Source organism: Anastrepha ludens, chromosome 3 (genome assembly GCF_028408465.1).
Source record: "Anastrepha ludens isolate Willacy chromosome 3, idAnaLude1.1, whole genome shotgun sequence".
NCBI lineage: Eukaryota > Metazoa > Arthropoda > Insecta > Diptera > Tephritidae > Anastrepha > Anastrepha ludens.
In genome coordinates, this window is record NC_071499.1 from 20,556,770 (window position 1) to 20,617,717 (window position 60,948).

General features: G+C 38.3%; 3 protein-coding genes across 3 annotated transcripts in view; 2 read left to right on the forward strand and 1 right to left on the reverse strand.

The window, feature by feature from the left end:
* Window positions 1-3,210, forward strand: part of LOC128857116 (regucalcin-like) — a 3,279-nt gene extending 69 nt beyond the window's left edge. Inside the window, exons 1-4 of the mRNA XM_054092692.1 lie at window positions 1-64; window positions 2,030-2,615; window positions 2,693-2,831; window positions 2,891-3,210. The exon at window positions 1-64 is cut by the window's left edge and continues 69 nt beyond it. Coding sequence (XP_053948667.1) covers window positions 1-64; window positions 2,030-2,615; window positions 2,693-2,831; window positions 2,891-3,083 — 982 coding nt within the window. The 3' untranslated portion in view covers window positions 3,084-3,210. The remainder of the gene's footprint in view (window positions 65-2,029; window positions 2,616-2,692; window positions 2,832-2,890) is intronic.
* Window positions 3,211-11,476: 8,266 nt separating this feature from the next.
* Window positions 11,477-52,683, forward strand: LOC128857117 (zinc finger protein hangover). Its single transcript, XM_054092693.1, has 8 exons — window positions 11,477-11,989; window positions 35,738-36,040; window positions 39,707-39,850; window positions 39,918-41,016; window positions 41,081-41,482; window positions 47,309-48,300; window positions 48,385-48,954; window positions 50,528-52,683. Exons 1-8 carry the CDS (start codon window positions 11,843-11,845, stop codon window positions 51,902-51,904), a joined length of 5,034 nt encoding a protein of 1,677 aa, XP_053948668.1. The 5' UTR covers window positions 11,477-11,842; the 3' UTR covers window positions 51,905-52,683.
* A 368-nt stretch (window positions 52,684-53,051) lies between these two features.
* LOC128856589 (jerky protein homolog-like) lies at window positions 53,052-53,867 on the reverse strand. Its single transcript, XM_054091897.1, has one exon. The coding sequence runs from the start codon at window positions 53,865-53,867 to the stop codon at window positions 53,052-53,054; it is 816 nt and encodes a 271-aa protein (XP_053947872.1).
* Between the last annotated feature and the right edge of the window lie 7,081 nt (window positions 53,868-60,948).

The window sequence follows — 60,948 nt, forward strand, 5'->3', positions numbered from 1 at the left end:
AATAATAATTTCACTTATTTTGTGCTCAAACGCTAAAGAGGCGGAAATTGACGAGGAAGCAACGGTAAATAAGCTGCGGGAAATAAAAGGAAACCATTTAGTGGTGTTTGGGGAGTAAACGATAAATATTCATTAGGTTGTGAAACGGAACTAAGTGATTTTTTTATGATTCGATTTTGTCATACTTTGAAATGCGTTTTTTATTGCGCAAACTATATTTTTTGAGGCACAAAGACCCCACCTGGGCATGAAGTTTCAAGGCAAATTCTTTTATATTGTGAAAAGGTGCAGCATTGGGCATAAACTTAGGGCCAATTTAGTTTAAAGTGTTGACATTTCTATAAAATTCAGAAAAAGTCTAAAAATATTAACTCATGGTTTTTTTTGAAACTAATGCTTTTAAATATTATATTCATGTATTGTATAAAAAATGTTAGAAAACAATTTTCAACACACACATACAGTGACTCGCGGCTTATTTAATACAGTATCTGTTTTAAGTTAAATTATCATAATTTACAAATTAAAACACAATAATTAAAAAATGTGATTGTCTGCTTGTGGTAAAATATACAGTGAGCGTCACGGAAAAACGCACACCTACATATTTTTTACAATATTTGTTTTTTTTTTACTTTTATGTTTATTTAATGTGCAAATATTGTTAAAACACTCTAAATTGTTTAAAAAATTTAATGAACAATTTAATAAAAAATAATTTAAAAATGTTTAAAAGAATGGACTATAATAAATTCGAAAAAGTTTGCAAAATTTTAATCGGAATTTCCCGAATAATAAAAATATAATTCATAACCTAACAAACAATATTTTTTTGCAAAATTTACAATGCAGCGAAAAGATTTCAACAATTGTTATAAGTGGCCAGTGCTTACAATTTAAAAGTTATGCCTTGTGAATTTTTTTCATAAAAATGATCTGTAAAAAAGCTCAAAACCTCCAAATAGGTGCTGTTAGTTACTTCAAACTGCCACTCGATTATTTAATACTAAAATTGAATAAGCTAAAAATCGCATGACCCGTTAGATTCTAAACAAACTTAATTAGATTTTTGAAATATTTTAAATTTGTATGAAATTTTTTTTCAATTTTTGTGACTTTAGTTAAAGAGTTTGGAGCTTTAATTTTAAATTTTTTTAGCATATTTTAGACTATATTTTTTAATGCCAAATTAACAGGAAACAAATGCAAACTTTCAAAATAACTGTGTGAACTCCGAATTTTCCATACCGGCCTTCAAACTATCGCCGCCATGTTTCCGTAGCTTTATTTAGTTCCGATTTATAGTTTCGCCGAACGTAGAAGAAAAATCAAATTTTTCAGGGAATGCATCGATCGTCAAATGCGTTCAAATGCTTTTAAAATCGTATTAGATGCCCTTCTGATCTCATCTTTCACCCAATTCTGACTGACAAACCTTTTAGTAGGTAGCTTGGTGGAAGATATCGCGCCATGGCGGAAATGCACTACGAGGTTTGCCAAAGGTCGCCGAGGCGTAGTTGCTATTAAGTAGAAGAAATATTTTTGTCATTTACTATTTCATTTCTATGGTCCCACTCATTTATATGGTCACACACTTGGACGCCTTTACTGACCTTTCATTAATTGTAAACACAACTTAAACTTTTTTCTTCGAAAAGGCAAAAAAAAAATGTGTTGTTGATTTTACAAATATTTTATTGTACTTAAACCAGCTGCTTGAAAAGGTTAAAAGGCTGATAACCCTCGTAAATTTATTGTAAGCCTTGCAAAATATTTATCAAATTGCAGCTGTGAGACAATAACACTGAAATATTTTTTTGCTTTAATGGAAAAATACAAGGCAGTCACTTCTTTAGGTTTATTTTATAAAAGTATAACCCAAAATAATTCAAATATGCACAATAAATTCAAATAGATTGGGCTTGGATGCAAACACCCATTAAAGTAAAAAATTCCCTACAATTCCTACGAATTTCATTCAGCTTCAAATCACATAGCCTCTACTCATCATTTACTTTTCTTCACCCAGATGTCGTTCAAAATCGCGCCATTGCCCAACTCTTACGCCCACCTCGGTGAAGGTCCTCACTGGGACGTCGAGTCTCAGAGTCTCTACTACGTCGATATCGAAGCTGGCAAAATATTGCGCTACGACTACCAGGAGAATAAAGTGTACGGCAGCAAAGTCGAGGGTGTAGATTTAGCCGCTTTCATTGTGCCCGTCGCGAGTCAGAATGACAAGTTTGTCGTCGGAGCCGGACGCAGTGTGGTAGTTGTCTCATGGGATGGTGTTTCCGAGACAAGCAAAGTAGATCGCGTGCTCTTTTCAGTGCAACCCGGTGACAAATATGTAAGGAACCGCTTCAACGATGGCAAAGCCGATCCACGTGGCCGCCTCTTTGCCGGCACTATGATTTATGTGGGCGATGAGTTCAAGGAGCGTTTCGGTGAATTGTACAAATATGAAAAGGGTGGCAAAGTATCGGTGGTGAAGACGGATGTGGGCATTTCCAATGGCTTGGCTTGGAACGAACAGACGAAGAAAATGTACTATATCGACACGGCCGACTACGAGGTGAAGGAGTACGATTATGACTTTGATGCCGGTGTACCAAGTAAGAAAGGCTGATGTAGTGCGAAAAGCAGTAAATGGAAATTACTTATCTGGTTGTGTTTATTTCTTTATTTGTAGGTAACCCAAAAGTTGTTTTCAATTTGCGTAAATCAAACCCGAAGGACAACCTGTTGCCCGATGGCTTGACCATTGACAGCGATGGAAATCTCTATGTGTGCACATTCAACGGACACACCATTTACAAGATCAACCCAAGGCAAGTTTATGCAAATGTTATGTGTGGAGAAATGATTATTTAAATGTTTGTTTCTGCAGCACCGGCAAAGTTCTTCTGGAAATCAAGTTCCCCACCAAGCAAATCACTTCAGCCGCCTGGGGTGGTCCCAATCTCGATATTTTGTATGTGACGACATCGGCTAAATTCGACCAACCTGCACCGGCTGGCACCACTTACAAGATCACTGGCTTAGGTGCGAAGGGTTTGCCTATGGCCAAGGTTACACTTTAATTGTATGCAAATACATATAAACATACCAAAAGGATTGTATGTATGTGTGTGCTAGTGAGCTGTTTATACTAGATTATACTGTTATTCGCTGGTTAAATAATAAATTTTAATGGATTAATACTTCTAAAAGATATAACTGTGGTTTACTAAATGTATAAGTTTTTGTTTTGCAACATCAAATTTTAGCCTTTTGGGAATGCTTCTGAAGCTCCACATACATACACATATACACAGTCTGTGTAATAGAAGCGTGACCGCAGTAACTTGGACACTGATTGGCCAATTCAACAAAGTGCCTTGCATTTACGTAGAGTACTTACTTTTCTATTCAATAAAAGGCATAGCTACCCCCATTACCTCTAACGGCTTCACACTTCACTTTGATTCATACTTTTGATTGATTTCTGGGCGTGTTGTGGAAGTAAGCGGCTTCAAATCAATTGAGTTCTCCTTGATAACTGTTTGAGCATCCATATTTGTTTTCCTTTGAATTTGTGCTTAACTTTTGCCCAAACGTTCAATAGGGTTGGCATCAGGCCACTGTGAAGGTCAATCCAAAATTTCAATCCGATTTTGCTGTTTTCCCTCTACGCACCTTCGACTTCGATGCTTGGGATCGTTGTCCCCTTACAAAGTCCAAGATTAGCTAATTCTTCCAAATATCTTCGCAGCTGATGGCAATGATGCTTTTTGGTACATTTTATTCATTAAAACTACATTCACATTGGCAGTAAACACAAATAAACGACCAAATCCCTTTCCGGAGAAACAGCCCCAAAAATGAACCTCAACTGGTTGCTTCTTTTTTTGGTTTTTTTTTTTTGTCGGAACAGACTACCCAGTACAGCACTCAGACACAATTAAGACCATTGCACTGCACTCGGATTCCCTTTTAATTTTCTTTAAATCTACTCGACCTCCAAAGACATCTGAGTAGATCCTGCGGTGCCAAAGACTTAAGGTGGTCGCTTCTTGAAACATCAGTGACAGAAACCTCAAGCGTAATTCGAATGAAGGCGGGGCAGACGCACAGAAAGTGGTCCACCGTCTCATCCTCCTCTACACATGTTGGGCAGAGTGCACTGTCTGAGATGTCCACCTTGCCCATGTGCTTTGCCCATAGAAAGTGGCCCGTCATCAGTCCAACCAGCCGCCTAAAGTCCGGCGGATGCTTAACAGTTCGTGGAAATTGTCAATTAGCGGCAGTACACCAGGACCGACGTATGCAACTTTTTGTTCAGGAAGAAGATTCATCTGTGAATAATACAATACGTTTGTTCAATTTCGGTCCGAATTTGCCTTATCCCATGCAAGTCTTTTTTCAATTTGGGATACTGAGAGCAACGCGTTTTTCAATGTGCTCCGAAATTTGAGGTCTTCTGCGCGTAAGCGCCCTCGTTTCGTATCTTTTTATACTACATTAACAAAACTTTTCCTTAAAACTGAATCAGCGTCGCGCAAGAATAAGTTCAGTTTCGTCGTCACAAACAAATCAATGATCTTCTGTTCTTGCTTTGGTGAGGTATTTCTTTTGTGTGCTCATTTATTTATGAACGTCTTCGACTTCTCCAAATATTTTGCCGCAGATTTCTCTATGTCCCGAAGTTCCGTCATCGTGCCAGAAACCATATTTATAGTGTCTACACATTGCTTTTATTGCTTCCTGTTGTATCTTAAGATCCAGGGGGAGCAAATCAAGCATAGCATTTAGGGCATCGCTAGAAGTTGTGCTCATGGCACCCGTGATGCATAAACATACACTTCTTCTTTGGAAGCCTCCTCAATGTCCACGAACACTCCCATTGTGTATTCGTCAGCTTCCAGCCTGGCTTCAATCTTGCTAACAAGATCATGTAAGGCTGATTCACATGATTTTCCACTTTGGTAAGCGTGTTGGTTTCTACTAAGTGGAATTCTCGGCAATACCCCCACTCGAATATGTTTCTCCACAACTCGTTCTAGACTTTTCAACTCGTATGATGTCAAACTGATTGGTCTATAAATTTTTGCTAGGGAACAGGGAATATTTTCCTGCTTTCGAAATAAATACTAATTTTACGCATCGCCATTGGGATGGTATATAACCAAATGCAGGACAGGCTGTGAATATCCTTTTCAGGGCCTCAATCAGTCTGTCTCCTCCTTTCTTAAGCATTGCTGGATATATTCCGTCAGGTCCAGAGGACTTAAAGTTCTCAAAGGAAGACAAGGAAAACCTTGTCGATTCTTTTGTCATTATCCACCGTTGCTACCGTTATTGTTCATGCCACTCTCTACTTCCGAGAGAGTTCTACTACCCGGAAAATGGGTTTCGAGTAAAGCATTAAACGTTTCCGATTTGGAAATGGTAGTTTTCAGGTTTTCAGGTTTTTGAATGGAACCTTACAAAGTCTCGCTGTTTCCCTCATTTCTTCGACGTTACTGCAGAAATTTTTATAGGATTCAAGTTTGGCTTTCCGTACTTATTTGGTTAGTAACTTAGCAGATATCATACTTACTCCGAAGAACATTGGCCGCTGTCAGTAATATGGCAAAAATAGTTTACCAAACTGCGTCGTGCTGAACAACAGCGCAGATTTTTATGAAAATGCAATAGGCCGCTCCCCCTCCCGTGAAGTATTACCTAACGGTCGTCCCGCGCGAGGGGAACTTTTTCAGCTTTCAATGCTTTTTGCCACCTCCATAAAAATAAAAAAAAATATGCATGTGACATTTTTGCACCTTTAGGGAGTGTACACTGCTTCAAATCGCTTTTCATACGCGCAACTCATTTAACAAAAACAAAGTACACTTTCTAAATTTCTCATAAAACTAACAAATTCTACATCGCGAATTGCGAAAAGGATACGCCTATTTAGCAACACTTACTTTTTTTTATGACGGAGCTCTAAGCTTTAATTTTGCCGATCGTGTCTCTAATATTAGACACACTGTACTTATATACATATACTCGTACATACATACATATATACATTTTATTTAATCTCATTTATTCATTCAGTAAATCTAGAAATACAAGGTTTCTTACAGACTATATAGAGCTAACAGTGTTTGTAAGAATTACTGAGACTTGCCGTAAATTCTGTGACCAATTTTACAGCGCAAAAGAATTCGCAGAAAAAGGTTGCGTTATTTTTGCTATGTTTCTTATGCATTGTCTACTCACAAATTATACTCAGTTTCGTTGCAAATTTCTGTTATTAACAATGGAGTGGAGAGCTAAGGGAAATCGCATTGCAGTGATTGCATTACAAAAGTATGGCAAAGATTTACGAATCACTGAAAAAACTTCGAGACAGTTTGTTTACTGTACGAGCAATTGTTTTCCCAGGCATCTGAAGTGACAGACAGAAAGAGAAGTGGTCGTGATCCTAGAAAGATGGGTTACGCGTCAGCTCAGCGAGCGCTGGACAAGTACAAAAACTTGTAAATACGCGAAATCCTCCTGCCACATGTGGATCGAGGGCGCTAAAGCGAGCTTATGAGATTGACAAAATCTTAACTCTCGAACCCCGTGCGTTTTCTCACAGGACACTATCAGCGAGGGGTGCTTGCTGTGAGACTTGGAATTACCTCGAGTCCTTTTTACGGCGGACGTATAGAGGATGAAGTGGAATCATCTCAGCACCTTCTTTTTAGCTACCCTGCTCTCGCGAGGCTAAGATTTAGGCATCTTGGCTTCTACCCCCACATATCTCCGCCCTCTCCTTTCATCCCATCGGTTTTCTCCTTCACTTACTTCCCTTATAATGGTATTACAAAGGACGAATTCCTTTTTTTTCTTTGCCCAAGTGTGCCCACTACTTGGGCAACCATTTTAACCTAAGCTAATCTCGTGTAATTCAAACCAGTGCAACCACAAAAGCCGTTCGAGAAAGAATTCGCAGAAATTCCCTTAGAAAGCAGAAAATCATGTCCAGTGAAATGAATGTATCGACCAGATCCATGTGAAGACAAATTAGAGATGATCTCCACATGAAAGCCTTCCGTCGCTTAACTGGTCAGCTTTTGACAACGCGCTAGAAGAAAATTAGACGCGGTCAACGGCCATGAGAATATGAAGAGAACAGTTTTTAATAAGCAAAACGACAAAATCTATGCTAAAAGTTCTAAAGACGCAAAAAATGTTGTTCCAAGGCTCAGCGTGGCCACCATCAATCCTCCGTAATGGTTTGGTTAGGAGTGTCTTGAAAAGGCGTTACATCTCTTCATTTCTGCGAAAAATGGAGCAAAAGTTTACCAGGAGGATGCCTTCGAAGGCGTGGAGAAGCAGTTAAGCAGTTACTCTATTCAATAGCCTAGGATCCTCCAGCAAGATAAGGCAAAATCCACCAAGCAGTGGCTAAAAAACAATATTCCTGGGTTCATAGCCGCCGCATTCGACGGCTAATCTGTCTGAAAGTCCAGATTTGAAGCCATTGGACTACAGGCTGTGGTCAGAACTGGAGAGCATGGCCTTTCGCAGACGTCACAGAAATTCGGAGAGTCTCAAGTGACACCGGAAGAGGCAATAAAAGGATAAGAAGACACATCATCGACACATTCACGATTGAAGAGGTACTACTTTATCCATTTAAGGGGTTAGGGGTATTCAGAATTTTCAAAAAATTGGATTTTTCTTGCAGTATAATATCTAAAAAAAAATTGTGTGAGTATTTTAAGGGAAGCCGAAAAATATTTTACGAGATAGCAAAACTTGAAATATGTTTTTCTCAAAAATATGTTTTTTTGAACTGTGGATCACTGTAAATTAAAAACCGCTTGGTAGGTTTCAATAAATTTTATACTGCTTTTGAAAAACATAAAACAGTCGTGCCTGATCGGAAGATTTTTTTTTTAAATTTCGATTTTTTTGAACAATTAATTATCGCGTTTTTCTCGAGAATCTGAAAAATATTTCCTAAAGCCGCCATATTGTTAATTTTGAAAAAAAAGCTTCGATCATGCACAAGATTATCTATTAATAAAACTAATTTCTTTTGTCCAACTGATTTTAGATGAATCTCCAGGACTTGTGATGATCACCGCAAGGGACATCTGGAGAGACGGATTCTACACAAACAGCGATAACCTGTACAACTATTAATTTTTTTGTTTTCGAAATTTTTCTGAAGTCAATTCGAGACTTGATGTACTAATGCAATGATCTTATTTATGTAAAATAGAGCAATTGACTAGCAAAAAAACATTATTGAAAATCGTAATTTTTTCGGGCCTCTGACTACCCCTAACCCCTTAGGAAAATAGAGTGAAACCCAAAACTTATTAGTTTAAGGTTGAGTGGCAGACTTCATCGATATCCTTGGAAAAATTTGTATAAACCGCATGAACTAGTAGAAGGCTATTATTGAAAGCGTACAAAACTCTGAACGCATGAAAATCTGACAAAAAACAGCAAGATTGGTGACAGTTGACCTTATTCTCCTACTTCTTCTTACACAGTATTGCAACGGGGTACCGTCAAAGTTTCCTTCGCACATGTATGTATGGGAAATGTTTTTGCTGACACAACAACAACGTAATAATTTTTTCACAATATAGCTTCCAGTATTAAAATTACTTGTTTCTATTAGTTATTCAACGTTTTATTTTTGTTTTGGTTAAATATTTCATTTTGCTTTGATAGCTTATTTCAATAAATTTCCTACAAAAATTAGCGAATGCAACGAATTGTTCGTAATTCGCTAAGTTATTCACACGAAATGAAGGCGAATTGATTCTTGAGACGAATTACTCACAGATGAAGTAATTCGCTATAATAAATTTTAGAGCTACTTTATCTGATTCGAAGCGTAATTGAAAAGTGAATTATGAATGGAAGAGCGAATTAAGTGTCGTGGAAACACAGTATTGGACAATTAGGCTGTTTGTTTAACATTTATATTATTTTATTCTTTGATAATTTATACATTTGGATGATATTCTCAATTAAAAATAAGCAAACTATATAAGAAAAACAGCACCAAGCATATCATATCTCCTCTAGTCGGTTTACTATTTACAGTCGATAAAGCAGATTACAAAAAGCCGATAATAAAGGCGAATGGAAAGCATTTGGTCTGTTCATGAAGCAAATAGTTTGTAATAATTGTTAAAAATATCACGTTTTGGTGTTCATGTACCCAAAAAACTCGCAAAGTAGGGGAAATTGAAAGAACAAAATTCCATTTCATTTTGAGGGGAAGTTGCAAGTTTTTACTGGATAAATTTTTACTTTTAGAAATTTGCAAGTGGCAAAAACAGCTGAACGCAAAGTAGATATACACAATAATTAAAATTTGCGAATTGGGTCAAAATTGGAAATTTAAATAAAAAACGGTGATTAAAATGGAGAATGCAAGTAAATATATGTGCCAAAACATGTGTCCCTTTTCACACAGCTCGTTGTTACATTTGTTTTTTCCCCCCCTTTAAAGTGGCGCTTTTTCCTACTTTTGCTCCCTTAAGTCTCTTACTTTAGAGATGAAGAACTTTGTTGGCGCATCTAACCACACATTTTTGGTTTCCGCGCTTTCATAGCGACCACCTATCAGTGACGGTAAATGGTTTTTTGAAAAATCCCTACACTGCCCAAACAAATTCCCTACTTTTCCCTTCGCTTATAACAAATTTTCCCTTCGAAATTCCCTACATTTTTTTCTCCTATGTTTACACTATAATGAGGCAATTGCAACGTCAAAATTGTTTGCTTAAGATTTTTTAAAAATTCCGTACAGAGCTTATGCAGTGCAATCAGTTCTTATTGGAATTAGATCCAGCAGCTTAACCACAAGCCGCTCACTTTCCTCGTCGAAAAATTTCACCATGAGACACATATGCTTATTGAGTCCGATGTCTGTGCTCTCTTCGATATTACGGAAAATTTGTTTGCTTTTAATTTTTTAACTAAATTGTCTTTTTCCTCTTTTGCCAATTCATTTTTTATTATGCTGGTGCACTTCTTTCTTCCGAGCTCAGAGTTTTTTATTATTTCAGAATCGGGCACGATTTCTTTTAAAAGTGGGATTAAATGGTTCACCACTTGCAGCGCAACATTATGCTCAGCGAAGTACATGCTAAGTCTTATTTCTAAATTTCTGGAACCATTTGGTTTACTGGTTTTTTCTAAAAAAAGCTGTTTATTATAGATGTCTTTTTAATTGCCTTCATATTTTTTGGTGCATTTTTGTTCCGGCGTGCTTCTGTAAATCAGACTTGCCACAGCTTAAAACTTTGTCGCACGTAGTGCATTTCCATTTGAATGGATCGTTAGCCACAGCTTCAAACTAGCCACTAAAATTGTCGTCGTCAAGCCACTTATTATTGAACTATTGTTTCCGATACTGAGATTGTTTTTCCTGGTATTCCTCCGAAGAGTCAGTCGAAGAGGAGGAGCTCATTTCTGTAAAATATATGTATTTTAAATATAAAAAAAGCTAAAACTTAAATAATTGCAAACTTACTTCAAAAGTGAAAAGCACCAGAAAACGTGGGACAAATAACAATTTTCGCGCAAAGAAAAAATCCTGCTAGCGTTAACGAAGAAAAAAAGGCAATGTTGCCGTATTAACGCTTTTAAAAGTATGCTGCCATAAGGAAAAGAAGTCTGGCATGAAATCGTACTGCGGATTTTTATTTTAAATGAACTTTTTTAATTTTGCCCCGCTATTTTAAAATTTTTTCCGTCCTTCTTGAAAATTCCCTACATTTACAGAATTTAAAAAAATTTGTCCTTTTCCCTACATCCACATTTTTCGACAAAAATCCCAACATTAGGCTCTCAGAAATTTGGGTCGGCAAATAGGTTCATACTTACGAAATGCTCTTGGTGAACAAGTGATGCTAAACTCGTTATTTTGCATTTAATTCGTTTTTTTTTTTTTGTTTGGGCAATTTAATACGTGGTAGCTATCAACTGTCCGTAAAACTTGCAAATAGTCACTGGTTTTGCGTTCATGTACTTTTCTTGATATTTTTCTTTCTGAGAGCGAATTCACCGAAATTAAATTACTGGTAAGTTAGTAGATCATTTTTACAGACCTATTCTATTAGTATCGGTCGATAACTTTATCAAAAAACTTTGGAAGCATCAAGTTCATCATCATAAGCGCATATAAAATTGAGAGTTTATTGCTTTAAAAAAGTTTTAAGCCCAAAAGAAACACAACTATTCAATGAAATCAATATTTCAGTTCATTCACAATAGCATAAACAAATGTCTGCTCATTAATTTGCATTGCCAGCTACATCAGCTGAACGTTGAATTAACAAAACAACGGCGAAAGGTTGCTAGTTTGCTTGTTTTTCTCGCTAGAGTTCAGGTAACTGGCGATTTTTTTTCCCACGAGATGTCGTCATACACGTTTTTTCCCTTTTCCTTTCCACTATTCGTGCTGAAAATTCCCGGTGAAGAAAAAAATGAAGTAACTTCATTTCAGTTTCGCAGAAAATCCCGTCGTGTTGAGACATACAATTTTAATACAGTTCGAGAAGATATGATAAAAACAAAGAAGTCGGGCGAGAAGTGGAAAAATAAGGAGAAAAGCAAATAATTACAAAAAGAACATTTGTAAAAAAGTGAAATTAAGTGTAAAAAACGGAAAGTGAACTAGAAACTTGATAATTTTTGGAATAGGAATTTCCAAACCAATTAAAAAACTGCACTTCTTCTGTCTGTCTATATAGAGAGTTGGCGGCTGCTCGGCAGTAGTGTTACGCTACAGTGTGAAATTTCTGGGAGGGAAGAGCGGCGTCAGATTTGACGGAGTCGTCGTTACAAAATGTCGGACGGTAGCCCAGTGCGTGCGCGACAAAATTGCTGTCGCCTCTGCTTAGCTCCGGGCAGTGAATGCATATCCATATTGAACAGCTATGCAGCGGATAAGGAACCGTTGGCTACTAAAATACAGAACTGCGTCAGCATCAAGGTGAGTACATAATATCTATCTATACGTACTAAACTGAGCAGAAAATAATGTGACCCAATCAATCATTTATCAAGTTGACGACTGGGTCGCACCCAGGAGCATATTTGTCTATCTATATATGTATGGTGGCATAGATTTTTCGCCAATAAGATATGTATACATAAAATTAGGATAGGAAGTTTCCTGAGTACTAATAAAATGTCCAAAGTTGCATTGGAATTAGTTGAACTAAAATGATGTTGAGGTTAGGATGAGCGTCAGCCAACGATAATGATTGCGACTGATTGTGCAAGTTTTGCGTCCGTGCTCCCACATGTCATGCCACGCCATGCGGAATTGCCAAGTCACCATATTGGTTAATGGCGTTTGTTGGTTAGTTGCTGGTGTGGCGTTGCCAGCCCGTGAGCTCTGAGCAAGCAATCAATGATGGTGCTGTCTGGCCTGCTGTGTGTGCGCGCGCTCTCTTCCGCTGCCGCTCAGCGCCTCCTCGATTGTGACATGACTTGGCTGGTATAATATGGCTGGCGTATTATAACATTGTGGCGTTGTGTGGAATCGATTCCAATTCGGATCCGGATTCACAGCGCTCACATCGTTATCGCACTCGCGTTGACTCACAATGACTCGTGGTTGGTAAGTTGGCTGGTTACTTGGTTGTTGTTGATTGTGTAGATGAGTGGTTGAGTGGCTGAATGGTGGTTCACTGTGTGTGGATGTAGTGCTGACTGTAGAGCTCCGCGTGGTTTGTGATTCTGAGGCGTAGTCGGTCGGTCGGTTGCTACGACAGCAGCTGGCTGTAGCTGCAGTGTGTGCTGCTTTTTCGAGGCAGTCGTCAGCATTAGCTTCGCTAGATTCGTCGACACGCTGACTCGTCGATTGCTGGCATTGTTAATTGTGCAAAGAATAAAGTTCGTCCACCATTTGTTCAACGAAAGACGGATGGATGAGCAGCTGCATAATGAAATCGCTTGCTTTTGTTCATATATTCCTTGTCGCGATACCTTTTTAGAGACACACAAAGACCTATTACATCTGATCTGATGGTTTTCGTTTTGTGTCACTTTTGAAGTGGCGTACTCTTTGCTAAAATGGATAAGTGATAACGTTTGCTCAGGTGGTTGGCGGCATATGGGTGACTTGAGTTTGATATAATTTCTTAGCAAATGTAAAAATGGAGGCGTATCGCTTCCATGTCACCTTGAACGCACAATTTGTTTGGGGAATATTTGGCGGCGTCGAAATGTGTCCAGCGTTTTTCTATAGAAGCATTGACAACAACAAAGCCGGTAACAGCTATGTATGCACAACAGTGACGATTACGAAGCAGGAGGCAACAAAATAGAAACAACGAATATGTGTGCAGAGCATAAATGGAAACCAAATGAGTTTTAGTAAAATTGCATACATAAAGCAGAAATAAATTCAGGAAGCCGCTGAAGCGTCTGTTACTTCCTGTCAAGGCGCTCGGCAAATCGTGGAGTTCGCTATTTCGGAAATTAAGGAATCTATACCCAGATAATTCTTCACGAGAACTAGGCTACGTACCTGCTGCAGTCATTGCGGGCAGCCTGGAACGCCACGATTGACATTAAGTAATTCAACGGTAGTCTGGCGACCAACAGACATTGGTTACTTCGCCGTCTCTTTCTGGCCTGCACCCGGCGCGTATCATCGGACTTAGCAGTGCGTTGTATACATCGTTGCCATTTTCTTCGCTGCTGTACTGTGCTGGGAATTGGCGGCGGCACCCTTGATTTCATTGAATACATGGAAAACATAGTGGCTTCGTTGTTGTCGGTACTTTGTACTCGTAGCCGTTATCGTCATTGCTGTCTATCGATTTGCTCACCATCGTTGACCGATTCCAAAAGAGGAAATGCTGGCTTTTTATACAGGCTAATGCGGCTGGCACACCAGTTTGCTTTTCACATGAATTGATGTTGATAAGCTGAGTAATTTGAGAGCTCATACAAAGTAAAGTAGGTTGTTATTTGGCCGCAGCTGTTGTTCGTGCTGCGCTACTTTGGATTCAATAAAAAAATATTGACTACGTATAAGCACAGCGCTGGGAGTAGTTACAGTGCTGAAAACTACAGCACTAGCAACATCGCACATTTGGAGTAACCAAGCAGTTTCACCTTGAGAGTTGCATAACATGTTTGAGCAGCTGCTACTAGCTGCTACGCTTTCCATAGCATGGCGAAGTTTGGTCTTTTGAGGAAGCGATTTTGAGGTTATGTGCTCAGGTTGTGGTGCTTTTTGGAATACACGTATATTTTTTTTGCTTGTACGTTGGGGAATGGAATGTATTCTGGATATGTAGCCAGAGTTTCGCGCTTACGTTGTTTTTATTAAACATTTTTGTTGGTGCTGATGCGTTGTCTCTGCATGATAAATGAGTCAGGCAGGGCGGGCAATCTTTTTGTTCTCATTTTGTTGGGGAATTTAAAGTAAAATGTCTACGTGTAAATAGGAATAGGAATTAGGAAAATAGGAATAGTAAATAGGAATTTCAATAAAATATCATTTGTGTGGCTGGAAAACTAAAATGCCGGAAAACTAAAAAAGGCGCACATTTAATTTTCACTGTCAAATGTTCATACTTAAACTTGAATGCCGCAAATTAAAAGTGTGGGTTGTCGTTGGTGTAATTCAAATTTCAATTTGACGCAAAGTAAAATTTTTAATTTAATTAAGTTTGGTGGAGATGTTAGGGGTTTGGGGTTCCTAAATAGCGAGTGAAAAAAATGCAAACCTTCCAATTCGAAACGAAAATAATAATTCATTGCAACTGACAGGTATATTGGGTTGCCAAACGGCTGCAAATGTAAACAAAATACGAATGCAAGTGAAGTGTTGCAGTTCAGCGCCCAAAGCGAATTGCGTTCGCCTAATCTATCATCATTCTTCAGCGCCTTAAACACATACATTCGACGTATTAATTTATGGGGAATTTATTTTTCGATACGGTTATACGCATTCTAAAAGCAGTTATACGCCAAAAATAATGCGGGTTTATAAACATTCTTCAAAATTCAATAGAACCTGCATTCGAACCAAGGTTGATAGATACCAGGTTTGCTCTTTAAGTATGGTGAAATACAATTTTTTTGAGGGGAACTTTGGATACTACGTCAGTTGTTTTGTGACGACGAATGACGTCGGCATATCTGTCAAATTCGCTCAGAGTCGAATAACGGTCTGCTAGGTGGTACACCTCTAAAAATCTTTTCACCATGATACGAACTTTGTTCTTTTTATGTGTCTGACAGCAAATACACAACTTTAACAACAAATTAATTAAAAAAATTAAGCTTCGCTCCAGAGAGCGCCATTTTTTTCCCATCCCTTTTTTAAAGACGTGTGTTTTAGGCGAGCGGCAATTAAAAATTGTATTTTTAGCATATTTCGGTGAGAAGCTCTAAATCATTATTAATTTGATTTAAACAATGTTTTCTACGATATAACAAACTAGCAAACCCCGCCCGCTTCGCTGGGCACACTAAAATATAATAGATATGGTTTAGAACAGAAAAGATATGGTTTTCATATTATTTATTTCTTTATTCTTTATTCAAGCGCTTTGGCATAAACAATATTTTTTGCTTTTCTATTTGTTTTTGAGTAAATATATAATGCTGTTGGCTTCCCAACACGTGAACAGCCAACGTATAGTTGACCATGGGTGAATACTGGTTCTTCTAAATTCATCCCGCATATTTCTAAAGTTTGCCCTTGTGATTTATTGATAGTTATTGCAAATTCTAAACGAATGGGCAGTTGCAAACGCTTGAATTCAAATGGCAATTCAGGTGGAATCATTGGAATTCTCGGTATTAGAACGTCTTCATTCTTGAATTTGCCAATTAAAATAGTTTCTTCGATAACATTATTCATCAATCGTTTGACTACAAGTCTAGTTCCGTTACATAGCAGCTTTGTTCAAATTGATGTCCCTTGATCGATTTGATCTGGACCGTGCCATTCGTTGCCGATTTGCTTCATTTTCTTCTTGACGTTCTTCTGATGTCGCGTTATTCCGAGCATTTCTCATGCGCCTGTTATTATTTGTCGAGCGACTAATATGAATACGCGATTGTCTTGGCATTTGTACTGTAATAAACATTATTGTAATTATGGTATTCTGAAACTTTGTGGATTATATTTTTTGTTTTTTTATTTTTTTTTTTATCATTTGATTCACTCATGGTGCAACGTAGTTTATCGCATATGAACCGAAAAAATAAATCCACTAAATTTGATGAAAACTTACATTAATTAATTCCAATTCACCACGTGAAAATTCCTAAATGTATAAGAAAAATATAAGCACGTGAGCGATTGTCAATTAAAAAAATAATAAATTCCTTTTTTCTTTTTGACGATTGTTTCTTAGTTATTCATTTGCGTTGATTTGAAATTAAAAAAAAATGTTCTTTTTTCATGATCATCAAGTGTTAACAATGTGTGTAAGTTTGGTTTAATTCGGCGCAAAGACACGGCGGGTCCACGTTTTGGCATATATTTCGAGACCCTAGTCATCAATAGGTATGAAAATTACCCCGTATTAAAGCACTTATCGACAGCTTTCATTTGATGCCCATATTGTACATACACAACCAAAGGTTACCCGGCTCCACGTTTTGCCATATATTTCGAGACTCTAGTCATCAATAGGTATGAAAATTACCCCGTATTAAAGCACTTATCGACAGCTTTCATTTGATGCCCATATTGTACATACACAACCAAAGGTTACCCGGCTCCACGTTTTGACCTATATCTGAGACCCCAGTCACGGAGCGGCATGAAAAATACTCTGTACTAAAGCATTCACCAACAGCTTCAATTTGATATCCATATTGTACAAACACATTCTAGGCTCCCCGTTTTGGTCTCTATCTCGAGACCCTAGTCACGGAGCGGCATGAAAAATACTCTGTACTAAAGCATTCACTAACAGCTTCCATCTGATATCCATACTGTACAAACACATTCTAGGCTCCCCGTTTTGATCTCTATCTCGAGACCCTAGTCACGGAGCGGCATGAAAAATACTCTGAACTAAAGCATTCACCAACAGCTTCCATCTGATATCCATATTGTACAAACACATTCTAGGCTCCACGTTTTGGTCTCTATCTCGAGACCCTAGGCACGGAGCGGCATGAAAAATACTCTGTACTAAAGCATTCACCAACAGCTTCCATTTGATATCCATATTGTACAAACACATTCTAGGCTCCACGTTTTGGTCTCTATCTCGAGACCCTAGTGACGGAGCGGCATCAAAAATACTCTGTACTAAAGCATTCACCAACAGCTTCAATTTGATATCCATATTGTACAAACACATTCTAGGGTCCACGCGTTGGTCTCTATCTCGAGACCCTAGTCACGGAAAGGCATGAAAAATACTCTGAACTAAAGCATTCACCAACAGCTTCCATCTGATACCCATATTGTACATACACATCCGAAGGTTAGCCGGGTCCACGTTTTGACCTATATCTCGAGCCCTATCCACCAATAGGCATCCAAACTATACGTAAACCATCTTCAATACCTACTTAACAATGTGTGTAAGTTTGGTTTAATTCGGTGCAAAGACACGGCCGGTTAGCGAACACACACAAAAAGTTGACTTTATTTTATATATAAGATGTAACTTTTTACAATTGAATTGCTTGCTTCAATATTATCTATTGTTGACAGAAGATATCAGCATCAAGAGTTTATCGAGCCAATTTTTGTTTTTGTTTTTTGTGGCTTACATCGTGAATAATGACGCAATTTTTTTATATTAGAAAAAGGTTAAATATTTTCAATAATATTCAAAACCAAAAAAGTTTTTATCAAAGCGACTTTGGTTTTATTATAAAGTAAGCGCCGAATTTAAAGCCATGTGCACACACATGTCTATGTAGGTCGGCAATTTGTTCTCGAACATTTTAGTCTACCCAATATGCCCCAATATCTTATCAATAACGTAAAAAAATCGTTGACAAATAAACCTTATCAAGCTCGCATTTTCAAAGCATTTCTCGTTAATTGACAGTTTGCTTCATTATGTATTACAGCATGCGCGAAAAAATGGGTAGAAATAGTAGCGAAACTTCCAATTGCTGAAAGAAAAATTATTTTTAACCTCACTTCTGATGGAAAATCACTTTCAGAAATTGGAAAATTTGTTATTGATAGCTGCTATAGTGTGAGAAGTATTTTAAAATGATTTAAAGGCAAAAGAAAATTTGGAAAACCGCAAGAGATCGGGCCGAACAACAAATTTGATGGAAAAAGAGGAGCGCTACTTAATAAAAATTGTAAAAAAATCACCAAGGGCTTCTTCATCTGGAATTGCAGCCGAGCTTAAGAAAGTTTTGACACCGAGCTGACCCCCGAACAGTGCAAAATACTTTGAGAAGAGCTGGATATAGCGCAAGAGTTCCGAGGAAGAAACCATACATAAGCTAAATAAACCAGCAGAAAAAAGTTTATTTGGCAAAATCATATATCCATAAAAATACTGATTTCTAGAATTTGATGAAAGCCAATTTAATATATATCGAAGTAATGGCTGTATTCTCGTACGGCGAAAACTAAATACGGAGTTGGAAAAAATACCATGATAGCAAGGGTGAAGCGCGGTGGGGTTTTGGTATGGGGATGTATGGCGGCATCCGGCGTGGGGAACTTGTATTCATCGATAGAGTTATGAACAAGATGGCATACTTAAATGATTTTAAGCAAAAATTAAAACGCAGTTGGTCAGTCGTCGAAATATTATTTCCAACAGGACAATGATCCGAAACATGCAGCTCATATTGTTAAAAACTGGACCTTGTACAATACTCCTCATACTATAAACAACAATCCTCAGACATGAAACGCATCGAGCATTGAGCATGGGATATGCTGGAAAAACCCATACGAAACCATCATATTTCAAACAAAGAACAACTGAAAGCAGTAATGGCGAAAATTGGATCAAATATTACCCAAAAACTGGTATCCTCAATGCCAAATAGACAAAATGTAATTATAATAAGGAAAGGATTATCTACACTTTACTTAATATTACCATTAGAAACAAATACCAAATTATTTATCTTTGTGGCAACAATTTTTTTTGGCTAAAAATTATGTTACAAGTCTAAGATTTTCGTTTTTTTTTTTCGTAATTAAATGCTTTTGATTTTGTTTGCATATGTGAAGTAATTTTATGACATTTAAAATATTTAGGTAGTACTGTGCCCATACTTTTTTCGGTGAGTGTATATGTATAGTTGGCGCTTACACCCTTTTTAGGAGATTCGCCGATCTTCTGCTCCAATTTGATGTTGTTACGAGCTGGTTTTTTATGAGGAGCTTTTTCATGGCAGAAATACACTCGTCAGTTTGTCATTGCCTGCCGAGGGGCGACCGCTATTAGAAAACACTTTTTCTATTACTTTGGTGTTCGCTGCACGAGGATTCGAACCTGCGCACTTCCGAAAAGTAGTCACGCACCAATTCATTCAGGTGCAGCGGCCGCCTGATATGTTGAAAGCTTATCATTAGCGAAACAATATTTTTCGATAAAAACTGAAGAGGTGAGAAAAATATTCATTGAGAAATTTGTATTTGAAAATTATTGGCGACCGAGAGAATGTTTCTCAATTGCACACATATAAAAGCTATAAAAAAATATAAAAGCAAAAAAAAAAAATATATAAAAGCTATAAAAAAATCAAGAATGATAGATTACAAGATTTGGCCATCAAAAGCAAAATTGTGAGAGTAACTTTGGCTGCTATGTAATAGGGGAATTGACAACGAAATTGGGCGCGCTCATTCTTGCTTTTTCCCCCATCAGTCCAATACGCATTCATTAAAGGTGGTGGCACTAGACCAACAACAATGTACGTTTGGCAAAGTATTGGAAAAGTAGAAAACAAAAAATGAATTCGCCTTGATTCATTCTGAGCTGACAGCCACATGGACACGGCGAAAGAAAAAAAATCAGTTGATTTGCCGATGCTACCTTTAATAGATGCATCTTGCATCTGTCGCTATTCATTTTATTCTTGATTTTTTCTTATATGAACAACACAATCTCAGTTTTTGTTTTACGTCTCCCTTTTACGGCAGCAAATTAGCTGAGTGCCCAATTTTTCACTACTTTTTCCAATAAATCTGGCCGATCATTAAACTTTTTTTACCGATTGGCAGCTGAATTGCCAACTATCAAACAACAAAATGTCTTTTACATTTGTACTACGTCTGCAAGCCTAAAAATTCAACTGAAGCCATCTATGAGTGAAGTCTGCTATTACTTAGTTGCCAACCCAATATAACAAAAACCTTATAAATCTAAGTTCTAGGGCTTGTACAAAATTCAAAAAAATTTAACAAATTAAAAAAAAAAAAAAATGTAAACCTTTTAATCAGAATCTTTACAAAGTTTCTGAGTATGTCTTTTCATATTCCATTGAATTTTTGTATAGTAAACTGTATCCTATCGAAATTTAAATTAATTGGACTTACCAGGGGTGCCACCGCAAAAGCATGCTTTCCTTCAAATTATCATTTAAATCAAGCTATCTCTTTATTTATCCATTCGAGTAAACAAAACAGTAGAGCCATCACCACAAGTTCATGGATAAAATCTCCGAAGTCGCTATTTTTCGTACGACCCTATACACATACGTACATATGTATTTGCCATTTGATATTTCGGAGAAATTGCAATTTAAGATTTTTTTAAATCAATAATTATTTCCTAGTATCAGGGAAGTTAATACCCACGAATGATAGTGTAAGAGATTGGCGCCTTCCGAATTCGCCGTGTCGTAAGAGTCCATGCATAAACAAACAAAAGGAAGGGGAATTAGTTGTTTATGAAAAAGAAGAATAGGCGAAAGCAATGGAAACAACCAAACACAAGAAATTAAACGCACACACCCCCACTTTCTTGCCACGGCGTCTTCCGCATACAAATGCAAATAGACTGCATTTGGAGGTTTTACATTAATTTGTGTTTTCACATTTTAACAAACGGCATTTCGTTTTTATTAGTTTCATTAGTTGAAATCTAACGAATCTTCATATTACCAAGCCATTCACTGAATTTTCACAAACAACTAATTTCTTCTACTTTGGTTTGCTTTGTTCGTTTTTTTTTGTATTGCGAATGGAGCTGACGTCAGGCCTGTTAAAATAGCGGAAAATAAAGTAACGGTTTTTTAAATGCGTCACCTTAGATACTCAATTCGCCTTAGTTAATACCCGTATTTGTTGCCTGAGGCCCATCTTTTACTGACAAACGTATCCAATAAGTAAATCAGCTGTACACTAATCCGCGTAACGACCGTCTGCCATTTTAAAATTTTAATCAGAATTAACTGCTATAACGGCTATAGAGGCTATAATGGTTTGATGTTAGCCTCACCTTTGCACCCGGTACAGCGTGACGAAAAATATTCATTGGGAAATAATTTTCTTCCCAAAACTTTCTCCACTATCCTGCAAGGGAATTCAGAAATGTTTTAATAAGTGATGTACATATGTACATGTACATGCATTAACTACTTCAATTTCTTATTTTTACCAACATATGTAGATAAGCACGTTTACTTTTGCAATGGCAGCCCTTCTACACCAATAAATTCCAGTTTTTGAGTGAGACACAATTTGACGGCGAGTTTTATAGGATTTTATTGTTTAATGAGCTGCTTAGCTTCCGTCATGATATTTTTTGGCTGTTTGACGCTGATGTTTATTACTGTGAGCGCTGAACCTTCGGCCAAGCGTTCATAAGTGCATTGAGATTTGGAGCTTACAATTGTTTGATGCGCACGCTACTACATTTTCCATCAAATCGCATCATTCAAGCGCTCGTTTGCAGGTTATAATACTGGAACAGCAACACTAAAACTACGCTTCACGCAGCTTGCGATGCCTCGGTTTCTGTCATACAACGTATCCGCTTGTTTCACATCACACTTCACTCCATGAGTTTCATACGCTTTCGCTGTTTGTTTGTATGGACTCGTTGTTGTTCTGCTGAGGCTCCGCCAGTTATTGAGGCACTCGTTTACTCTGCTGTGAGTGTGAGTGCTCTTTACTCAGATTCTCGGCTCTCTGTTCTGCTTTAAAGTTCCGTTAATATTCCAAAATCGTTTTCGAAATTTTTGTATTCAAATTTGTAGGTGGCTCATCAACTTCTGAACTCGATTGATAGGCTCGCTTGCTCTGCTGGCTGGCTGGACCGAGTACCACGTCAGCGTCTTCGTTAACTCACCCTTGAGAACGCCAGCAGTGACGTCGCCAACATTGTTAGCTATCTGGTACATTTTATCGTTGTATTCCACAAAAAATGCTTATGTGTTGTGTGTATCGCTGTGGTTATGTGGTTAGCGTGTGCTTTGGAACTTTGCACGGCTAGCAAATTAAAGCTCCGTTCACGTGGCTGTGGGATTGCGGATGAAAATACTTTGGACGCTGGCGTCAATCTTGGATTTAATTTGGAAATAAATATTTTGCAATATTTCACAAACTTGTGTTCAAACTTAGTAATAAAATAATGAAATGATTTCGGAATATCCAATAGTGTAATATCCACTATGATGACTTAAAAAAAGTAACATGACAAAGTATTGATTAGATAATGGAGTAACTTGCTACGAAAAATTAAATGTGTAAAATAGAACTTGCGCCTAAATTGATTCGCTATCTTGCCAAACATTGTGGAATGTACTTAAATAATGTTTTCATTCTTTCAATTAATTCCAATTAATCTCTACTATTAGTTTTATATCGTTAATATTGCTTTACTACCTTCCACAACTTTAACTTCTTCACTACTAACTGCAAATTTACTTTTAATTTTATTGTTAATTCTTTTATCTAGCAGGCTATTCTTAAGGTCAATCACTGTTGTGGTTGTATGATTCACTTAAATAAGAAAATAAAGAAATAAGACAAAAAACAAAAATAAATAAATAAAATAAAAATAAATAAATAAAATACAAAATAAATAAATATAAGAAAAAAAGACAAAAAAAAAAATAAAAGCACATAAATAAATAAATAAAAGAAAAAAAAAATAAAAAAATTATAAAAAAAATAAAACAAAAAAAAAATATTATAAAACAAAAAAAAAATAAAAAACAAATAAATAAAGTAAAAAATAAACAAATAAAGTAAAAAATAAATATATAAATGAAATAAAAAACAAATAAATGAAGTAAATCACATAATGAAAAAAATGTATAAAAAAAATAAAATACAAAATTAAAATAAAAAAATAAAATACAAAAATAAAATAAAAAATGACTAAATAAAACAAAAAATTTATAAGGAAAGTAAAAAATAAATAAATCAAACAAAAAAATAAATAAAATGAAATATAAATAAAATAAAACATAAATACTAAATAAAATGAAAAATGAAATTAGGAAATAAATAAAAAAAATTAATAAAGGAAATAAAAAATAAATAAATAAAAAACTAAAAAGAAAACAAATAAATTAAATAAATTACATAATTATAAAAAAATAAATAAAAAAATAAAACATAAATAAATAAATAAAAAATAATAATAAAGAAACAAATAAATAAACAAAATAATAATGAAGAAAAAAAAACAAAAATAAAAAAAAAAAATTAAAAAAATGAATAAAATAAAGAAAAAAATAAAAATAAGTAAATAAAGTAAAATAAGAAATAAATAAATAAAATAAAATTAAAAAAAAAAAATAAAATAAATAAAAGTTAAAAAAAATATGTATATGTATATCTAAAAAATTAAATAATTAAATAAAAATACAAATAAAAAATGGAAAAAAATAATAAAAATTAAAAAATAAAAAAAATAATAAAATAAATCTAGAAATATCAGATTTCCGCGGTAATTATGGAAATTAAATTGTAAAATTATTATTCAGTTAATAAAAATATAATTTAAAAAAATTGTATCGAGATGGTGCTGAAAGCTGCAATATTGCATAAATCTTTCCTGTAAGGCGTTACTCTACAGAACCAACATAAATGTGACAAAAATATAGAACTGATTATAAAAGTAAAAAGTTTTCGCTACATAAATCATAATTTCACCACATGTGAGAAAATAAAGGCAATTGCCCAACATCGAAGGAGGCACACACGCATGCTTTATTTTCCTCTTTAGTTTTTTCTTATTATTTGCACGGCTTAAAAAAGCTATTTTACTACTTTGTTTATCTTTTGTTTGATATTTTTTGAAAAGCAATTCGAAAAATAATATAATATCTATTGAAGCTGAAGGCTTGATTCTGATGGAGATGTCATAATACAAAATCTTTGAGTGAAGCTATCTTCTATTTTTATCGTACTGGGCACTTCTAATCAAGGCACATTGAGCAGGTAGTAGTAGTAGAGCAAAAACAAATGTTTGTTTTTGGTCCCTAGAATGTAAAATCTATAAACAAATATTGACAGTTTTGAGTAATTGAAACAAAATTTGCGAATTTAGATATCAAATAAAAACAAAATCAATATTGCAACCCTGCTATTGCTACCTGTTCAAGGTGGCTTGATTCTAACTTTAACTTAACTACCTACCTACCTAGCGGCATTTCCATGGCAGCCGGGAAAAACCCGAGTCATTCTGGTAACGTAGAACCGACGGCCGTGTGAAGTGAGCGGTTCTTTTTTGTTGTGCCGTTTTTTTGGCCAGATTCAGATTTATACGAGGTTTGCACTTTGACCTCATGGTCTTTTGTGCCTTCTATTTGTCACAGTACCTCTTCCAAACCTAGTTCCCTTATTCAACTTAAGATAGAGCTGGGTTGGACTTCAGCGTTTGTGCGTTTCTTCTGGCTGCAAATGGCCGAGATGTCTCAAACTTCTATAGCGCTGTAGCGCAGCTTACAAGAATAAGGTGTATTGGGGTCTTCGGAGAGCCCGTAGGCATTCTCAGTTTATCCTTGATGAGAGTTATGCGTTTTTACTAAACCTCTTGTGGTTGGGATCTTTCTATCCGCAGCAAATTCACTGCTAAAAGGTTACAATTAATGCCGCATTAACATTTTCGATTCTTTGTTTCTGTAGCGAAAGCTGGTAATATAAATTTATTTTTATCTTTTTTTTAATTGTTTTGTTTTTTTTAATTTTATTTTTATTTTTTTTAATTGTTTTTTTTTCTAATTTTTTTAATTGTTTTTAATTTCATTTTTTATTTTTTATTTAATATTTAATTTTTTATTTAGTATTTAATTTTTTATTTAGTACCTAATTAATTTTTTTTTTATAATTATTATTTTTTCATTATTATTATTTTTTATTAGCGAAAGCTGGTAATATAAATTAATTTTTTATTTATTTTTTTTGAATTGTGTTTTTATTTTATTTTATTTTTTAATTGGTTCTGTTTAATTTTTTTAATTGTTTATAATATTATTTTGTATTTAATATTTAATTTTTTGTTTATTCTTATTTTAATTATTATTATTTTTTTATTATTATTACTATTTTTGTTATTATTTTTTTTTTATTATTACTATGTTTATTATTAATTTTTTTTATATTTTATTTGTATTTAATTTTTTTATTTTTATTTTTATTTAATTTTTTTTTTAATTATTCTTTTTAAAATTTTACTTTTTGTTTTTCTTTTTCAAAAAAAAAAAAAACAACGAAAAAAAACCTGCCTTCAAGTTTTCCACAATACAAAGTTTAATGCTGCATTGCTAGAGGAGTGCATTGCTAGAGGAGTGCAATGGGCTTTTAAGTACCAAACTCAAGGCAGGGTCCATTCCTTAACCCTCCGTTTCGGCATCCGGGTCTGCCCAGAAAAGCCTTTTTCAACTTTAAACGTGAATTTAACTTCTTTTTATTATAGCTAACGACTGGCACTTTCACCACAGTCGGTTCTACGTAACTGGAACGATCCGGATTTATATACAACAAGAACTGTCACTTCAGTAGCATTCTGCATATATGTAGGGGGAATGTTTATGCTGCTACAACAACAACAACTAGAGTTTCCAGGTAGCTTCCTAAAATTAAATTTTCTGTCGATTTATGGATATAACTTTTAAAAAGTATCCTTGAACGGGGCCAGACCTGGTTGCCCGAGTGTTTAACAAAAAAATGCTCAATATTCATAACTTTCCTTGGATTTGCGTGTCGCAGTATTCTTCGAATCCTTTCTTGAATTTTGCACAATTACTGCATTTCTTTTACGCCAATTTTCTCTTCAATGCATCGATCGATTGCACAACAAACAGTTGAATTGCGGATGGATTGAATGGGATTCGGTTAATTTTATTGTCGTTCCAAGATAGAAGTTTGGCGACGTTAGTGGTACGAGTAGGCACAATGCAAAAAGCGGGAGGATGCTGCACAAAGGAGTTCTGCGTGAGTAAGTGATTCTGGACAATGGACGTGGGCATGGGTGAGGTGAATGAACATCAAATGGACCACCGCCTTACTGTCGAAGTGATGGGCTGTACACTCGTACACCTTGCGGCAATTAGAGGCATTCCAACCTAAGTTTACGTATACTACAATATTTGCTTGGAAATGTATTCGTGGTGGTGTACAGTTTTCTTGCTTGCATATTTATGGGGGAATGTAAGTGGATATATGTGTGTATGTATGTATGTAATACGTAAGTTTGCAAAAGGGTACGTGTATGTGTGTGTGTGTGTCTGATTTTAATATAATGAAGAGCATAAATGCAGATTTATTTATATGTATGTGTGAATTTACCTATAATTATGTGCTTATAAATGCATTTATGCATACTTACATGCATACAGATATATATCTGTATCTCACCAAATTCCTGGCGTAGGCTACCCTTTTGCATCTCCACTTTTTCTTTTGCTCCTTTTGGTATGGGTAATTTTCTTCTTTGTTATTCTGCTGCTTTCTTCGATTTTGTTATGTCTTCTGCCGGGATAATTATAATTAAGATTGTTGTTGCAATTAACTACCGTTCAAACGTCATGCGATGAGACTTGTGTGTGCATTTACTATATATGGGTAAATCCATATGCTGCATGGGTATATAGTCACACAGCTATGTATGTACTTACATGTCATACATACATACACACATACAAACATGCATACAAGTAAATATATGTAGGCATATGTAGTTATTTGTATGCGTTAATGTTGCTACTTAACTTCATAGTTATGTTCATATGTATGCTAATTACTTGTGTATGCACATACATACATACATACATATGAGCACATACGCACGCATTTAGAAGCTTTTCGTATACATTTCCATAGCTGAGATGCTATATACTAATAGATATGGAATCAAGTATATACAATCGTGTAAAAACTGGTGGCAGTATCACTCCCATCTGACTGCTCCAGCCATTTTCAAGAAAACGCACGACCCCTTTCGGCAGGGTCCAAGTGCAATCTGGGGCCAAATGTGGGGTATGTAGGGCATGCTGGGAGAGGCTTTCTGAGAATTGCGCCTTTTCAAAACATTCAGAGTGGAGATGTGTCTGGGTGGACTTTTTTCTCGCAATGCAAACCTGTCATTAATAAGAATGGGCGGGTTTGACCATCAAAGGCCATACTATCTCAGTAATTATTGAATGTGATTGAAGCTTTGGCTAGAGAGGCTGCGGCTTCGCTGCCAATAGAACTCGGGTCCTACCTTCCTATGGGACAACACACCATCAAGGAGAAGTTTAGGAGTGAAGAACGAACGATAAGGGATGTTCTTCTTCTTCTTGATTAGCGCGATAACCGCCTACGCGATATTAGCCGAATTTGACAAAGCACTCCAATTCGTCGATTCTTTCTCGTGCGTTCCCACGACAGTCGCTTCTACGTAACCGGAACGACCCGGATTTATATCCGGCCAAGGACTGTCACTTCAGCAGCATTGCTTGTACATGTAAAAGGAATGTTTATGCTGCTACAACAACAACAACATTCTTTCTCGTGCTAGCCGGCACCAGTTTTTTTGTGCTTTGGAGGTGTAGGTGTACTCAGTTCACCTTGTCGTCCCGTTCAATTCTGAACATCTTCTCGAAGTTAATGACTTTTGTGCTATCAATCCTGGACGGCTGGCCAAGTGGGAGCTACAGACTCAGCAATTCCATGTTCTTAGATGACATCATTTTTTCTTTACCAAAATCTTCCCTAGTAATATTCAAAATTGTGTTTCACCATACCGTTGTCCCCATACCATTCTGTTATTATCACTGCATTAAACGGTTTTTATAGTGTATTTGGAATTTGAAGAACTTAGTGTGAACTTCTCGATCTGAGTTAAAAAAACAATTTTTACTATCGTCAGTCTAACTAATATGGTTTTCCGCCAAGTGTAATCTTTGTTCCACGATTTTTGTTATGGTTGAACATTTTCGGAAGCTTTTCGAGTTGAGAGAATTAAGAGAGTTTTTTTTCGAGCTTAAGTGAGTTTATTCCGAATTATTGCTGCAGTTAAATTAGTAGCTGACGAGCGTTTTAATTGTTTGGCTGAGATTTCTGGTATTTAAATGCTTTTTTGGCACCTTTGTTTTTCGAAGCTTCATAAAGAAATTTCAACTCGATCTCTGGATCATAATGCTTAGGTTAGGTTGTGGTGATAGTCGGTCTGTACGGCCAACTCACTGCGCCCAACAGCAAATTTCCTGGGCCTACGGTTGGGTGTGCTAGACGAAGACGACCGGTAGTCTTCACTGCATTGACAGGGTTTTGTATGCTGCTACAACAACAACAACAAACTCGCTTAGACCCCTCTTCTTGATGGTATACTCGGCTTGAAGAGTCTGCCGAAGGTGGGTCTAGGAATAGAGTACTCCATTTATTGCTTGTGACTATTCAGAGTATGGATCGCAATGTTTATGCCTACCCATATCAATGGAATTTCGTAATTCAATCATCACTTGCTGTGATAAAAGTTTTTTTTACCCTTGTTCACTTCTCTCGGGAGCATAGGGCCTCGACAAGACTCTTCCATCGTACACGGTTCTATGCTGTTGTTTTTGCACCGTCCCATGAGATGTCGGCATCTGCTAGTTTGCGCAGCATCGACTTTCACCAAGTGTTTTTTGGTCGACCGTGGCCTCTGCTTCCTTGCGCGTTCCAGTTCAGTGCCATTCGCGTGATGCTATCTGGTGGTTTGCTCAATGTGTGTCCTATTCATCGCCAATTTCTGCCTTTGATTTGCCTAAGGATGGGTTCCTCGTTCGTTAGTCTCCACAGTGCGTCGTTACTGATGGTGTTTGGCCAGAATATCCTGCAGATGATGGTGTTAGAGACCAGCCATGTTTCGCTTCCGTACAACAAAACTGCCTTCACGCATGAGCCGAATATTCGTAGTTTAGTGCGCCTGGAGATTTGCGAACTCCCCTATACTGCCCTTGCTTTGTTTAACCTGCAGTTGACATCTTCATCTGCTCAAATATCTGCCGTGATGATGCAGGCGAGGTAGCAGAAGCCTTCAACGAATTCCACCGGACATCCGTCAACCAATATCTGTCTTGTGTTATTGTGGTTAACTCTCATGGCCTTGGTCTTGGTGATGATGACCTCCAGCCCGACAGTGCCTGCCAACGCGACTAGTTTGTCCGCCTTCGCTTGTATGTCGGAGAGTTTGTGAGACGGGAGGCAGATGTCATCGGCGAAGTCCAGGGCCTCAAGATGTCTGGTGAAACTCTATACGATGCTGTTTTTGTGCAGGGTCTGTTGGCTCATGACGTCATCAAGGACGTTGACGAGGAGAAGGGATGACTGGGGACAACCTTGCTTTACGCCAGCGTTGGTAGTGAATGGATCGCTGATATCGCCTTTGTGAAGCACTGCCAGTTCCGAGTTCTCGTAGAGGGCTTTGATGAGGCGGATTATATTGGCGGGAACTCCCTTTCTACTCAGTGCCAGCCATTTTGCGATAAAAGTAAAGTTCTTAATTTTTTTTAGGTCAGCTGTTTTATCAAACACTACTGTTTATATTTTTCTCACAGCTGTACTTGTGTATATATGCGTATGTATGTATATAAGTTTGTACGTAGTTATTTGTAATGCATTTCGATGCACTTATTTGATTTACATGCAGTACATACATATTTACATGCAGGCATATATACATACAGGCACACATATATAAATGTATGTAGATTAACACACACATACATATATATGCATATATAGTCACTTATAAACACTCGCTTGCCCCTTTACGCATACATACGCACACACACCCATACGCTTGTGCATGTATGTATGTACGTACGTACCCATGTGTTTGCTTGCCTTTAATCATTATCCCTGTTAAATGACAAAGGGTTTGTGTTTAATCGGCTTGAGTGCTTCGCGGGCAATAACAAGCTCCAACTAACTATTCTGTGTACATCTATTTTCCGTTAAGTGATATGTGTGCTTGTGTGTGCTAACAACAACTAGTATGTACATATGCAGTTTGTATGCAGAAACTATTGGCATATGGCCTAAATGAAAAATTAAAATATTCAATTAAATACCTTTTATTCCTCCCACAAAGGGGCTATTTGATAATGCAAGGCGACAAGGTGATGACGACTCTCCTTTTGGTTGCTTATCACTTCCAGCTTCGTTTTGTTTCTAATCGCACTTGACTGTTTGTTTACGTTGACTTCTGTCTTTGCGGGCGGCGGCGTGCAAAATTGCATTTTGCATATGTTTGTATGTATGTATGTGTGTGTGTGGTATATTGTGAAATACGCATGCATTCACCCGAGCTTACAGCACCCTGTATATGTACAAACACATATGTATGTGCGTATGTGTGTACGTATTTCCTATATTTTCGTTGCAAGGTGCAAGGGGGTTGTACCCGTGCGGGTTGATGTGAGCGGTGTTGTAGTGTTGGCATAAGTTTATCCGCACACGCACACAAACACACACACAATTCTACATGCACTATGTTGAGCAGTAAAGGTCATTGACATCCCCAGCTGCTACTGCTGCAGTTGGTATTTCCTTGCTGCCTCATTATAACTACTGTTATGTGTATGTATGTACTGTTATATGTTTGTTTACATATGTATGCATGCTACCGCTGCTGTTCCTACTCGTACTGGCTCATACTCCTACTCCTATGCAGCTACCATTACTGCCGGTCGCCGGAGGTAGACGTAATTTGCGGCAGCAATTTAAAATCAATCTCCCAAATAGGATTGTGAAAATTTTCAAATACCATTTTAATATTTTCAGTGCGAATTAAAAAAATAAATATTTTACTAAGATAAATAAATCAATAACACAGTGCGACAATTTTAAGGCCATCGGCTCGGGCCCAAACCAAACCCATTGCAAATGAAAGTACTCATATAGAATACTAAAACCCTAACTGGGGTTTGGTCTACCGGGTCACAATTTTTTGTTTGTGCAGCGTATTAAAGCTTCGCAATATTGATCAAATGCCATATTAAGGGGACAGATACCTGTCAACGGCCATATTTTCCCTGATTTTCATTAAAATTATTTAAAATGAAGAAGTCCATATATTTTTTTTTTAAATTTGCATACAGTTTATTTATACATTAAAATAATATACATTTTTGTTTTTTATTTTAATCATTTAAAATGGCGGATGTAAACTCAATTCTTCCAGGAAGGTCGCAGTGGGGCTTCTCATCGGCGGGCATTGTAGCATCAGCGTCAGTGACCTGAATAGAAAAAACCAAACACTTTTTTGTTTATTAATTTCATAATTTCTATATGAATTAACAATAAATGTAAAAAAAAATCGCGGAACAAAATGCTCAAAAAAAAAGAATTTTGGGGTGAATTTTCCTATTTTTCGAAAAATTTTCGAATTGTAAATTCAGATAGAAAGTAATATAGAAGAGATGTGTGCAAAATTTCAAGGAGATCGGTCAATAACTTTTCTATTTATCGTGTACGCCAATTGGAAAAATATAGTTTTGAGAAAAACGCCTCTAAAGTTTGAATACATGAAAATTCAACCTCTCCCAGCGCTCGAACGCAAAGAATAGAGTCGTCACGGTTGACGATCTATAATGTAAGAAATACTTAAATTTACGTTCTTAAAATTTTTTGACATATTCTCAAAGGATTACATTAATATTTTATGAAAAAAAAAAAAACAATTCGAAATTTTACAGGTATCTGTCCTCTTAAGGTAGTAGTCTGGTAACTTACACGTTTTTTGGAGCAATGTTTGGGACATTTTTTGGAAGGGAAAATAAAATTCAATCGGTTTGATTTTGTGATATGTTATTAAAGGTATCAGAAGGTGTTCAAAACAATTTTTTTTTTTTTTAAATGTTTTGATATTATTTTTGTACACTGCAGCAAGCGGCAAAAAAAAGAGGTACAGTGGCTGGCCGGCGTGATTTCGTCACTTGTGGTCATCTGAAACAGAAATAACAAATTGCTTATTAATCAGTGTGCTTGTCGTTCTGGCGGGTAGTATGATCAAATGATTTTGATAAAAAATAACAAAATGGCGGACTTCGTAAGAAAATTGCCTTTTTTTAAGGTGGAAATCGGACTAAAAAATGGAAAGTTAGGGACGAAATAAATTAAATCTACTACCCGCCAGAACTATTGATGTGTAGAAAAACATATCTAAATTTCAGCTCAATTCGTTAGATAGAAAATTTGTTTTCACGACGGCCATCCGGAAAAACGTTGTTTTGAGAAAAACGCGTTTAAAGTTTTAGCAATTGAGCCGCGCAAGTACGAGCCGCTCTCATGTATGTGCTATAATTTCGTCAATATTTCGAATTTCGGTCTAAAATTTGTACAGTATATTACCAATATATCGCACTTTCAAAATATGTAAAAAACCGAAATTCGAAATTTTCAAAATAAGTTACCAGACTACTACTTTAAACAATACTGGTAAATCTAGTACAAATATTGATTTTTCTCAAATTTCCTCTTAGAAGACTTTTAGTAAAATTCAATTATAAATTTTTTTGTATAACATTTTAACCTGTTGAATCACACCGTTATGTGACTATTTAACCCATTTTTTCAAAAATTGTTCAAAATCACTCTTAAACTGGGTATTAAAGGGTTAGTATGTTCTACAAAAAGATTCCTTGGAAAATTTCACTAGGGGTTGTCAAAGACATTGAGCATCTATGGGTTAAACGTAGTTGAAAAATGTAACATAGTTGAAAAATTTAATAAAAAAATCCATATAAATATTGCATGCTTTCATTTTAACGATACCAAACTTCCATACATATGATTATGTGTTTGGCCGTGCTCCTCCTCCTATTTGTGGTGTGCGTCTTTATGTTTTTCCATAAATGGAGGGACCTACAGCTTTAAGCCGAGTCGCCTACGGCAAATGGTTTTTTATGAGTAGCTTTTTCATGGTAGAAATAAACTTAGAGGTTTGCCAGTGATTGCCTGCCGAGGGATGACCGCTATTAGACACAACTTTTTCTATCATTTTGCTGTGTCGTGCACTGAGATTCGAGCTTACGCACATCCAAATGGTAGTCACGCACCAACCCATTCGGCTATGGCAGCCGCTTTTTTATTTGCATCTTAAAATCTAGAAAACGCAAACCAATTTGATATTGAAGATTGAGTTTCAGCTGTCGTAATTTTTATTTTGCTTATAGCCGTTTTTTTCTTTTAACAGAATTGCACACATAAAAGGTTGTTCTTGTAGTAGCAGCATAAACATTCCCTATACATGTGCGGGGAATATTGCTGGAGTGACAAGTCCTTGGTCGGATATAAATCCGGGTAATTTCGTTAAGGCAGAATTGACTGTCGTGGGAATGCACATAAAAGGTTAAAAAATTCAGCAGCAGACGCTGTTACCGAGTCACATTTTGCGTGACTACAATTCAATTGAACCAAATATGTTTGATGCCCATTGGAGACACTTGACAGAACAAGTTTTTTTTTTCTATTAGTGAAGTTTTTTGAAGTTGGGTCTGGTAGAGCAGAAAACGAGGTGACTCCTGTCATCCAACAAACAGTCGGCGCACTCGCGTATCGACACCCACGTCACCGTTCGTAGTTATGATTTCGAGGTTGCAATAGACTTCATTTATCTAGGGACCAGCATTAAAACCGATAACAAAGTCAGCCTTGAAATTCAACGTAGATTCTCTCTTGCCAACAAGGGCTACTTTGGGCTGAGTAGGCAATTGAGTAGTAAAACTAACACCCTACAAGGCTCTTATCATGCTCGACCTATCGTATGGCTCAGAAGCTTGGACGATGACAATATTCGATGAAGCGACACTTGGAGTGTTTGAGTGAAAGATTCTGCGCAAGATTTTTGGACCTTTGCACGTTGGTAGCGACGAGTATCGTAGACTTTGGAACAATGAGCTGTGTGAGCTTTACGAAGACATAGACATAGCGCAGCGAATAAAGATCCAGCGGCCCCGTTGGCTGGGTCATGTCGTCCGCATGGATACAAACGCTCCGGCTCTGAAAGTATTCAATGCGGTACCAGCTGGTGGTAGCAGAGGAAGGAGAGGGTCTGCTCTGCATTGGAAAGATTAGACACGAGAAAGAAACGACTCTCGCGCATTGTTAAACTCGGCCAAATTTTTAATTGAAAATAACTATACTGAAACTTTTAGCGACGGGTGCTAAACAAATTGATGATTTTACCGACCAGCAGCAGACTTTACTTGGATGTTGTTTTAATAACACCTTGAAATTCTCAGCGCGCCTTCTTTTGCGAACGCTAATATAGGAACGATGAATTAAATGAAAAATTCAGACTTTTTGCGATGAAACCGGTCGTCTTCGTCTAACTCAGACCAGTGCTGTTTCGACGGGTTGAGTCCAAGGGGAGAGGAGTGTTAGGTGAATAGGTTTGATGGGGCATGTGAAAAGGTGGTTAGTGTTGTGCGGGGTGCCTTCACATGCTGGACATATATTGCGTATTTCGGGATCGATTCTGTATAAAAGAGGAGCTTCTCTTCTTCTTAATTGGCGCGATAACCGCTTACGCGATTTTGGCCGAGCTTAACAAAGCGCGCCAGTCGTTTCTTTCTCGTGCTAACCGGCGCCAATTGGACACACCAAGTGAAGCCATGTCCTTCTCCACCTGATCTTTCCAACGCAGTGGAGGCCTTCCTCTTCCTCTGCTACCACCAGCTGGTACCGCATCGAATACTTTCAAAGCCGGAGCGTTTGTATCCATTCGGACGACAAAGGAGGAGCTTAACCTGCCTAAAATGCAGAACGCAATTGGACCAAAGTTACGCGGGTTCCGCAAGGCAGCTGAAGCTCTTTGCCTGCAATGCATTCCCATGGCAGCCGGTTCTACGTTACCGGAATGGCACTGGGGACTAAAGCTGCTGACCCGATAAACTAACTCTGTCTGGTGCACTTTGCGATGAGATGTTCCAATTTGGTGTCATACCCACCAAGGGGAATCTATTAAAGGTGGTGTTGGTAAATCAGCTGAGTTGTTTTTTTCTTTCGCCGGGTCCATGTGGCTGTCAGGCTAGAATGAAACAAGGCGACTTCATTATTTCTTTTCTAGTTTCTCAACACTTTGCTTTGACTATCAAACGTACAGAGCATTGTTGTTGGTCTAGTGTCACCACTTTTATTGAATGCGCCTCGATATCCACCAATATAGGGTACTTACTTCATCGTGTCAATGGTCTTCCATTACTTTGAGGTGCCATATTCGACTGAGATTAAACAATTATCATTTTTTCTGCTTTAAATTTGAAAAATATAACATTAATATATATTATTTTCCTATCCTCTAATAATAATGTTTTCTCCCTCTAATATTTTTAGATAAATCCCGATGATCACCTATCGCTGCGCATCTGTCATGCGTGCATCAGTTACCTGAATTCCTGGCAGAGCTTCAAGAATCGTTGCATTGCCTCGCAAAGTAAACAACGCAGTTGGTTGGATTGCAATAAAAGGCAACAATTGCTCGACAACAATGTTAGCATATCAACAATTGGTGCAGATGGCACCAATCAACAGCAACAACAACATTCAGAGGATGGTGAACAGCAAGCACCGAGTTTAGCATCATCGATTTTGGACGGCATATCATCGTTAAAGAAACGAAAATCGTTAACTGTTTATGTGAGTCCTAAAGAAAAAACCCCAACTACTACTACTACCACTACCAGTGCTAGTATTCCTACCACTACTACTACCACCACTACTACCACTACTACTGTTGCTACTAATAAACAGCAATTGCCAGCAACAATAACATCCACAGCGTTGCATGTAAAAAAGTCACAACAACAACATGAACAGCAATTGCTGCTGCAACAACAAATGCCATATAAAAAGTATAGCAGGCCATTTGCGCCTACAGCTGGTTTAATTGGTGTTGCTGGTGCTGGTCGCCTACAATCGGTGGCGCTGCCACAGCCACAGCCACAGGCACCATTGCGTAGAGTCAGGCATTATCATCGCAGTCAACATCAACAGCGGCAACAGCAGCACCATCAGCAACAACAAAAAGAATTGCAACAACATGTGCAAGCTGAAGTGGAAAAGTATCAAAGGCAACAGCAACAACAGCTGCTGCAAGAGCAGCAAAAGTTGCTAGAACAACAGCAATTGCAGCAGCAACAGCAGCAGCAGCAACACCAACATCTACAGCAACTGCAAACGCAGCCAATTGCTGCCGCAGCGTCCACTTCGTGTCAGAGCGCCGCGCAGCAATTGCGTTTCTTTAGACGTTACACGTACAACAACGTAAACGTATCGAGAACAACGTTTTGCATATATATATATATATATATATGTGTATATATGTATATGTGTTATGTTACATACATAGAAATATTCTAGCCTTCGCATATTGCTTAGGTTTTCGTTTTCGTTTTTGTTTTTCATTTTAATTGCAATTCAGTTGGCCCTTTAGTGAGCGCAGAGGGATGAGACAAATTTTTTCTATTGGTGGCTGCGTCCCGATCTTTTAAATTATTTGAAAAACCCTAGTTCTAAAAACTTGGATATCCCGGACTACATATAACCGCGTCAAGGAGCTCAAAGTACTAGCCGGTAGCACTTGGGGTAAATACAAAATAAATGTTGCTAGTGACATTTAAAGCATTTTGGCTGATGGGTTTTGAGTAGGAATGTCCCTTACAGGCACTTGCTTTCATCATCTCTCGACAGTTTCCTCGGTAGTCGTTGCCACGTAACCGGAACGACCCGGGTTTATAGCCGGCCAAGGACCCGAATATGTATGGGTAGTGTTTTTGCTGCTACAACAACGTCATTTGTTCGACCGTATTGACGAGATCCAGTACCGAACATAACCACAACTACCGGCTCAAACAGTAGTGCAGACTCTTGAAGTTCTCTTACTCTACACGAAACATCTAACCCCAGCCACATATAATCAAGGATTCCGAAGAGTGCACATCACTCATCGCCATAAACAGCCACATTAAAAGCGGGCTTAACCGGAACCGCGCCTGCGAGAGGACTGTCCTAGTAGCGCGGAACCTGAAGAAAGCTTTCGATATAGTCAGCCACTCCTCTCTACTATATGATATTTTTCAGTCGACAATCCCGCCGAGGCTGAAGAGGTGGTCCGCAGTTTATTTGAGTCGTTTGGTAATATTTCGAGACCAAAACTCGAAACAGAGGCAGATAAAACAAGATGTTCCGCAGGGTGGTGTCCTTTCACCCTTGCTTTTCAACTTCTACATATCGAAGCTCCCCCAACCACTAGAGGGATAGATGGCCGGTGCAGATTACCATGGCAGCCGGTTCTATGCTACCGGAATAACTCGGGTTTTTCCCGAACAAGTTCTGACAACCCAGTAAAGTAGCCCTGTCTAGTGTACCGTATGGCCGGTGCTCCAAAGTCAACGATTACCTGAGCAGTCATTCTCGCTTTTTCACTGCGGGGAATCTCCTTTTTACCACCGAGACAAAGGAGGGCAAACTATAGCTTAAGGTTAAGGTTGATGACATACCAATACCGACAGTAAACAATCCCTTCTCTGCGCACACAACCTCAATTGCTACTAAAGTCCCAAACTGCAACAAGGTGCGCAAATCGCTAGTCGGCAGCACTTGGGTCAAAGACAAAGAAATCTTGCTGACGACATTTAAAACAATTGGCCAACCGGTTCTGAATTATGCTGGGCTAAGCTTCAGACATGTCAAAACACTGCAATCAAGAAAGCCACGGGATGCCCCCTGATGACCCCCGTACAACATATAATGAAGCACTAATGCTCCCAGTGAGAGAGCACAACAAAATGCTCCGCAAACAGTTTCTCCTAGGGTGTTACCATAGGTATAACACCAACAGACCCTTACAACCTCTGAATGCCGCAATCGGAGTCCAACCACCACCCACAGCAGATGAAGGGCTTTAGCTACCCAGAGAGATTCGCGTAATTTTGCCCCATTGCGTTCTGGATACTGTAGCAGGTTAAACTTTTACTTATCCTGAATCGACGCCAATATACTCAATATATATTCGCTATGTGAGGGAACCCCGCACGATAAAATAAGAAATAATTGCTGCGCACACTTCTGTTAGATGTTTGGCAGAGCTCCTCCTGTTTGTGGCATGCGTCTTTGATGTTGTTTCACAAATGCAGGGTCCTACAGCTGCAAGCCGACTCCAAACGACAGATATTTTTTATGAGGAGCTTTTTCATGGCAGAATACACCCGGAGGTTTGCCATTGCCTGCTGAAGGGCGACTGCTATTAGAAAAAATGTTTCTTCACTTTGTTGTTTCACCGAGATTCGAACCTACGTTCTGTCTGAATTCCGAATGGTAGTCACGCTCCAACCTATTCGGCTCCGGCGGCTGCTATTTACATATCCCGTAAATCCCTCTCCTTTGGAGCCAACCCGTCAAAACAGCATATTTGCCGGGCCTACCGTTAGATGAGCTGGACAGTGACGATAAGTGACTACACCCCACTGGATGTACTGCTACAAAAACAATAACAACAATCGACAAGTAATAAAGACATTCAACTATTCATATCCAAGACAGTCTTTTTTTGCGTTAGCGGCATGTCCAAGAGTGATTTTCGGCCAAAGACTCTCACTTAAACAGCTTTACCCGAAACTGTAGGGGATGTCGTATGATGCCACAACAACAACATCAGCATAAACATACCCTCTTACTGATTAATAGACATTTTAAATACATCATATTTTCAGTTCCCTTGACCTGCTTGAATAAAATGGATGAATGCCCGATTTTCGTACTGTTAAAACTACATTTAACAATATGTAGTATAGATAGATAGTCCTTTGTGCCCTCTACTCATCACCGTATCTCATTCAGACCCTGTTCTCTTATTAAACTTAAGATAGAGCTGGGTTGGACTTGCACGTTTGTGACTTTCTTCCGGCTGCAAATGACTGAGATGTCTCAATCTTCTCCGCGAAAAAGGTGCATTGGAGTCTCCTGGGATTGCATAAATATGCATTGGATAAACAAGTTAGGTTATATCCGACTGTGATCTGCTTTGCGCTACTAGAAACTAATCGTCCAATTGAAATTATTACTTCCATAGCTCATAAACCATTCCAGCGTACTTTCGTTCCTCAAAATTCTTTAATTTCTTTTCAACTAACTTAATGAAATTTTCGTCATAAAAATTATTTCTTTTTTCAGCCAGTTCCTAAAATTTGTATACTTAAGGTCTTCACAAAAAAAAAACATGCTTATAAATATTTAATATAAGAAAAAACATTTAGGCACACACATCAATGGGCTTTACAATTTTCTCTTCCCTCTTTCCCACAGCCTTTGCCAGCTGTAGAAATCAAAGATGAACCCCTGGATCCGGATGATGATTACAGCGCAAAACAGCATGACGAGTCTGATGACATGGTTGATCCAACACTCTTCTTGGAGCGCACCGAAGAGGAAGGCGACGAGGCTTTGATGGTAGGTTTTGCGTTGATTTATTTAATTGTCATTTAGTTATTTTATTTATTCTCTTCTATACCTGCAGGAGCACATGTCCTATCAATATGAAACGCCACGCCCGCCTATCGAGCTTGCGGTCCTTGCCGATACCAAGGAAGCTTCTTGTCGCGCTTGCAATCTGAAGTTCTCGACACGCGCCAATGCGCGTCGTCATGAACGCAACTTACATCCAAACCTTTTCGAACTGTCCACTTCAACGCCAAATAATATGCCCGTCACAAAACCGACGCCCGCGTTGGCCGCCGCCTTAGAGTTGCAACGTGCATCGGCAGCGGCGGTAGCTGCGGCAGAAGCTTCGAAAGCCGCCTCTGGCATTATAACACCGCTCAAATATCGACAGGAAATCGTGAATGCATTCAACAAATGCGAAATAGGTGGTTTCGACTACGAACATCCCGAGAAGTATCAACACCATTTGACTGATGAGAAAATCGTGTTCCTACAACAGAACGACGAGTTCTTACGCCAATACCAAAATATGACTTGCCGTTGCTGCAACAAAACGTATTCGACATACAAGAATTTCATGGCTCATATGCGCAAGAAATATCTGACATTGCCGCGCAACCTTTGCTTCAACTGCCTCAAATTGAACGACTCCAAGGCATTGTTCATATCGCATTTGAAGCGACGTAATTGCATCAATCTGTATAAGGTGTTGCATGCGTTGATGGCGAAGGACTCTGGCTTTGCTGCTGCAGTAACTGCGACAGCGGCGGCGGTGCCCGAGAAGTTGCGCGCTAAGGAGCTGCTTGTGAACAAAATGTACGAATGCAAATTGTGTCCGAAATGGTATCGGCTTAAGTTGGAATTCCGTTCGCACGTTTACGATGAACATGCCGACATGCAACGCAAGGATACCATGCAGAAACAGTGCTGCTATTGCGGCTTGGAGCTGGAGGACGCAGCTGAGCGTAAGCGTCATTACAATAATATGGATTGCATTGTCTCGTTGCGTTGTGTTACATGCGATTCGAAATTCGATAAACATCAGAAATTCCTCGATCATGTCTATGAAAAACATTTGGCCGGTTTTGGCGATCAATCTTCAGGAACGGCGCATAATATCAGCGCAATGAGCACTGAGAACTCGCCGGGCAAAAAATCAACGGCTGGTTTGGGTGGTGAGTTAAATGTGGTAATTTGTGTGTGGCATTTAAAATTACATTCTCTGTATTGCATATTTAGGCGCTTCCTCCACCGACGAGTCACGCAGCAGTCACCAGGCCACCTCATCGACACAGCCAAAGTCACAGTATTTCTCGCGTATGCCGCAAGCTTGTCCAATATGTGACCAACAATATAACAACTACAACAATGTGTTGCGTCATATGGAGTCCAAGCATCCTGATCAATTGCCACAGACTTACAAGTGTGTCAAGTGCGGCATTGGCTATCCACGCCTGTCCAACTTGCGCGAGCATATGGTTAGCGCTCATGCGGCGGACAAGGCGCGTCATACCGGCTTCGAGTACATAGTGAACGCGGACGCGGTGAAAATAGCCTATGGCACTACGCAAAATGTCTATACAGGACGTTATGATTACGTGATGAAAGATTTGATGTCGATAACGAATGGCGGTTCAATCGGTAGGTCATGGGTTACATTTTAGCTGCCTAGGTAGTAGTGGGGTAGATAAAACAACGAGGGAAAGTAATGTTATAATAATAAATAAAAATAATAATAAAAATAATTAATAAAAAAATGAATAAAAAAATATAAAAAATTAATAATAATATTGTAATAAAAAAAATTAATTATAATAAAAAAAATTATAATTATAAAAACAAAATTAATAATAATAATAATTAATAAAAAAAAGAATAATAAAAATAATAGAAATTAATAATAATAATAAAAAAAAATTATAATTATAAAAAAAAAATAATAATAATAATTAATAAAAATAATAAAAAAAAATTAATACTACAAAAAAAGTAATTAATAATACAATAATAAACAGAATTAATAATAATAAAAAAATTAATAATAATAAAAAAAATTAATATTATAATAATATATAATAATATAATATAATAAATTAATAATAATAAAAAAAAAATAATAAAAAAATTAATACTAATAATAAAAAAATTAATACTAATAATAAAAATAATTAATACTAATAATAATAATAATTAATAAAAAAAAGAATAATTAATAATAATAATAAAAAAAATTAATAATAATAATAATTAATAAAAATAATAAAAAAATTAATACTACAAAAAAAAAGTAATTAATAATACAATAATAAAAATAATTATAATAATAAACAAATTAATACTAATAATAAAAAATAATAATAATATATGTAAATAATAATAATAAAAATAATTAATATTAATTAAAATAATTAATAATAATAATAATAAAAGTAATTAATAATAATAAAAATAATTAATTTTAATCCCACATTCATGTTACACAGACTACCAGAAAGCCCTCGACTCCGTGTCACATAGCTGGCTGATCAAAGTGCTTCAAAATATACAAAATGCACCCAAAATTATTAAACTTTCTACTAAACACAGTGAATAAAGGGTACAACAGAACAAATTGACATAAGAAAGGGAATATTTCTAGCTGACTCTTTAAGTGCTCTCTTGTTTTGTCTCTGTTTTAATCCTCGTTCCAACACCCTCATAACACAATACAACAACATGGCTACAATCTAAAACATGAAAAAATTATAAAACACAAAAAAAAACATCTTCTAGACGACCTTCATCTCCATGGACGACTTCAAACTATACATATCCACACAAACACCCTGGAAAACACTTTTTAAAATCACAGAACAAATAACAAACGATATAAAAATGAGTTCTGGCAGCAGTAAATGTAAAGCACAACACATGGAGAAAAGAAAATGGATTGACGCACTCACTGGACTGACGCACTGACTGGACTGACTGAAACATTAAACACGAGCAAATTCTTGAAAGCATAGAAGAACATGAAACGTACAAATATCTTGGATTCCCACAAAGTACAAAAATAGGCCACCACACCTCTATTAAAAACCAGCTTTAACTACAATACAAAAAACGCCTTAACCAGATGCTTAAAAAACAATTGAATTTCAAGAATATCTGTGGAGTATTCAACACGTGCACCATATCAATACTGACATACTTCTACGGAATAATAAACTGGACCAAAACTGATATTGACCACCTGTCGTTTCCACGACAGTCGGTTCTACGTTACCGAAACGACCCGGATTTATATCCGGCTAAGGACTGTCACTCCAGCAGCATTCACCGTATGCAAGTATGGGGAATTTTTATGCTGCTACAACAAGACAACTTACCCAATATAGAAAACTTCACCCCAACTCATGCACACAAAGACTTACAATAGCAAGCCTAGAAGGTGGAAGAGAATTCATTGATATCCAAAATCTTCACAATAACCAAATTTAAAAACTAAGACAAATTTTCTACACCCATACATCCGATCTAAACAAAGCAAAGCGCCACTAAACCTACAAAACACTGAAATACAATAACAATCACCCAAACAACAGTTGAAGAAAAGAAGACGTCTTGGGCTCAGAAACAGTTACTTGACAAGCACTTACACCTTATGGAAGACCCAAATATTGACAAAATGAACAGTTATGCCTAGCTGCAGAGAAGAGAGCTTCATTCTGAAACGGAAAGATTTATAATTGCCGTTTAAGGTCAAGTAATACTAGGTACGGTGCACTAGACAGGGCTAGTTTACTGGGGCGGTAGGCATTGGTCGGGGGAAAAAGTTGAGTCATTCCGGTAACATAGAACCGGCTGCCAAGGGAATGTAAAAGAGCACAACAAACTGCTCAGTAAACAGTTTTTGCTGCTTGAACCAGAGCCGTCTCCCAGCCAAATCAGGAAACACCTCTTCAACTACTCCGATGAGGTCCAGGACAAAACACATCGACAACTACTGGACTGAACAGTGTTTAGATATACGACATATAACGACATTCAACGGGAGACATTTACCACCTTTTTAAACTCCCAACCCCTGAATACCGTACTCGGAGTCCAACAACCACCCACAGCAGATGAAGAGCTTCAGGTACCCAGAGATCCGCGCAACTTTGGTTCAACTGCGTTTGGGATATTGTAGCAGATTTAATTCCTACTTAATCAGAATCGACTCCGATATACCCAATATATATCTGGCATTTGAAGTCACACCGCACAACACTAACCACCTTTTCACATGCCTTATCAAATCCACTCATCTAAAACCCCTCTCCTTCTGGAACCACACTGTCGAAACAGTACATTTTCTGGATTCACCCTTAGGGTGCGGCCAGAGTGAACGCTGATGCCGAGCCGAGCCGAGCTTATTGACGCTTATTTTCATGCGAGAAGAAAATTTGTATATAATAGGACTATGAATAAGTTCGTGCGGTTTTTTTCGAAATTTGAAACTTTATTGACGTAAAATGGTTACAAATTTAATATTCAAAATATTGTCCATCGCTTACTACTACTTTTTCCCATCTTTCTGGCAATTCACGGATTCCCTTTGTGAAAAATTCGGTCGGTTTTGCCGCAATCCACGAATCGATCCATTTTTTGACTTCATCGTAATTACGGAAGTGCTGGTCAGCCAGGCCATGTTGCATCGATCGGAAGAGATAGTAATCGGATGGCGCAAGGTCTGGACTATACGGCGGGTGGGGTAGGACATCCCATTTGAGCGTTTCTAAGTATGTTTTGACCACTTGTGCAACATGTGGCCGAGCATTGTCATGTTGCAAAATAACTTTGTCGTGTCTATCGGCGTATTGCGGCCGTTTTTCTCGCAGTGCTCGGCTCAAACGCATCAATTGTCGTCGGTAGACATCCCCCGTAATCGTTTCATTCGGTTTCAGTAGCTCATAATACACAACACCCAGCTGGTCCCACCAGATACACAGCATAACCTTCAGGCCATGAATATTCTGCGCCGACGTCGATGTTGAAGCATGGCCAGGGTATCCATACGTTGCCCGACGTTTTGGATTGTCGTAATGGACCCACTTTTCATCGCCAGTCACAATTCGATGCAAAAAACCCTTTCTTTTGTGCCGTTGAAGCAGTTGTTCGCATGCCATAAAACGGCGTTCAACGTCTCTTGGCTTCAATTCATACGGCACCCAATGGCCTACCTTTCGGATCATTCCCATGGCTTTTAAACGTTTGGAAATGGTTGATTGATCAACTCCCAAAGTTTTTGCAACCTCTTCTTGCGTTTGAGCCGGATCTTGATCGAGCAATTCCTCCAATTCGGTATCCATGAACTTTGGCGGCGCACCCTCGCGTTCTTCGTCTTCCAAGCCAAAATCACCACTTTTAAAGCGTGCAAACCACTTCTGGCACGTTCGCTCAGATAGAGCATGCTCACCATAAACTTCCACCAAGATACGATGACTTTCGGCTGCTTTTTTCTTCATATTAAAATAATGAAGAAGAATTCCCCGCAAAAACACATTATTTGGCACGAAATTCGACATTTTCAAGTGTGGTAAAAATATTGTTGTTTACGCTTCAAATAAAAAACTTATACTGACGTTTGTGCCTTACGACAGTAGCTCTCCAATGAATGTTTGGAAATGTGGATCGATGGAATAATAATCAAGTTACGCCATCTGTTGTAAAACCGCACGAACTTATTCATAGTCCTATTAACACAGTGAATGCGAGAATCAGCGCTGAAATTTTGTTTATTCCATGTGTTTTGCTCTTATGTCATTTAATTTTGTTGTTCATTTGTGTTTATAAAATTGCTGTACACGGTAATGGATTCATCTGATGAAGAGTATTTTGCTTCTCCTAGTGTGATTAATGCAATTATTAACACAAAAGAGTTTGGAAAACATCCAATTACACTAAAAAGGCATGAATTTGGTGAATTTCATCATTTATATAATGATTTATCTTATATTTATTTCGTGGAGGGAGCCTGAGAAACGGCTACCCCACTCCATTGGCCAGTTTTTTTCGATTTTCGTGGTGTGGTGCACTATGGATTCCTTCCACCTGGCCAAACTGTTAATAAGGAATATTGTTTAAGCGTTATACGTCGTTTACGTGAAGCAATTCATCTAAAAAGACCAGAATTATGGGCCAACAACTCTTGGTTTTTGCATCACGATAATGCACCGTCTCACACTGCACTCGTTCTTCGTGACCATTTCGAAGAAGGTGCTGATGGCTATACCAGAAATGGACTATTTGGCATGTTTCGGGGATTGGAAAAATCGTTGGCATAGGTGTATTTTATCGAGAGGGATTATTTTGAAGGGGATGAAATTGATTTACAAGAATAAATAAAGATTTTTCATTTTACAACCAAATTCACCTTACTTTTTGCCCACAGGTAAAAAAAGAAAATATTAATCCTGGCAATCCTAATAAGGATAATGGAAAACTTTTATCAAATTATTGCATTGTCATCGGTCCTTGATAGGTGTGCAAAATTTCAAGTCGATCAGATTTTTAGAAGCCAGTGAAAATTAAGCTCAAAGATTCCGTTACATACATACATACATACATACATACATACATACATACATACATACATACAACCCGACCTAATAAAAGTGTGTTAAAAACACAACTGCACTCTAAAAAGTAAACATCAACAATCCAAAAAAGCGAGCAAAACGCTTTGAAACTGTTTTCTCGCACTCATCGGCTTTGCTCTCTGCTCTTGTCGGCGCTCACTGTGTTATACACAAGCTTATTTGTATTGACTTGTATGTAACCAGTTTTATCGCACTGACAATCTTTATCGCACTGACAATCTCGGCTCGGCTTTCAGCGTTCACTCTGGCCGCACCCTTAGATGAGTTAGACGAAGACGACAGGTAGTTACATCGCTCTGACAGGATTTAGTAAGCTGCTACAACAACAACAACAACAATAATAAGATGGTGCTTGAATCCCATTCGAGAGTGTGTAGGTTCGAATCCCCGTGCATAAAAGAGCAAAATGTTAGAAAAAGTTGTTTCTAGTAGCGCTAGCCCCTCGGTAGGCAGTGCAAACCTCCGAGTGTATTTCTGCAACGAAAAAGCTCCTCATAAAAAATATCTGCCGTTCAAAGTTGGCTTGAAACTGTAGTTCCCTCCATTTATGGAAAAGCATCGCCACAGAGGAGGAGCTCGGCCAAACACCTAACAGAAGTGCACGCGGATATGGAAATTATAGCTTGAAAAACTACTTTTAAAATTTAGATTCCACAACTAACAGTTTTAATATTGAGAAAAATAACAACAGGATAGTAGAAAAGTATATTTAATAAGTTGTGCAATCTTTTTTACCCTTTTTTCATGGTATTATACAAATTTACCATAATTTTAGATTTATTTTAATTTAATTTATTTTATTTTAATTTATTTTTTAATTTACTTTCCTATAAAACAACTTTAGCTGATGATGACGAAAACTCCAGTGAGCACGCAGCCAAGAAAATGCGCATAGATGGCGGTGGCGCTGTGACGACCAGCACAGGCTCTGGCTCCGGCAATGCCAGCGGTAGTGGCAACATGTATAGCAGCCTCAAGGAGTGTCCCATTTGCAATGCGGTCTTCAGCAACAACATAGGCCTCTCTAATCATATGCGCTCGCATAGCGCAGCTGCTCAGAACAGTAGTATGTCAGCAGCAGCGGCAAGCACCAGCAAATCATCACCAAGCGGGCTGACCATAACACCACAGCCACCCTCAAAACCAACAACCCCTCCAGCAATGCAGCATCAAACAGCAGTACAAAAGGCGATCTTCAAACGTAGTCTCGAGCAGGCTGCCGATCGCCGCTTCCGACGCATGCGTTGTCGCCTCTGCCAACGGCGCTTCTCGTCGAAGAAATCCTATCGTTTCCACATGCTGAACGATCATCAAATACGCAATGTGCAATTTATCAAATGCAAATTGTGCGATGCAGAGTTCGCGTACGAAAAGGGCTTGAAGGTGCACATGTTCAAGATACACAACACGCTGCTGAAGGACGAGATGATCGTCAAGCAATTTGAGTGTGATATTTGTTCGATTGTGTATCGCAGTGAGGATCAACTGCAGCAGCACAAAAAGACTGTACATGGCGGCGCTACAGCAGGGGCAGAGCAGAAAGCACAGCAGGGCGGTGATGAGGCGTTGGACGAGTCAAACACAGCCGCAAATCCCGCAGATCGCTCGGGCATATCGACGCCAGTGAGCAGTGTGGGCGCAGGCGGCGGTGATCGCAGCACGCTGGATACCTCAACAAGCGGACCGCTGTATTGGTATCAATGCAAGTATTGTCCATCGAACTTCAACACCAACAAGAAACTGGCAATTCATATAAATTCACATGACGAATTCGATTCCAATGACTATTCGTGCAAAGATTGCGGAAATGTGTACAGCGGACGCAAGAGTTTATGGGTAAATGCAGCAAAATTGGCGTGCCTCGCTTTAAGAATATTTTTAATAATTTTTATACATATTTTCTGCTTTTCCAATATGCAGGTGCATCGCTACAAGAAGCATCCACAATTTGCGGAACCCTCAGAGTGTGTGCTCTGCAAAAAGGTCTTCTTCGATAGTCAAATGCTGGAGAATCACATACCGACTTGCAATCGCAAACCGATCACGGCGACTGGCGCTGTGGCCGAGAGTGCCGGCCCACCACCAATTTACAAGCACAAGACCGGCGATGATGACGACGATGAGGCATCGCACGATGCCAGCGGTGTGATTACGACCAATGCGTTGGGTGGCGGCGAGCTCGAGATAACACCAATACCGGCGACCGGCCTGAAAATCAAGCTACCCGAAGTGGCGTGCACAATATGTGGGCAACGATTTGTCGATCAGGATTTGTTCGCCAAACACATACAAATGCACGAACTGGAATTGTATACAGATAATCCGCTTGCGGCCATGTTTGATACGGGCCCAGCGGATCCGAATCAATTCTACTTGGATCGGGTGAATGACAACGGCGAATATGCTTGTGATCTCTGTAACAAAACGTTTACACAAATGACTGCACTTAAAGTGCATCGTAAATGGCATTTCAGAGGTGATAGCAAACAGGTGAGCTTTTGGGCTTGTGCAGTGAGGCTGGAAGTAAAATGTCCCATTGTTTTGGTGTTCGAAATTCAAGTGTAGCCCTAACTTGCGCGCGTATAGTGGGGGGGATGTGGTAAATAGAAAAATGATGCGAAGTATGCTTGTGAGCACAACGAAAGGGAGGGAGGGGATAAGTGTATGTCGGTGGCAGCAACTACAATTATTACAAATAAGAGCGTGAAAAGAGTAGGACAGTGCGGGCAGAAGAGTGAAACACATTTATACTTAATGAAAAAAAAAAACGCAAAAAAATGTATGGAAAGTGAACACCGCAATTGGGTGAAGAATACAAAATTTGTGTACCAGCTTTTTAAACGATCTGATATAACTCCTGGTAATTCATCAATGTTCAACTGTTTCCTAGTCATCGCTTGTTTACTGGGGTGGCAGCTCATGGTCGGAAAAACCCGAGTCATTCCGGCAACTTAGATCCGGTTGCCATGGGAATGTTGCCTCCGATGGATTGTGCGCGTTTTCTGGCCAAACTCCATTTTCAACACTGACTTCTGGCGTTTGACGAAGCAGGTTTCGGTTTAACTCGGTATTCAGCGACGAAAATGGAAATGGATTGGACCTACACTTGGGAAGCCTCATGGAGATATGGCGAAAGCAGTCTTAGACTGGTGGCCACAAGGAAGTCGCAGGCGCGGGAGACCATCCAGCACGTGGAAACGATTAGTTGAAACAGACGAGCTTCAAGCAGGCCGTTCATGGCGACAAACCAAATTTCTAGCAGTGAATAAACCGCACTTGAAATTTTTTGTTGAGCCCCTATGTTGCTCCTAGGGACCACGGGAAAATATATATTATATAAACTTATAACTCCGTTAGCATGCACCTCGCGAGCGCCGTAGCTTGTTGTTGTTGTCGTAGCGGCATAAACATTCCCCATACTTCCATACGGTGAATGCTGCTGGAGTGACAGTCTTTGGCCGGATATAAATCCAGGTCGTTTCGGTAACGTAGAACCGACTGTCGTGGAAACCGCCGTAGCCGAATGGGTTGCTGCGTGACTATCATTCGGTAGTGCGTAGGTTCGAATCTCCGTGCATGAAACAGCAAGAATTATAGGGAAATGCAGGCAACGGCAAACCTCCGAGGGCATTTTTGCCATGAAAAAGCTATTCATAAAAAACCATTTACCGTTCGGAGTCGGCTTAAAACTGTAGGTCGCTCCATTTGTGGAACAACATCAAGACTCACGCCAGAAATAGGAGGCGAGACTCGGCCAAACACCTAACAAAAGTGTGCGCGCTAATTATTTTTGTTTTTTTTTTTTTGTTTTTTTTTTTTTTGTTCTTTAGTTTTCATTCCTTTAGCGTACACCTCGCTGACATGGGGATGTGGGGATATTTTTCTTAATACCTTTCCTTGAATCGCACGCGTTTCAATAAATCCACTTTTTAGCCATCAAAATTTACAACTCGGCATTTTAGCATTTCACGACGCGTCCTCCGCACCAGTCACAAAAATAAATTTAATTTAATTGTATATATCCCAATCGCGTATATATGTACTAATTTTACTTTCCCCATAGTGCCAAGCCGACGTGGATCATTCAACCAAAGCAGCGAGGCTATCATCTCAATCTCTGATCCAGACCAACCATCAACATCCACTGGGATTACAAGCAGTGGGTCTTATGCCCAATCCGCAGCACCACTCTTCAAAATCCCAGAAACGCAAACGCGAACTTAAATGTGAATATTGTCCCTCCACGTTCATTAGCAACAACAACCTGCGTCGCCACATCTATGAACTGCATAAAGACGAAATTGGAAATCTACCTGTGCCACCGAAAATCAATACAGATCCCTATCTGCATTGTCGTCGTTGTCAGCAAAAGTTCGAAACGAAAAGCGATTGGATCGAACATAAAGTGGCCGATGCGCGTGTAACGAAACCATTCGGTCCATTCCAGTGGGGCTGTGAGCTATGTGGCGCGTACGTGTCACGCAAGGAGAAGCTGATAAATCACATAAACAATCACTTGAAGGAGAAGGAAATAGTACCGGTGCAAGATCAACAGCCGGCGCATGATCAGAATCAGAATCGTGCGAAGTCGACGGTGGTGGCGGCGGCGGCGGCGTCGGGAAAAAATGTTGACGACATGATGGACGAGGTGGTGGTGAAGCGAGAACGGGATGATGATAAGGAAGAGTCAAATGATGGTATTAAGGAGGAGGAGGAGTCCGAAGAGGAGGATGGTGTGGTCGATGATGAAGCAGATGAGGAGGGTGAAGAAGAGCAGAAAGCGCGTGAAAGAGGGGAGACTGGCAGACGCGGTGCCGAATTAGATGATGAAGTCGATGAGGATGGTTCAGAGGACGAGTTAGATGAGGAATATGAAGATATGGGTGAAATGATGCAGGTTGCAATGACCGAGCATGCCAATCACGATGAAGCGGAGCAGGATGAAGATGACGGCGATGCCGATGATGGTGAGGAAGATGCAGACGCAGACGCCGACGAAGCAGACGACGTCGATGACGTTGATGTCCATAATGATGATTCGAATGATGTTACGGCGCCAAATGGTGGTGGTGCTTATGGGCGCGGACCGCCGGTAGCGTCGCAAGTCACAATTGAAGCTATACGCAATTCAACGGACACCACAGGCGACTCATCGCCGTCATACGACGAAGACGATGACGACGACAACGACTCGGATGCCGATAGCGATGCAGACAGCGGTGACAGTTCTTCGCAAGCATCCAAAACACCAGCACCAGCGCCGAAAGTGCGCTTTTCATGCGATCTGTGTCGTCTGTTCTTCGATTCGCAACAGGAACTGCAGAAGCATGTGAAGATGCATTTTCTCAACGGGCCCGGCTCGGTGTCATTGACCGAAATCAAGCCAAAGGCAGGCAACAAATCGAGTCGCAGCAGCAGCAGTGATGTCGTGGCGGTGTAGTCGTAATGGATAGCTGCTGCAGGTTATTTGTTTTTTGTTTTCTCTTGTATGTTTTCAAATATTAAAAATATCTTTGTTTTTTGTGTTTAGTCAGTTAGTTTATTCTGAATCGTAATTGAAATCTTGTATGATACAACATAAGATACTTACTGCCTAATTTATTTACTTTAGTTTTTCTGCCAAAACAAAAGGTTTGGTTATTTGTGAAATATGAAAATGAAAAAATCAAAACAAAAAAAAAACGCAAAAATGAACGCAAACTTTTATATGAACTGGAACCATTATCAACAATAAACTAAAACAAATGTATGTAGTAAAATAAAATAAATATATCTGTAAATTATATGAGAAATATAATTTGGTCTCGCTTGGAGAATTTTCGCATGAATAATGAATTCGTTGGTGAGACTCATAATTATTGCGGGGCAAAACTACAAATAACACTAATTGAATACCATTACATATGTACATACATATAAACATGAATAACTGTACGCTGTGGAGCTAAACGTATTCGTAAACATTACCAATAATTCAGGAAACAATTTTTAATTTTTATTTATTTTTAACGTAAATGCGCGTATGATTTAACAGTAACTGTATTTATTGATTCCTCTCTTTTGTTCACTTTTGTTCAATAAAATTCGCATTAAAATAAATAAACATAGAATTAGAAGCGCTCTAAAAATACAAACTAGTTAATAAGGCTTCAACTGTAAACATGAATTCACGCAAAACTAAATTCAATAAAATTTAAAAATATATGAAAAAACCATTTACATGGATTGGTATTTTTTTAAAAACAAATAAAAAAAAAACAAAAATTGGTTAGTAGAAGTTGCTATACAGTAGGGCGCCGATTATCCGAAACAATTGGTGCAGAGAGTGTTCGGATAATCGATTATTCGGATAAACGAACATTTGCGAAATTCCAGTTCTTTGTTGAGGGTAGGGTAATAAAACACGTCATTGGATTAGGAATACATATTATGTATGTGATGCTTTTTAATTATACACTAGAGTACAGTACATATTATGAATACACACATACACATTAAAGTAGGGATTGCACATACGGTACATAAATACATATGTCTAAACATTTTTTAGTTAAGTGACTTGAGATAGTTCAAAGTTGTCAAGTTGTTTACTTAAGTTTGGAGACTCGTTTTTTTGCCGCCAAATCTCTTAGGCGTTTTAAAGACAGCAACTGCACAGAATCGCATTCGTCTTGGTGTTCCAACCATTTAATAACAGTCTCAAAGCATTTAAAGGCTTCTTCATTGGACGGACATTTTTCAGCTGAGACGATGTTATCACTAATTTCGTCATCATCGTCGTCATCTTCAGGAACTTCAACCTGTGCTACTATATCGTCGTCTGTCAACAATTCGTAGCCAGGGTCATCCTTGTCAAATTCTAGCCATTCATTCACATTTTCTTGGTCACATTCTTGAAATCCTGAAACCTCTTTCATCAACTCAACCATTTCTGAAACAAAGTTTTCATTTGTTGGTTCTTCCGATGTAGGGCTAGCTTCGGATTCAACTGCTGGACAACGCTTATTCCAGGTTTTCTTTAGAGTAGTCGCTTTGGCATTAGTCCACGCTTCTGCTGCCATGTAAACAGCATCCTTCAAGTTAATACCTTTGTAGATTTCAAGAATTGTTTTATCTTTCTCTTGGCCGATTAGGACACTACGAAGCAACGCTTTTCTGTAGCAACGTTTGAAGACTTCGATCACCCCCTTTTCCATAGGTTGAAGGGCTGAGGTAACATTGGGTGGCAAGAAAATCACCTTAAATTTTCCTTCTTCTCTCTCAAGTGAAAGGTTTGAGGGATGACTTGGAGCATTATCAATCACTAATAAAACATTTCCAGTGTCTCCAGTTTCTATCTGATGTTTTTTAACCTCTGGAATGAATACAGCGTCATACCACTCGATAAATACTTGAGTGTTCATTCAAGAGTTTTTTTGGTTTTTGTAAATAAGCTGCAGATTTTTTATTCCTTTGAGGCATCTTGGATTCTTAAATTTTCCTATGATCAGCAAAGGTAGTCTATGTGTGCCCGTATTGTTTCCACATACCATGGCTGTTATGCGGGATTGGCTTGCTTTGAATCCAGGCGCTGCCACTTCTTTTTTAGAGACAAGGGATTTGGTCGACATTCTCTTCCAGTATAACCCAGTTTCATCTGCATTGTAGACGCTACTGTCCTTATAACACTGCTTTACAAGCAAACTCTTAAAACTTTCTTTGAACTTTTCGGCAGCTTCAATGTCATCTAACACTCCCCTTGAATATCTAGCTCTTTAATTCCATGCCTAGACTTGAATCTTTTGAGCCAACCAGTAGATGCTTTAAAATCATTGCTTTCTGCCAAGCTTTCTGTTCATTTCTAATGCCTTTTCGCAAATCAAAGGACCATTGGTGGACCTTGAGCATTTATCTGCATGAACCATGAGTAAACTGCAGTGTTTCATTGTTTTTCTATGCAAGGTTCCATCTTCACTGTCCAGCACGCAAGCAAATTTTGTGATAGATTCACTGTTTTTTTTTTAATGTCAGCTATCGTTGAATTCCCAACACCAAACTCTCGAGCTAAACTTGATCCACTTGTACCTTTTTTTAATCGTTCCAAAATTTTAAGTTTGTCAGAAAGACTAAGCACAACTCGTTTACGTTTTCGGCATTGACGTTTTCGGCACGGACCGTTAAAACAACACTGAAGTCAGTCAACGTCAATAGCGAAACAAACTGATTAGACGGATCCGTACTTCTGCCAGCAGCTCGTGTTTTAAAGAGAGATTGTCCAAACAAAACGGTCGGCGTCGGATGCGCGTTCGTTTCGCGGCACGTTAACACCACCGACGCTGTTATATTTAGGAACTACGATACTAACTTAAATTCATAAAGCGCGTGACAGAAAGCAAGTATGTACATATGTACAACGCTGTCAATACCTATGCATGTTCAAAATATAACATGCTATCGGTAAAGACACGGAAAATGCCAAAATCATGATGTTCCATTGTTCTATTAATCGTTTCTATTTCATTTGTACATACTTTTTTTTATTATTTATATCCGAAAAAGGCGTCTTGTTTCCTTTCGGTTAACCGACGTTTCGGATGACCGACTTTCGGATAATCGACGCTCTACTGTATTTACAAAAAAAAAAAAAAAATATGTGCTTTTCGCTTTCGTATCTTAATTTTTCGTTTTACTCATTAGGGTCCTCGCCTCATTGGAAATGGTGTCTCTTTAAAAGCGTTTAAAACGGGAACGAGTAAAAATTGTTTTCAGTATTTAATTTCTTGATTTATTGTTAAAAATTAAATAATGTTTTTTTGACAATACGAGGTTTGTTCAAAAAGTTGTCAGCCTTCAAAAAATGACCTACCACTAAAACAGCTGCGGTCAAAATCTTAGTAGTGCACATACGTAAAATGGAATGGGTTAAAAAAGTGCGTGTAATCACTTTTATAAAAAAATTTATTTTTTGCCTCCCATAGCCCAAATGTCAAACAAAACAAATCCCGAAAAGAATCCAACTTCCATCCAAAATCCAAAATCTATATAAATGATCGGATGTTTATCTATAATATAAAAATAAGTCGGGTTTTCCTTCCTGACGCTATAACTCCAGAACGCATGAACCGATTTCCACGGTTTTGCATTTGTTGGAAAGGTCTCGCATGTACTCTGCTCTGCCCGTATAAAGTTATTCGTTTCCTAACAGTTCAATTGGAAACCATCAACTCAATCGTATAGCGTATTGTGCAAATTTTTATTCAACTTCAACAGCAGGCATTTGTCCTTAAGGTGGTAAGTTGAACTGTGTAAATTATGTGGATCGTGCATTTGAGGTTAAATTCACCAATCTGTCCATAGTCAAAAATGCCGAGAGGACGACGTATTGCGTCGGAAAATGCGAATGACGAAATCAGCAACTTCCAAATGGGCAGATACGCCAGTACTAATGAAGCACTGTGGCGATTATTGTCATTTCAAATTCATGAAAGACATCCCACAGTTGTACATTTAGCAGTGCATTTGGAAAATAGACAAAGAGTTTACTTCACTGCGGCTAGTGTGGCACAACGAGCTGAGAGACCACCATCGACAACATTGACTAGCTTCTTTGCAATGTGTGAAGCAGATCCATTCGCAGCGACGCTGAAATGCCCAAGAATTACACTTGGAGTCAATCAACAAAGAAATTCCAACGTCGCAAACGAGGAACCCCAGTTCCAGATTGGGCACAGGTGTTTTCCACTGATGCGCTAGGTCGCATGTATACTGTTCATCCTAGAAATGATGAATGTTTTTATTTGAGACTGCTATTGGTAAATGTACGTGGACCAAAACCATTTGCGCATTTGAAAACTGTGAATGGCCACCAATGCCAAGCATCGAGAAGCATTTCAACTATTGGGTTAGCTGGAAAAAGATTCTCATTGGGATTTAACACTTGCGGATTCAGTTGTTTCATCAAATGCGTACCAAATACGAACGCTGTTCGCAATTATCATCACCACATGTTTCTCCTAATAAGCAATTCAGTTATGGCACAAATACAAAGACGACATGAAGTGCCTGTATGTGAAGATATCTTGCATCGCGCATTCGAACGAATAATCCCGACATGCAAATAACCGATGAAATCTACAATGAAAGATTGATTCTGATTGAGGATCAATGCTTGACTATTGCAAACAAGCTACTGATTGAAGTAGGATTGATTGCGCCAAATCGAACGATGCACGATGCATTCAACCAAGAATTAACTTCACACTGAAGCATCTACGGTGCAATAACAACATCTTTGGCGGCTTGATGATATTGTTGGCAGGCGATTTTAGGCAGACGTTGCCAGTAATTCCCCATGGAACGCCTGCAGATGAATTGAATGCTTGCCTGAAGGCATCAATTTTGTGGAATAACGTAAAAACATTATCGCTAACCACTAATATGAGAGTTCAACTTCAAAATGATCAAAGTGCTGCACAATTTTCCAAACAATTGTTAGATGTTGGAAATGGAAAAGTCCCTGTTGATGCGACAGCTGGATTAATTACTCTTACCAACGACTTTTGTCGACTTGTAGACTCTCAATTAGCTCTTATTGAAAATGTTTTCCCAAACATTAGTAAGAATTATCCGTTTTTCTTGGTTAAGTCAACGAGCAATTCTCGCCGCAAAGAATAATTATGTACACGCACTGAATTTCACCATTCAATCAAAAATCGATGGCGATTTGGTGACATACAAATCCGTTGATTCCATAACAAATCCCGATGATGTAGTAAATTATCCAACGGAATTTTTGAACGCTCTGGAGTTACCAGGATTTCCACCACATAACTTGCAACTCAAAGTTGATTCAGTTATTATGGTATTGCGTAATTTAAATCAATCCACCGCGATTTTGCAACGGTACTCGACTTGCGGGGGAAAAAACTGATGCCGAATTTGATTGAGGCAACCATTATTAACGGAAAGTACACAATTGAAAATGTATGTATTCCTCGAATACCAATGATTCCGACTGATCTTCCGTTTGACTTCAAACGATTGCTATTTCCGGTTCGCCTTGCGTCCCCAATGACAATTAATAAGTCATAAGGCCAATCGCTTAGTGTTTGCGGGATAAATTTATAAAATCCTTGTTTTTCACATGGGCAAGCATACGTTGCGTGTTCACGAGTTGAGAAACCATCCGCTTTATTTGTGTTAACGTCAAAGAACAAAAAATATGGTTTACCAAAGAGCACTTCAATGAAACGGATAATTTGCGGACACGTATAACGCTTCGATTCAGTATTTACTTTGGATTCACTTTCATTTTCTACTTAGAGAAGTTCAACTACAACTACTAACTTAATTTTTGTAATCGAAATTAATTCATTACTGTTGTGAAATGAAATAAAATTCGTCCTTTTCAAATATAAAACAGAAAAAATAATTTTTCTTCATCTTTTAATCCCCAAATGAAATGTTACAAAAAACGAAGCCATCTGGTGGCGAAACGGAGTTCCCCGGGTTTGCTAGTTTCATTATAAAGAAGAAGGTATGCCGTTAATAGTGCAGAATAACATCAGGCAAGTGCCCATCACGACCAGGCTTACAGGACAATATCCTTTTTATGAAATTTTCCATAACCGAATTGCAAAGTGGCTGCCTTATGTCCTCAATAGCCTCACGAATTCCATCTTTGAAGTCTTGAATCGACCGTGGACTATTGGCGTAAACCTTCTCTTTCACGTGGCCTTAAGAAAAAAGTCGCAAGGAGCTGAATCACAAGATCTCGGTGGCTAATTGTGATCACCTCTTCGAGAGATAACACGTTTCGGAAACTTTTCCCGTAAAAGATTAATGGTTTCGTTGCTTGTATGGCACGTAGCGCCGTCTTGTTGAAAATAAACGTTGACCAAATCAATACCATCCAATTCCGGCCATAAAAAATCTCTAATCATCTCTCGATAGCGCAATCCTATTCAAAATAACACCTATTATTAGAAAACCCTTTACAAGGTAAAGTCCAAAATAAACAAGACTGAGCTAAAATAGAAACGAAAGAGTGTTTCAGGTCATTGACCGGAATGTCCTTCAGGATGTCGGTAAAAGCCTCTTGGATGGCCTCTACAGACGCAAAACGTTTTCCTTTCATTGCCAAATGTACAGCCGAACAGGCAGAAGTCGCAGGGAATATGGTGAGTGATTGATGGTTAAAATGCGATTTCTAGACAAAAAATCAGTCACAAGAGTGGACCGATCAGATGGTGCATTGTCATGCAATAAGCGCCAGCTTCCTCCTTCGCAGTATTCAGGGCGAATTCAACGAAGGCGATGCAACAAACGCTTCAAAGCGCCAAGATAGAAAATTGCACTGACGGTTTGACCCATTGGCACGAACTTCTTGTGGACAATTCCCTTGGAATCGTGAAAACAAATGAGCATCAACTTGATTTTTAACTTCTCCAAACGCGATTTTTTGGTTGGTGACTCGTCTGGGGCCTTCCATTCGACACTTTGCCGCTTAGTTTTAGGTTCATGTTGGACAAACCACGTTTCATCACCAGTTACAGTGTTGCTAAGGAAGTTCTTGTCTTTTCCCGCCTCTTTAATGAGGTCTTTCGAATGTTGAGTTCTGATCAATTTTTGGTTCTCAGTTAAGTTGTGCGAAATGAAACGTGCACAGACCTTTCGTAAGCGCAAATGATCAGATAAAATGCGATAAATTGAGGTTTCGGAGATATTCAACACCGATTCTTTGATCTTCAACGAAGATTTCGGTTAATTTTTGATAAATTTACGAACAATTTCGATGGAGTTTTCGATGATTTTGGGCGACCCGTATATTCATTGTCATTTGTGTCGTCACAACCATCTCTGAAACGTGTAAACCACTTATCAGCTGTGGCACGAGGTAGACAATCATTGCCATACACTTTTTTTTATCAATTCAAATGTTTCGGTAAATGTTCTACCGATTTAAAAAAAAAAATTGGTATTAGCTCTTTGTTCGACACTCATTTTTGCACCGTTGACACAATCATACTGACACTTAACACGCAATAACTTTGGTTTAACTGAACCGAATGTCACCCAGCTTTTACTGGAAGTCAGCTAGGGATGTAACTTCCAACGCACTAACTCATTAAAAAGATGGCGCCATCAAAAACATTTTTATGACGCCAGTCTTGTTTATTTTGGACTTTACCTTGTATATATATAATCGGCTACGGCGGCCACGTGAGGGAATATGAATGGAAAAATTACCACTCGGACTTAGCGAGGATGCACATTGAGCAAACACCATGGCGTGAACTCAAAGTTTCTAAGAATAGTAGAGTGTCCATTGGTTAAGTCTAGCTTATGGCCCGAACACTCAATTTGATTGCGGCACGTCAGCGGCAGTTTTCTCTGCGATGTCTACGGGTACCATATTAAGCATAGCGTTAGGCGTTAGAGTATGAGTGGTCCGAAGTGTCTCAATAATTCCAATAAGAGCACGCCTTTGGACCCTCTCCAGCTCCTTAACTGACGTCATCATTTGTAGCGAGTGCCACCAGACAAGGACTCCATGCATCAAAACTAACGAGAGGCGCCATCTTTTGCCTCACTGCTTCCATACAAGGCGATTGTTGCCTTCCCGATTCTCCTCCTCAATGGTGGGTATCCATGTTGGCCCTCTGTCGCGGAGGACTTCTAGGTACTCACCCTATCAGAGAGCAGTAATTGAGTGGCCGCTATTGAGGAGAGTTGAGTTCTACATTTATATTTCTTTGTAAATGACGGTTTCCGTCTTCAGATGATTTATCGAGAGACCGCAATCTGCGGTCCATTCGACAACAATATTTAGATAACTCTGCATCAAATCCATCAGAGTATCTAGAATGAGTGCTCTGACAATAAGTGCCACATCATTCGCGTAGGCAACCACCTTGCAGGCGTTGCTCTCCAGCTCCTTCAGCATGTCTTTAAACTCCATAACCCACAGCAATGGTGAGAGAACAGTGGTTTGCGGAGTGACCTGCCGGGACCGTTCTATCGCTAAACATCGCGTGGATGAACCTAATTTATTTTACTTACCATAAATTTTACCAAGTCAAGGAGATATGGAGAACATTGGGAATTTTGATTTTAATTTTTATTTAATATTTTATGTATAGTATAGTACATATTACAATTTTTAAGAAAAACACATATTCGTTATTACTTCTCTTGGATTTAATAAATTGCGAATAATTTAAATTTTATTTTACTTGCTTTTGTTTTATGCAGTTAATCTTAATTTTGTTAACCTAAAACTGTGTTCGTGCTAATCGTTTGAAATCAGGAAAATTTACTAAAAGTTAAGGGACTAATACTAAATTACACATTCATACATACAAATGGGTACATTTAATAATTCAATTTCTTTTGATTATTTTTCTCAAACATAATTAAAAGATTGGTCTGCTACGAGGAAATGATTTGAAATGATTGTTTAAGAGGTTGGCTGGCCTTCTCTTTCTTTCGGGAGAAAAATAAGCA

Bases quoted from the DNA above. Each gene is read 5' to 3' on its own strand.
- LOC128857117 (XM_054092693.1), top strand. From the start codon at position 11,843: ATGTCGGACGGTAGCCCAGTGCGTGCGCGACAAAATTGCTGTCGCCTC. The intron at 11,990-35,737 runs GTGAGTACATAA...TAATATTTTTAG, and splicing joins AGAACTGCGTCAGCATCAAG to ATAAATCCCGATGATCACCT. The intron at 41,483-47,308 runs GTAGGTCATGGG...AAACAACTTTAG, and splicing joins AACGAATGGCGGTTCAATCG to CTGATGATGACGAAAACTCC.
- LOC128856589 (XM_054091897.1), bottom strand. From the start codon at position 53,867: ATGAACACTCAAGTATTTATCGAGTGGTATGACGCTGTATTCATTCCA.